Genomic DNA, 72,089 nt, shown 5'->3' on the forward strand with positions numbered 1-72,089 from the left:
TAGGTTTATTTAAGTCAGTTTCTTCGTAGTATGATCAGTCAATATATTTTGGTTTCCTCGGACTCTCTTCTGGAACTAGGAAACAGGATCGCCGTTGTACTGAACATGCAAAACAATGGAGGAATTATTGGACATGATTAAGAAACATGTTGTGCAAACGCTAGGGGTGGTGGTACATCGTTACTAACTTGCTGAGACTTATTCTTTAAAGTCTCTACAAATTTATACCCATTCGGAAATCCTTGCACACAAACATTTACATGATATAAACTCTACTTGCACACATTGTGCACGCACGAATGATTCCAAATGCAATTAGTAACAAAAATCCTATGTTCTACTGGGTAACTTAGTAAGCTAAGTTACAAGTCATCATTGCTTTCCATTTTCATTTTGAGCTTTCTACATAGTGCAAATGTTAGGGGTGGCGAAACAGCGTTACCAACTTGCTGAAACTTGTTTCTTAAAGTCCCTACAAATATATACCAATCCGGAAATCCTTGCACACAAACATTTACATGTTATAAACTCTACAATGCACACACAATGCACACGAATGATTACAAATCTTGTCATGTCACAAAACAAATGTACATATACTTGAGATCGAGCATATTCTCGAACAGAATTCATCCTATGCTCTACGTGATGAAACCATCTCCCAACCTTACCTCTTGGCTGAGGGTTGGTGAGCTGTCGGAAAACTTTTATCCCAATCTAACCTTCCTAAAACACCTTTTGACTTGTAACTTCTACCCCACGGCTTAACCAGCCAGTTTGGTTTCAAGTCTTCAAGCTTCCCATTACTTGGCAGATTAATCTGGAAAAACATGAAAGCACAAAACAAGTATTAAAGAAAATTAAAAGATATGTTCCATTTCAAAAAGTGTTTGTTCCGATCGACTAATAGAACATTATATTATTACCTTCTTATCAGGAAGATTTCTCCAATCTTCACCTGGAGAGAGGTAAAGACACTGAATGAGCTAGGTTTATTACAGTCAGTTTCTTCGTCGGGAGAGGTAAAAGCACTGAATGAGCTAGGTTTATTTTAGTCAGTTACTTCGTAGTATGATCAGTCAATACATTCTGGTTTCCTCGGACTCATTTCTGGAACGAGGAAACAGGATTGCCTTTGTACTGAACATGCAAAACAATGGAGAAATTATTGGACATGATTAAGAAACATGTTGTGCAAACGCTAGGGGTGGTGGTACAACGTTACTAACTTGCTGAGACGTATTCTTTAAAGTCTCTACAACTTTATACCAATTCGGAAATCATTGCACACAAACATTTACATGATATAAACTTTATATGCACACATTGTGCACGCACGAATGATTCCAAATGCAATTAGTAACGGAGATCCTATGTTCAACGGTGTAACTTTGTAAGCTAAGTTACATGTCATCATAGCTTTCCATTGTCGTTTTGAGCTTTCTCCCTAGTGCAAATGTTAGGCGTGGCGTTACAGCGTTACCAACTTGCTGAAACTTGTTTCTTAAAGACCCTACAAATTTATACCAATCTGAAAATCCCTGCATACAAACATTTACATGTTATAAACTCTACAATGCACTCGAATGATTCCAAATCTCGTCATGTCACAAAAAAAATGTACATAATCCTGAGATCAAGCATATTCTCGAACAGAAATCATCCTATGCTCTACGGGATGAAACCATCTCCCAACCTTTCCTCTTGGGTAACTTAGTAAGCTAAGTTACAAGTCATCATTGCTTTCCATTGTCATTTTGAGCTTTCTACATAGTGCAAATGTTAGGGGTGGCGAAACAGCGTTACCAACTTGCTGAAACTTGTTTCTTAAAGTCCCTACAAATATATACCAATCCGGAAATCCTTGCACACAAACATTTACATGTTATAAACTCTACAATGCACACACAATGCACACGAATGATTACAAATCTTGTCATGTCACAAAACAAATGTACATATACTTGAGATCGAGCATATTCTCGAACAGAATTCATCCTATGCTCTACGTGATGAAACCATCTCCCAACCTTACCTCTTGGCTGAGGGTTGGTGAGCTGTCGGAAAACTTTTATCCCAATCTAACCTTCCTAAAACACCTTTTGACTTGTAACTTCTACCCCACGGCTTAACCAGCCAGTTTGGTTTCAAGTCTTCAAGCTTCCCATTACTTGGCAGATTAATCTGGAAAAACATGAAAGCACAAAACAAGTATTAAAGAAAATTAAAAGATATGTTCCATTTCAAAAAGTGTTTGTTCCGATCGACTAATAGAACATTATATTATTACCTTCTTATCAGGAAGATTTCTCCAATCTTCACCTGGAGAGAGGTAAAGGCACTGACTGAGCTAGGTTTATTTAAGTCAATTTCTTCGTAGTATGATTAGTCAATACATTCTGGTTTCCCCGGACACTTTTCTGGAACTAGGAAACAAGATCGCCTTTGTACTGAACATGCAAAACAATGGAGGAATTATTGGACATGATTAAGAAACATGTTGTGCAAATGCTAGGGGTGGTGGTGCAACGTTACTAACTTGCTAAGACTTATTCTTTAAAGTCTCTACAAATTTATACCAATTCGGAAATCCTTGCACACAAACATTTACATGATATAAACTCTACATGCACACATTGTGCACGCACGAATGATTCCAAATGCAATTAGTAACCGAAATCCTATATTCTATGGGGTAACTTAGTATGCTACGTTACAAGTCATCGTAGCTTTCCTGTGTCATTTAAAGCTTTCTCCCTAGTGCAAATGTAAGGGGTGGCGGTACAGCGTTACCAACTTGCTGAAACTTATTTCTTAAAGACCCTACAAATTTATACCAATCCGGAAATCCCTACTCACAAATATTTACATGTTATAAACACTACAATGCATACACAATGTACACGTATGATTCCAAATCTCGTCATGTCACAAAAAAAAGTACATAAACCTTAGATCGAGCATATTCTCAAACAGAAATCATCTTATGCTCTACGGGATGAAACCATCTCCCAACCTTACCTCTTGGCTGAGGTGGTGAGCTGTCGGAAAACTTTTATCCCAATGTAACCATCCTAAAACACCTTTTGACTGGTAATTTCTACCCCACGACTTAACCAGCCAGTTTGGTTTCAAGCTTCCCATTACTTCGTAGATTAATCTGGAAAAAGATGAAAGCAGAACACAAGTATTAAAGAAAATTAAAAGATATGTTCCATTTCAAAAAGTGTTTGTTTCGATCGACTTATAGAACATTATATTATTTCCATCTTATCGGGAAGATCTCTCCAATCTTCACTTGGGGAGACGTAAAGGCACTGACTGAGCTAGGTTTATTTCAGTCAGTTTCTTCGTAGTATGATCAGTCAATACTTTCTGGTTTCCTCGGACTCTTTACTGGAACTAGGAAACAGGATCGCCTTTGTACTGAACATGCAAAACAAAGGAGGAATTATTGGACACGATTAAAAAACATGTTTTGCAAACGCTAAGGGTGGTGGTACAGCGTAACGAACTTGTTTAGACTTATTCTTTAACGTCTCTTCAAATTTAAAGCAATTCGGAAATCCTTGCACACAAACATTTACATGATATAAACTCTACACGCACACATTGTGCACGCACGAATGATTCCAAATGCAATTAGTAACTGAAATCCTATGTTCGACGGGGTAACTTAGTTACAAGTCATCATAGCTTTCCATTGTCATTTTGAACTTTCCATTGTCATTTTGAGCTTTCTACCTTATAAGTCTCAGCATGTTAGTAACGCTGTACCACCACCCCTAGCGTTTGCACAACATGTTTCTTAATCATATCCAGTAATTCATCCATTGTTTTGCATGTTCAGTACAAAGGCGATCCTGTTTCCTAGTTCCAGAAATGAGTCCGAGGAAACCAGAATGTATTGACTGATCATACTACGAAGAAATTGACTGAAATAAATCTAGCTCATTCAGTGCCTTTACCTCTCCCAGGAGAAGATTGGAGAAATCTTCCCGATAAGATGGTTATAATATAATTTTCTATAAGTTGATCGACACAAAGACTTTTTGAAATGGAACATATCTTTTAATTTTTTTTAATACTTGTGTTTTGCTTTGGAATCTAGAAGACTTGAAACAAAACTGGTTGTTAAGTCGGGGGGTAGAAGTTACCAATCAAAAGGTGTTTTAGGAAGGTTACATTGGGATAAAAGTTTTCCGAAAGCTCCCCAACCCTCAGCCAAAAGGTAAGGTTGGTTGATGGTTTCATCCCGTAGAGCATAAGATGATTTTTGTTCGAGATTATGCTCGATCTCAGGTATATGTGCATTTTTATTGTTTGTGAGATGACGAGATTTGGAATCATTCGTGTGCATTGTGCGTGCATTATAGAGTATAAAACTTGTAAATGTTTGTGTGCAGGGATTTCCGGATTGGTATAAATTTGTAGGGACTTTAAAAAACAAGTTTCAGCAAGTTGGTCATGCTGTACCGCCACCCCTAACATTTGCACTATAGAGAAAGCTCAAAATGACAATGGAAAGCTATGATGACTTGTAAATTAGCTTACTAAGTTACCCCGTAGAACATAGGATTTCCGTTACTAATTGCATTTGGAATCATTAGTGCGTGCACAATGAGTGCATGTAGAGTTTATATCATGAAAATGTTTGTGTGCAAGGATTTTCGAATTGGTATAAATTTATAGAGACTTTAAAGAATATGTCTCAGAAAGTTAGTAACGCTGTACCACCACCCATAGCGTTTGCACAACATGATTTTTAATCATATCCAATTATTCATCCATAGTTTTGCATGTTCAGTACAAAGGCGATCCTATTTCCTAGTTCCAGAAGAGAGTCCGAGGAAACCAGAATGTATTGACTGATCATACTACGAAGAAACTGAATGAAATAAACCTAGCTCATTCAGTGACTTTACCTCTCCCCAGGTGAAGATTGGAGAAATCTTCCAGATAAGAAGGTAATAATATAATGTTCAATAAGTCGATCGGAACAAACACTTTTTGAAATGGAACATATCTTTTCATTTTCTTTAATACTTGTGTTCTGCTTTGGAAGCTAGAAGACTTGAAACAAAACTGGTTGTTAAGTCGGGGGGTAGAAGTTACCAATCAAAAGGTGTTTTAGGAAGGTTACATTGGGATAAAAGTTTTCCGAAAGCTCCCCAACCCTTAGCCAAGAGGTAAGGTTGGGAGATGGTTTCATCTCGTAGAGCATAAGATGATTTCTATTCAAGAATATGCTCGATATAAGGTATATTTAACTTTTTTTTTTTAGACATGACGAGATTTGGAATCATTCGTGTGCATTGTTCGTGCAATGTGTTCTTTATAACATGTAAATATTTGTGTAGGGATTTCCGGATTGGTAGAAATTTGTAGTATCTTTAAGAAACAAGTTTCAGCAAGTTGGTAACACTGTACCGCTGATAAACATTATTTTTGTTGATATTTTTAATAATCTTTTTATAGTTAATATACTATAATTGATTAATTTTAAATCTATTTTTATTTATTATTGTGATTAGTAGCTTTGTTAATATTATTCAATTTTAGGTTGTTTTACTTATTAAATTTGTTTTATTATGTGAATTCTGTCAGTCCAATAATTCTTTGATCCTAATTTAATAATAATAATATTAATTTTAGTAGTACATGATCAATAGGAGTTTAATAAATGTAGATTAGTTATATATGGACTCTAATAAGATTATTATTATTATTATTATTATTAGTTAATAAAATGTGTTAGTCATCCCAAATAATTAAGTTATCCCTATTATTATCAAGTTTAATAATCTTTTATAACTTATTTGTAATCAGTTTTATAAATATATATTGTGTTTTAGTATTTTATTATTTGGTTGGTTTTTATTTTGACAGGCATCATATTAAGTTTAATAAATGTTAATTCATTGAGTAAAAGACCTTGTCTTTCCCTTCGTAAATCAACGTCACCGGAAGGCAAGGATCAAGAGGTTTGACCGATTAATTAGCAGAGGCTTCGTGGCTTTCCTTGGATCAAGGCCTTCTGGGACTGCGAAATTTGAAGAGTTACGGGCAAGGCTGTTTGTATAAAGGGAGGCCAATCTTCAATTGTGGATCATCAATCTTACCCCGGAGCAACTCCGGTTGGTACGGCTGGGTTTGGTTTTCCGGTGACTATTTTCATGACGACGAAATTCTGGGTTTGATGAATTTTGGGCGGTGGCGTAGATATTTCTCCTCGGCGTAGCAACAATTTCTGATCGGCTACTCTAAGTTAATCCTCGACGGCAGCCATTCTTGTTTCATCAATTTTCGACAACAAAGTCTGCTTAATTTGGTAGCACTGTTTGGCTTTACGATTTCTAGGAATGCATTTTTGTTTTCTTTCCCTTCATTGTTTTATCTTTTCTTTCAGTACCAACACATTTGTGAGTCATACTACTTAACTTTTCAGAAAGCATTTCATTTCATTTAATTGCTATACTGCTTAATGGATTTATATAATTGGTTTTGAATGATTGCCGTAATTCAATTTGGATTGTATTGAGATGCTAATGACTAGTTTTAAGGAGTTGAGTCGGTAATTTGTTTGCTTAATTAGCTTCCTCAATTTGATTTAATTATGTAGTATTCAAATTCATCTTTAGCATTTGATTTCTCGCCACCCCTAACATTTGCACTAGGGAGAAAGCTTACAATGACACAGGAATGCTATGATGACATGTAACTTTGCTTACTAAGTTACCCCAAAGAACATAGGATTTTGGTTACTAATTGCATTTGGAATCATTCGTGCGTGCACAATGTGTGCATGTAGAGTTTATATCATGTAAATGTTTGTGTGCAAGGATTTTCGAATTGGTATAAATTTGTAGAAACTTTAAAGAATAAGTCTCAGCAAGTTAGTAACGCTGTACCACCACCCCTAGCGTTTGCACAATATGTTTCATAATCATATGCAATAATTCATCCATTGTTTTGCATGTTCAGTACAAAGACGATCCTGTTTCCTAGTTCCAGAAAAGAGTCCGAAGAAACAAGAATGTATTGACTAAACATACTACAAAGAAACTGACTGAAATAAACCTAGCTCATTCAGTGCCTTTACCTCTCCCCAAGTGAAGATTGGGGAAATCTTCAAGATAAGAAGGTAATATTATAATGTTCTATAAGTCGATCGGAACAAACACTTTTTGAAATGGAACATATCTTTTCATTTTCTTCAATACTTGTGTTCTGCTTTCATGTTTTTTCCAGATTAATTTGCCAAGTAATGGGAAGCTTGAAGACTTGAAACCAAACTGGCAAGTTAAGTCGTGGGGTAGAAGCTAAGTTACCAGTCAAAAGGTGTTTTAGGAAGGTTACATTGGGATAAAAGTTTTCTAACAGCTCACCAACCCTCAGCCAAGAGGTAAGGTTGGGAGATGGTTTCATCCCGTAGAGCATAAGATGATTTCTGTTGAGAATATGCTCAATCTAAGGTATATGTGTGTGTGTGTGTGTGTGTTTTTTTTTTTTTTTTTTTTTTTTTTTTTTTGTGACATGACGAGATTTGGAATCATTCGTGTGCATTGTGCGTGCATTGTTGTGTTTATAACATGTAAATATTTGTGTGTAGGGATTTCCGGATTGGTATAAATTGGTAACGCTGTACCGCCACCCCTAACATTTGCACTAGGGAGAAAGCTTAAAATGACACAGGAAAGCTATGATGACTTGTAACTTAGCTTACTAAGTTACCCTGTAGAACATAGGATTTCGGTTACTAATTGCATTTGGAATCATTCGTGCGTGCACAATTTGTGCATGTAGTGTTTATATCATGTAGTTGTTTGTGTGCAAGGATTTCCGAATTGGTATAAATTCGTAGAGACTTTAAAGAATAAGTCTCAGCAAGTTAGTAACGCTGTACCACCACACCTAGCGTTTGCACAACATGTTTTTTAATCATATCCAATAATTCAAACATTGTTTTGCATGTTTAGTACAAAGGCGATGCTGTTTCTTAGTTCCAGAAAAGAGTCCGAGGAAACTAAAATGTATTGACTGATCATACTACGAAGAAACTGACTGAAATAAACCAAGCTCATTCAGTGACTTTACCTCTCCCCAGTTGAAGATTGGAGAAATCTTCCAGATAAGAAGGTAATAATATAATGTTCTATAAGTTGATCGGAACAAACACTTTTTGAAATGGAACATATCTTTTTATTTTATTTAATACTTGTGTTCTGCTTTCATGTTTTTCCAGATTAATCTACCAAGTAATGGGAAGCTTGAAGACTTGAAACCAAACTGGCAGGTTAAGTCGTGGGGTAGAAGCTACCAGTCAAAAGGTGTTTTAGGAAGGTTACGTTGGAATAAAAGTTTTCCGACAGCTCACCAACCCTCAGCCAAGAGGTAAGGTTGGGAGATGGTTTCATCCCGTAGAGCATAGGATGATTTCTATTGAGAATATGCTCGATCTAAGGTATATGTGCTTTTTTTTTTTTTTTTTTTTTTTTTTTTTTTTTTGGTGACATGACGAGGTTTGGAATCATTCGTGTGCATTGTGCGTGCATTGTTGTGTTTATAACATATAAATATTTGTGTGTAGGGATTTTCGGATTGGTATAAATTTGTAGGGTCTTTAAGAAACAAGTTTCAGCAAGTTGGTAACGCTGTACCGCCACCCCTAACATTTGCACTAGGGAGAAAGCTTAAAATGACACAGGAAAGCTATGATGACTTGTAACTTAGCTTACTAAGTTACCTCATAGAATATAGGATTTCGGTTACTAATTTCATTTGGAATCATTCGTGCGTGCACAATATGTGCATGTAGAGTTTATATCATGTAAATGTTTGTGTGCAAGGATTTCCGAATTGGTATAAATTTGTAGAGACTTTAAAGAATAAGTCTCAGCAAGTTAGTAACGCTGTACCACCACACCTAGCGTTTGCACAACATGTTTTTTAATCATATCCAATAATTCATTCATTGTTTTGCATGTGCAGTACAAAGGCGATCCTGTTTCTTAGTTCCAAAAAAGAGTCCGAGGAAACCAGAATGTATTGAATGATCACACTACGAAGAAACTGACTGAAATAAACCTAGCTCATTCAGTGCCTTTACCTCTCCCCATGTGAAGATTGGAGAAATCTTCCAGATAAGAAGGTAATAATATAATGTTCTATAAGTCGATCGGAACAAACACTTTTTGAAATGGAACATATATTTTCATTTTTCTTTAATACTTGTGTTCTGCTTTCATGGTTTTCCAGATTAATCTACCAAGTAATGGGAAGCTTGAAGACTAGAAACCAAACTGGCTGGTTAAGTCGTGGGGTAGAAGTTACCAGTCAAAAGGTGTTTTATGAAGGTTACGTTGGAATAAGATATATGTACTTTTTTTTTGTGACATGACGAGATTTGGAATCATTCGTCTGCATTGTTCGTGCGATGTAGTCTTTATAACATGTAAATATTTGTGTAGGGATTTCCGGATTGGTAGAAATTTTTTGGGTCTTTAAGAAACAAGTTTCAGCAAGTTGGTAACGCTATACCGACACCCCTAACATTTGCACTAGGGAGAAAGCTTAAAATGACAATGGAATGCTATGATGACTTGTAACTTAGCTTACTAATTTACCCCGTAGAACATAGGATTTCGGTTACTAATTGCATTTGGAATCATTCGTGCGTGCACAATGTGTGCATGTAGAGTTTATATCATGAAAATGTTTGTGTGCGAGGATTTTCGAATTGGTATAAATTTATAGAGACATTAAATAATAAGTCTCAGCAAGTTAGTAACACTGTATCACCACACCTAGCGTTTGCACAACATGTTTCTTAATCATATCCAATAATTCATCCATTGTTTTGCATGTTCAGTACAAAGACGATCCTGTTTCCTAGTTACAGAAAATAGTCCGAAGAAACCAGAATGTATTGACTGATCATACTACGAAGAAACTGACAGAAATAAACCTAGCTCGTTCAGTGCCTTTACCTCTCCCCAGTTGAAGATTGGAGAAATCTTCCACATAAGAAGGTAATATTATAATGTTCTATAAGTCGATCGGTACAAACACTTTTTGAAATGGAACATATCTTTTCATTTTCTTTAATACTTGTGTTCTGCTTTCATGTTTTTTCCAGATTAATCTGCCAAGTAATGGGAAGCTGGAAGACTTGAAACCAAACTGGCAGGTTAAGTCGTGGGGGTAGAAGCTAAGTTACCAGTCAAAAGGTGTTTTATGAAGGTTACGTTGGAATAAAAGTTTTCAGACAGCTCACCAACCCTCAGCCAAGAGGTAAGGTTGGGAGATGGTTTCATCCCGTATAGCATAAGATGATTTCTGTTCGAGAATATGCTCGATATAAGGAATATGTAACTTTTTTTTTTTTTTTGTGACATGACGAGATTTGGAATCATTCGTGTGCATTGTGCGTGCATTGTAGTGTTTATAACATGTAAATATTTGTGTGTAGTGATTTCCGGATTGGTATAAATTTGTAGGGTCTTTAAGAAACAAGTTTCAGCAAGTTGGTAACGCTGTACCGCCACCCCTAACATTTGCACTAGGGAGAAAGCTTAAAATGACACAGGAAAGCAATGATGACTTGTAACTTAGCTTACTAAGTTACCCCGTAGAACATAGGATTTCGGTTACTAATTGCATTTGGAATCATTCGTGCGTGCAAAATGTGTGCATGTAGAGTTTATATCATGTAAATGTTTGTGTGCAAGGATTTCCGAATTGGTATAAATTTGTAAAGACTTTAAAGAATAAGTCTCAGCAAGTTAGTAACGCTGTACCACCACCCCTAGCGTTTGCACAACATGTATTTTAATCATATCCAATAATTCATCCATTGTTTTGCATGTTCAGTACAAAGGCGATCCTATTTCTTAGTTCCAGAAAAGAGTCCGAGGATACCAGAATGTATTGACTGATCATAATATGAAGAAACTGACTGAAATAAACCTAGCTCATTCAGTGCCTTTACCTCTCCACAGGTTAATTTTGGAGAAATCTTCCAGATAAGAAGGTAATAATATAAGGTTCTATAAGTCGATCAGAACATACACTTTTTGAAATGGAACGTATATTTTCATTTTCTTTAATACTTGTGTTCTGCTTTCATGTTTTTCCAGATTAATCTGCCAAGTAAGGGGAAGCTTGAAGACTTGAAACCAAACTGGCAGGTTAAGTCGTGAGGTAGTTACCAGTCAAAAGGTGTTTTAGGAAGGTTACGTGGGAATAAAAGTTTTTCGACAGCTCACCAACCCTCAACCAAGAGGTACGGTTGGGAGATGGTTTCATCCCGTAGAGCATAAGACGATTTCTGTTCGAGAATATGCTCGATCTAATGTATAGGTGCTTTTTTTTTTTTGACATCACGAGATTTGGAATCATTCGTGTGCATTGTTCGTGCAATGTAGTCTTTATAACATGTAAATATTTGTGTAGGAATTTCCGGATTGGTAGAAATTTTTAGGGTCTTTAAGAAACAAGTTTGAGCAAGTTGGTAACGCTGTACCGTCACCCCTTACATTTGCACTAGGGAGAAAGCTTAAAATGACACAGGAAAGCTATGATGACTTGTAACTTAGCTTACAAATTTACCCGGTAGAACATAGGATTTCGGTTACTAATTGCATTTGGAATCATTCGTGCGTGCAAAATGTGTGCATGTAGAGTTTATATCATGTAAATGTTTGTGTGCAAGGATTTTCGAATTGGTATAAATTTGTAAAGACTTTAAAGAATAAGTATCAGCAAGTTAGTAACGCTGTACCACCACCCCTAGCGTTTGCACAACATGTTTCTTAATCATATCCAATAATTCATCCATTCTTTTGCATGTTCAGTGCAAAGACGATCATGTTTCCTAGTTCCAGAAAAGAGTCCGAGGAAACCATAATGTATTGACTGATCATACAACGAAGAAACTGACTGATATAAACCTAGCTCATTCAGTGCCGTTACCTCTCCCCATGTGAAGATTGGAGAAATCTTCATGATAAGTAAGTAATAATATAATGTTCTATAAGTCGATCGGAACAAACACTTTTGAAATGGAACATATCTTTTCATTTTCTTTAATACTTGTGTTTCTACTTTCATGTTTTTCCAGATTAATCTACCAAGTAATGGGAAGCTTGAAGACTTGAAACCAAACTGGCAGGTTAAGTCGTGGAGTAGAAGTTACCAGTCAAAAGGTGTTTTAGGAAGGTTACATTGGGATAAAAGTTTTCCGAAAATGCTCACCAACCCTCTACCCAGAGGTAAGGTTGGGAGATGTTTCATCCCGTAGAGCATAAGATGATTTCTGTTCGAGAATATGCTCGATCTAAGGTATATGTACTTTTTTTTTTTCGTGTCATGACGAGATTTGGAATCATTCGTGTGCATGGTGCGTGCATAGTAGTGTTTATAACATGTAAATATTTGTGTGTTGGGATTTCCCGATTGGTATAAATTTGTAGGGTCTTTAGGAAACAAGTTTCAGCAAGTTGGTAACGCTGTACCACCACCCCTAACATTTGCACTAGGGAGAAAGCTTAAAATTACACAGGAAAGCTATGATGACTTGTGACTTAGCTTACTAAGTTACCCCGTAGAACAAAAGATTTCGGTTACTAATTGCAGATACTTGTGCTCTGCTTTCATGTTTTTCCGAGGAAACCAGATAAGAAGGTAATAATATAATGTTCTAAAAGTCGATCGGAACAAACAATTTTTGAAATGGAACATACGTTTTCATATTCTTTAATACTTGTGCTCTGCTTTCATGTTTTTCCAGATTAATCTGCCAAGTAATAGGAAGCTTGAAGACTTGAAATCAAACTGGTAGGTTAAGTCGTGGGGGTAGAAGTTACCAGTCAAAAGGTGTTTTAGGAAGGTTACATTGGAATAAAAGTTTTCCGACAGCTCACCAACCCTCAGCCAAGAGGTAAGGTTGGGAGATGGTTTCATCCCGTAGAGCATAAGATGATTTCTGTTCGAGAATATGCTCGATCTAAGGTATATGTACTTTTTTTTTTTTTTTTTTTTTTTGTGACATGACGAGATTTGGAATCATTCGTGTGCATTGTTCGTGCATTGTAGTGTTTATAACATGTAAGTATTTGTGTAGGGATTTCCGGATTGGTATAAATTTGTAGGGACATTAAGAAACTAGTTTCAGCAAGTTGGTAACGCGGTACCGCCTCCTCTAACATTTGCACTAGGGAGAAAGCTTAAAATGACACAGGAAAGCTATAATGACTTGTAACTTAGCTTACTAAGTTACCCTGTAGAACATAGGATTTCGGTTACTAATTGCATTTGGAATCATTCGTGCGTGCACAATGTGTGCATGTAGTGTTTATATCATGTAAATGTTTGTGTGCAAGGATTTCCGAATTGGTATAAATTTGTAGAGACTTTAAAGAATAAGTCTCAGCAAGTTAGTAACGCTGTACCACCACACCTAGCGTTTGCACAACATGTTTTTTAATCATATCCAATAATTCATACATTGTTTTGCATGTTCAGTACAAAGGCGATCCTGTTTCTTAGTTCCAAAAAAGAGTCCGAGGAAACCAGAATGTATTGAATGATCACACTACGAAGAAACTGACTGAAATAAACCTAGCTCATTCAGTGCCTTTACCTCTCCACAGGTGAAGATTGGAGAAACCTTCCAGATAAGAAGGTAATAATATAATGTTCTATAAGTCGATCGGAACCAACACTTTTTGAAATGGAACATATATTTTCATTTTTCTTTAATACTTGTGTTCTGCTTTCATGTTTTTCCAGATTAATCTACCAAGTAATGGGAAGCTTGAAGACTTGAAACCAAACTGGCTGGTTAAGTCGTGGGGTAGAAGTTACCAGTCAAAAGGTGTTTTATGAAGGTTACGTTGGAATAAAAGTTTTCCAACAGCTCACCAATCATTAGCCAAGAGGTAAGGTTGGGAGATGGTTTCATCCCGTAGAGCATAAGATGATTTCTGTTCGAGAATATGCTCGATCTAAGATATATGTACTTTTTTTTTTGTGACATGACGAGATTTGGAATCATTCGTCTGCATTGTTCGTGCGATGTAGTCTTTATAACATGTAAATATTTGTGTAGGGATTTCCGGATTGGTAGAAATTTTTTGGGTCTTTAAGAAACAAGTTTCAGCAAGTTGGTAACGCTATACCGACACCCCTAACATTTGCACTAGGGAGAAAGCTTAAAATGACAATGGAATGCTATGATGACTTGTAACTTAGCTTACTAATTTACCCCGTAGAACATAGGATTTCGGTTACTAATTGCATTTGGAATCATTCGTGCGTGCACAATGTGTGCATGTAGAGTTTATATCATGAAAATGTTTGTGTGCGAGGATTTTCGAATTGGTATAAATTTATAGAGACATTAAATAATAAGTCTCAGCAAGTTAGTAACACTGTATCACCACACCTAGCGTTTGCACAACATGTTTCTTAATCATATCCAATAATTCATCCATTGTTTTGCATGTTCAGTACAAAGACGATCCTGTTTCCTAGTTACAGAAAATAGTCCGAAGAAACCAGAATGTATTGACTGATCATACTACGAAGAAACTGACAGAAATAAACCTAGCTCGTTCAGTGCCTTTACCTCTCCCCAGTTGAAGATTGGAGAAATCTTCCACATAAGAAGGTAATATTATAATGTTCTATAAGTCGATCGGTACAAACACTTTTTGAAATGGAACATATCTTTTCATTTTCTTTAATACTTGTGTTCTGCTTTCATGTTTTTTCCAGATTAATCTGCCAAGTAATGGGAAGCTGGAAGACTTGAAACCAAACTGGCAGGTTAAGTCGTGGGGGTAGAAGCTAAGTTACCAGTCAAAAGGTGTTTTATGAAGGTTACGTTGGAATAAAAGTTTTCAGACAGCTCACCAACCCTCAGCCAAGAGGTAAGGTTGGGAGATGGTTTCATCCCGTATAGCATAAGATGATTTCTGTTCGAGAATATGCTCGATATAAGGAATATGTAACTTTTTTTTTTTTTTTTTGTGACATGACGAGATTTGGAATCATTCGTGTGCATTGTGCGTGCATTGTAGTGTTTATAACATGTAAATATTTGTGTGTAGTGATTTCCGGATTGGTATAAATTTGTAGGGTCTTTAAGAAACAAGTTTCAGCAAGTTGGTAACGCTGTACCGCCACCCCTAACATTTGCACTAGGGAGAAAGCTTAAAATGACACAGGAAAGCAATGATGACTTGTAACTTAGCTTACTAAGTTACCCCGTAGAACATAGGATTTCGGTTACTAATTGCATTTGGAATCATTCGTGCGTGCAAAATGTGTGCATGTAGAGTTTATATCATGTAAATGTTTGTGTGCAAGGATTTCCGAATTGGTATAAATTTGTAGAGACTTTAAAGAATAAGTCTCATCAAGTTTGTAACGCTGTACCACCACCCCTAGCGTTTGCACAACATGTTTCTTAATCATATCCAATAATTCATCCATTGTTTTGCATGTTCAGTACAAAGGCGATCCTGTTTCTTAGTTCCAGAAAAGAGTCCGAGGATACCAGAATGTATTGACTGATCATAATACGAAGAAACTAACTGAAATAAACATAGCTCATTCAGTGCCTTTACCTCTCCCCAGGTGAATTTTGGAGAAATCTTCCAGATAAGAAGGTAATAATATAAGGTTCTATAAGTCGATCGGAACAAACACTTTTTGAAATGGAACGTATATTTTCATTTTCTTTAATACTTTTGTTCTGCATTCATGTTTTTCCAGATTAATCTGCCAAGTAAGGGGAAGCTTGAAGACTTGAAACCAAACTGGCAGGTTAAGTCGTGAGGTAGTTACCAGTCAAAAGGTGTTTTAGGAAGGTTACGTGGGAATAAAAGTTTTCCGACAGCTCACCAACCCTCAACCAAGAGGTACGGTTGGGAGATGGTTTCATCCCGTAGAGCATAAGACAATTTCTGTTCGAGAATATGCTCGATCTAATGTATATGTGCTTTTTTTTTTTTGACATCACGAGATTTGGAATCATTCGTGTGCATTGTTCGTGCAATGTAGTCTTTATAACATGTAAATATTTGTGTAGGGATTTCCGGATTGGTAGAAATTTTTAGGGACTTTAAGAAACAAGTTTGAGCAAGTTGGTAACGCTGTACCGCCACCCCTAACATTTGCACTAGGGAGAAAGCTTAAAATGACACAGGAAAGCTATGATGACTTGTAACTTAGCTTACTAATTTACCCGGTAGAACATAGGATTTCGGTTACTAATTGCATTTGGAATCATTCGTGCGTGCAAAATGTGTGCATGTAGAGTTTATATCATGTAAATGTTTGTGTGCAAGGATTTTCGAATTGGTATAAATTTGTAAAGACTTTAAAGAATAAGTCTCAGCAAGTTAGTAACGCTGTACCACCACCCTTAGCGTTTGCACAACATGTTTCTTAATCATATCCAATAATTCATCCATTCTTTTGCATGTTCAGTGCAAAGACGATCATGTTTCCTAGTTCCAGAAAAGAGTCCGAGGAAACCAGAATGTATTGACTGATCATACAATGAAGAAACTGACTGATATAAACCTAGCTCATTCAGTGCCGTTACCTCTCCCCAAGTGAAGATTGGAGAAATCTTCATGATAAGTAGGTAATAATATAATGTTCTATAAGTCGATCGGAACAAACACTTTTTGAAATGGAACATATCTTTTCATTTTCTTTAATACTTGTGTTTCTACTTTCATGTTTTTCCAGATTAATCTACCAAGTAATGGGAAGCTTGAAGACTTGAAACCAAACTGGCAGGTTAAGTCGTGGAGTAGAAGTTACCAGTCAAAAGGTGTTTTAGGAAGGTTACATTGGGATAAAAGTTTTTCGAAAATACTCACCAACCCTCTACCCAGAGGTAAGGTTGGGAGATGTTTCATCCCGTAGAGCATAAGATGATTTCTGTTCGAGAATATGCTCGATCTAAGGTATATGTACTTTTTTTTTTTCGTGTCATGACGAGATTTGGAATCATTCGTGTGCATGGTGCGTGCATAGTAGTGTTTATAACATGTAAATATTTGTGTGTTGGGATTTCCCGATTGGTATAAATTTGTAGGGTCTTTAGGAAACAAGTTTCAGCAAGTTGGTAACGCTGTACCACCATCCCTAACATTTGCACTAGGGAGAAAGCTTAAAATTACACAGGAAAGCTATGATGACTTGTAACTTAGCTTACTAAGTTACCCCGTAGAACAAAAGATTTCGGTTACTAAATGCAGATACTTGTGCTCTGCTTTCATGTTTTTCCGAGGAAACCAGATAAGAAGGTAATAATATATTGCTCTATAAGTCGATCGGAACAAACACTTTTTGAAATGGAACATATCATTTCATTTCTTTAATACTTGTGTTCTGCTTTCATGTTTTTCTAGATTAATCTGCCAAGTAATGGGAAGCTTGAAGACTTGAAACCAAACTGGCAGGTTATGTCGCGGGGTAGAAGTTACCAGTCAAAAGGTGTTTTAGGAAGGTTACATTGGGATAAAAGTTTTCCGATAGATCACCAACCCTCTGCCAAGAGGTAAGGTTGGGAGATGGTTTCATCCCATAGAGCATAAGATGATTTCTGTTCGAGAATATGCTCGATCAAAGGTATACGTACTTTTTTTTTTTTTTGACATGACGAGATTTGGAATCATTCATGTGCATTGTGCGTGCACTGTAGTGTTTATAACATGTAAATATTTGTGTGTAGGGATTTCCGGATTGGTATAAATTTGTAGGGTGTTTAAGAAACAAGTTTCAGCAAGTTGGTAACGCTGTACCGCCACCCCTAACATTTGCACTAGCGAGAAAGCTTAAAATGACACAGGAAAGCTATGATGACTTGTAACTTAGCTTACTAAGTTACCCTGTAGAACATAGGATTTCGGTTACTAATTGCATTTGGAATCATTCGTGCGTGCACAATTTGTGCATGTAGTGTTTATATCATGTAATTGTTTGTGTGCAAGGATTTCTGAATTGGTATAAATTTGTAGAGACTTTAAAGAATAAGTCTCAGCAAGTTAGTAACGCTGTACCACCACCCCTAACGTTTGCACAACATGTTTCTTAATCATATCCAATAATTTATCCATTGTTTTGCATGTTTAGTACAAAGACGATCCTGTTTCTTATTTCCAGAAAAGAGTCTGAGGAAACCAGAATGTATTGACTAATCATTCTACGAAGAAACTAACTGAAATAAACCTAGCTCATTCAGTGCCTTTACCTCTCCCTAGGTGAAGATTGGAGAAATCTTCCAGATAAGAAGGTAATAATATAATCTTCTCTTTGTTGATCGGAAAAAACACTTTTTGAAATGGAACGTTTCTTTTAATTTTCTTTTATATTTGTGTTCTGTTTTCATGTTTTTCCAGATTATTCTCCCAAGTAATGGGAAGCTTGAAGACTTGAAACCAAACTGGCAGGTTAAGTTGTGGGGGAGAAGTTACCAGTCAAAAGGTGTTTTAGGAAGGTTACATTGGGATAAAAGTTTTCTTAGAACTCACAAACCCTCAGCCAAGAGGTAAGGTTGGGAGATGGTTTCATCCCGTAGAGCATAAGATGATTTCTGTTCGAGAATATGCTCGATATAAGGTATATGTACTTTTTTTTTGTGACATGACGAGACTTGGAATCATTCGTGTGCATTGCGCGTTCATTGTAGAGTTTATAACATGTAAATATTTGTGTGTAGGGATTTCCCGATTGGTATAAATTTGTAGGGTCTTTAAGAAACAAGTTTCAGCAAGTTGGTAACGCTGTACCGCCACCCCTAACATTTGCACTAGGGAGAAAGCTTAAAATGACACAGGAAAGCTATGATGACTTGTAACTTAGCTTACTAAGTTACCCCGTAGAACATAGGATTTCGGTTACTAATTGCATTTGGAATCATTCGTGCGTGCAAAATGTGTGCATGTAGAGTTTATATCATGTAAATGTTTGTGTGCAAGGATTTCCGAATTGGTATAAATTTGTAGAGACTTTAATGAATAAGTCTCATCAAGTTAGTAACGCTGTACCACCACCCCTAGCGTTTGCACAACTTGTTTCTTAATCATATCCAATAATTCATCCATTGTTTTGCATGTTCAGTACAAAGGCGATCCTGTTTCTTAGTTCCAGAAAAGTGTCCGAGGATACCAGAATGTATTGACTGATCATAATACGAAGAAACTAACTGAAATAAACATAGCTCATTCAGTGCCTTTACCTCTCCCCAGGTGAATTTTGGAGAAATCTTCCAGATAAGAAGGTAATAATATAAGGTTCTATAAGTCGATCGGAACAAACACTTTTTGAAATGGAACGTATATTTTCATTTTCTTTAATACTTGTGTTCTGCATTCATGTTTTTCCAGATTAATCTGCCAAGTAAGGGGAAGCTTGAAGACTTGAAACCAAACTGGCAGGTTAAGTCGTGAGGTAGTTACCAGTCAAAAGGTGTTTTAGGAAGGTTACGTGGGAATAAAAGTTTTCCGACAGCTCACCAACCCTCAACCAAGAGGTACGGTTGGGAGATGGTTTCATCCCGTAGAGCATAAGACGATTTCTGTTCGAGAATATGCTCGATCTAATGTATATGTGCTTTTTTTTTTTGACATCACGAGATTTGGAATCATTCGTGTGCATTGTTCGTGCAATGTAGTCTTTATAACATGTAAATATTTGTGTAGGGATTTCCGGATTGGAAGAAATTTTTAGGGTCTTTAAGAAAAAAGTTTGAGCAAGTTGGTAACGCTGTTGGTATAAATTTGTAAAGACTTTAAATAATAAGTCTCAGCAAGTTAGTAACGCTGTACCACCATCCCTAGCGTTTGCACAACATGTTTTTTAATCATATCCAATAATTCATCCATTGTTTTGCATGTTCAGTACAAAGGCGATCCTGTTTCATAGTTCCAGAAAAGAGTCCGAGGATACCAGAATGTATTGACTGATCATAATACGAAGAAATTGACTGAAATAAACCTAGCTCATTCAGTGCCTTTACCTCTCCCCAGGTGAATTTTGGAGAAATCTTCCAGATAAGAAGGTAATAATATAAGGTTCTATAAGTCGATCGGAACAAACACTTTTTGAAATGGAACGTATATTTTCATTTTCTTTAATACTTGTGTTCTGCATTCATGTTTTTCCAGATTAATCTGCCAAGTAAGGGGAAGCTTGAAGACTTGAAACCAAACTGGCAGGTTAAGTCGTGAGGTAGTTACCAGTCAAAAGGTGTTTTAGGAAGGTTACGTGGGAATAAAAGTTTTCCGACAGCTCACCAACCCTCAACCAAGAGGTACGGTTGGGAGATGGTTTCATCCCGTAGAGCATAAGACGATTTCTGTTCGAGAATATGCTCGATCTAATGTATATGTGTTTTTTTTTTTTTTGACATCACGAGATTTGGAATCATTCGTGTGCATTGTTCGTGCAATGTAGTCTTTATAACATGTAAATATTTGTGTAGGGATTTCCGGATTGGTAGAAATTTTTAGGGTCTTTAAGAAACAAGTTTGAGCAAGTTGGTAACGCTGTACCGCCACCCCTAACATTTGCACTAGGGAGAAAGCTTAAAATGACACAGGAAAGCTATGATGACTTGTAACTTAGCTTACTAATTTACCCGGTAGAACATAGGATTTCGGTTACTAATTGCATTTGGAATCATTCGTGCGTGCAAAATGTGTGCATGTAGAGTTTATATCATGTAAATGTTTGTGTGCAAGGATTTTCGAATTGGTATAAATTTGTAAAGACTTTAAAGAATAAGTCTCAGCAAGTTAGTAACGCTGTACCACCACCCCTTGCGTTTGCACAACATGTTTCTTAATCATATCCAATAATTTATCCATTGTTTTGCATGTTTAGTGCAAAGACGATCCTGTTTCTTATTTCCAGAAAAGAGTCCGAGGAAACCAGAATGTTTTGACTGATCATACAACAAAGAAACTGACTGATATAAACCTAGCTCCTTCAGTGCCGTTACCTCTCCCCAAGTGAAGATTGGAGAAATCTTCATGATAAGTAGGTAATAATATAATGTTCTATAAGTCGATCGGAACAAACACTTTTTGAAATGGAACATATCTTTTCATTTTCTTTAATACTTGTGTTTCTGCTTTCATGTTTTTCTAGATTAATCTACCAAGTAATGGGAAGCTTGAAGACTTGAAACCAAACTGGCAGGTTAAGTCGTGGAGTAGAAGTTACCAGTCAAAAGGTGTTTTAGGAAGGTTACATTGGGATAAAAGTTTTCCGAAAATGCTCACCAACCCTCTACCCAGAGGTAAGGTTGGGAGATGTTTCATCCCGTAGAGCATAAGATGATTTCTGTTCGAGAATATGCTCGATCTAAGGTATATGTACTTTTTTTTTTTTCGTGTCATGACGAGATTTGGAATCATTCGTGTGCATGGTGCGTGCATTGTAGTGTTTATAACATGTAAATATTTGTGTGTAGGGATTTCCCGATTGGTATAAATTTGTAGGGTCTTTAAGAAACAAGTTTCAGCAAGTTGGTAACGCTGTACCGCCACCCCTAACATTTGAACTAGGGAGAAAGCTTAAAATGACACAGGAAAGCTATGATGACTAGTAACTTAGCTTACTAAGTTACCCTATAGAACATAGGATTTCGGTTACTAATTGCATTTGGAATCATTCGTGCGTGCACAATGTGTGCATGTAGTGTTTATATCATGTAGTTGTTTGTGTGCAAGGATTTCTGAATTGGTATAAATTTGTAGAGACTTTAAAGCTGTACCACCACCCTTAGCATTTGCACAACATGTTTCTTAATCATATCCAATAATTTATCCATTGTTTTGCATGTTTAGTGCAAAGACGATCCTGTTTCCTAATTCCAGAAAAGAGTCCGAAGAAACCAGAATGTATTGACTAATCATTCTACGAAGAAACTAACTGAAATAAACCTAGCTCATTCAGTGCCTTTACCACTCCCTAGGTGAAGATTGGAGAAATCTTCCAGATAAGAAGGTAATAATATAATGTTCTATAAGTCGATCGGAACAAACACTTTTTGAAATGGAACATATCTTTTCATTTTCTTTAATACTTGTGTTTTGCTTTCATGTTTTTCCAGATTAATCTGCCAAGTAATGGGAAGCTTGAAGACTTGAAACCAAACTGGCAGGTTAAGTCGCGGGGTAGAAGTTACCAGTCAAAAAGTGTTTTAGGAAGGTTACATTGGGATAAAAGTTTTCCGACAGATCACCAACCCTCTGCCAAGAGGTAAGGTTGGGAGATGATTTCATCCCGTAGAGCATAAGATGATTTCTGTTCGAGAATATGCTCGATCTAAGGTATACATACTTTTTTTTTTGTGACATGACGAGATTTGGAATCATTCATGTGCATTGTGCGTGCATTGTAGTGTTTATAACATGTAAATATTTGTGTGTAGGGATTTCCGGATTGGTATACATTTGTAGGGTCTTTAAGAAACAAGTTTCAGCAAGTTGGTAACGCTGTACCGCCACTCCTAACATTTGCACTAGGGAGAAAGCTTAAAATGACACAGGAAAGCTATGATGACTTGAAACTTAGCTTACTAAGTTACCCCGTAGAACATAGGATTTCGGTTACTAATTGCATTTGGAATCATTCGTGCGTGCACAATGTGTGCATGTAGAGTTTATATCATGTAAATGTTTTTGTGTAAGGATTTCCGAATTGGTATAAATTTGTAGAGACTTTAAAGAATAAGTCTCATCAAGTTAGTAACGCTGTACCACCACCCCTAGCGTTTGCACAACATGTTTCTTAATCATATCCAATAATTCATCCATTCTTTTGCATGTTCAGTGCAAAGACGATCATGTTTCCTAGTTCCAGAAAAGAGTCTGAGGAATCCAGAATGTATTGACTGATCATACAACAAAGAAACTGACTGATATAAACCTAGCTCATTCAGTGCCGTTACCTCTCCCCAAGTGAAGATTGGAGAAATCTTCATGATAAGTAGGTAATAATATAATGTTCTATATGTCGATCGGAACAAACACTTTTTGAAATGGAACATATCTTTTCATTTTCTTTAATACTTGTGTTTCTGCTTTCATGTTTTTCCAGATTAATCTACCAAGTAATGGGAAGCTTGAAGACTTGAAACCAAACTGGCAGGTTAAGTCGTGGAGTAGAAGTTACCAGTTAAAAGGTGTTTTAGGAAGGTTACATTGGGATTAATGTTTTCCGAAAATGGTCACCAACCCTCTACCCAGAGGTAAGGTTGGGAGATGTTTCATCCCGTAGAGCATAAGATGATTTCTGTTCGAGAATATGCTCGATCTAAGGTATATGTACTTTTTTTTTTTTTGGTGTCATGACGAGATTTGGAATCATTCGTGTGCATTGTGTGTGCATTGTAGAGTATATAACATGTAAATGTTTGTGTGCAGGGATTTCTGGATTGATACAAATTTGTCGGGACTTTAAGAAACCAGTTTTAGCAAGTTAGTAACGCTGTACAGCTACCCCTAACATTTGCACTATGTAGAAAGCTCAAAATGACAATGGAAAGCTATGATGACTTGTAAATTAGCTTACTAAGTTACCCCGTAGAACATAGGATTTCGGTTACTAATTGCATTTGGAATCATTCGTTCGTGCACAATGAGTGCATGTAGAGTTCATATCATGTAAATGTCTGTGTGCAAGGATTTCCGAAATGGTATAAATTTGTAGAGACTTTAAAGAATAAGTCTCTGCAACTTAGTAACGTTGTACCACCACCCCTAGCGTTTGCACAACATGTTTTTTAATCATATCCTATAATTCATCCATTGTTTTGCATGTTCAGTACATAGACGATCCTGTTTCCGAGTTCCTGAAAAGTGTCCGAGGAAACCAGAATGTATTGACTGATCATACTATGAAGAAACTGACTGAAATAAACCTACCTCATTCAGTGTCTTTACCTCTCCCCAGCTGAAGATTGGAGAAATCTTCCAGATAAGAAGGTAATAATATAATCTTCTATAAGTCGATCGAAACAAACACTTTTTGTAATGGGAAGCTTGAAGACTTGAAACCAAACTGGCAGGTTAAGTCGTGGGGTAGAAGTTACCAGTCAAAAGGAGTTTAAGGAAGGTTACATTGGAATAAAAGTTTTCCGACAGCTCACCAACCCTCAGCCAAGAGGTAAGGTTGGGAGAAGGTTTCATCCCGTAGAGCATAAGATGATTTCTGTTCGAGAATATGCTCGATCTAAGGTATATGTACTTTTTTTTTTTTGTGACATGACGAGATTTGGAATCATTCGTGTGCGTTGTTCGTGCATTGTAGTGTTTATAACATGTAAATATTTGTTTAGGGATTTCCGGATTGGTGTAAATATGTAGGGACTTTAGGAAACAAATTTCAGCAAGTTGGTAACGCTGTACCGCCACCCCTAACATTTGCACAAGGGAGAAAGCTTAAAATGACACAGGAAAGATATGATGACTTGTAACTTAGCTTACTAAGTTACCCCGTAGAACATAGGATTTCGGTTACTAATTGCATTTGGAATCATTCGTACGTGCACAATGTGTGCATGTAGAGTTTATATCTTGTAAATGTTTTTGTGCAAGGATTTCCGAATTGGTATAAATTTGTAGAGACTTTAAAGAATAAGTCTCATCAAGTTAGTAACGTTGTACCACCACCCCTAGCGTTTGCACAACATGTTTCTTAATCATATCCAATAATTCCTCCTTTGTTTTGCATGTTCAGTACAAAGGCGATCCTGTTTTCAAGTTCCAGAAAAGAATACGAGGAAACCAAAATGTATTGACTGATCATACTACGAAGAAACTGACTGAAATAAACCTAGCTCATTCATTGCCTTTACCTCTCCCCAAGTGAATATTGGAGAAATCTTCTAGATAAGAAGGTAATAATATAATGTTCTATTTGTCGATCGGAAAAAACACTTTTTGAAATAGAGCGTTTCTTTTAATTTCTTTAATACTTGTGTTCTGCTTTCATGTTTTTCCAGATTATTCTGCCAAGTAATGGGCTGCTTGAAGACTTGAAACCAAACTGGCAGGTTAAGTCGTGGTGTAGAAGTTACCAGTCAAAAGGTGTTTTAGGATGGTTACATTGGAATAAAAGTATTCCGACAGCTCACCAACCCTCAGCCAAGAGGTAAGGTCGGGAGATGGTTTCATTCCGTAGAGCATAAGACGATTTTTTTTCGAGAATATGCTCGATCTAAGGTATATGCACTCTTCTTTTTTTTTTTGTGACATGACAAGATTTGGAATCATTCGTGTGCATTGTTCGGGCATTGTAGTGTTTATAACATGTAAATATTTGTGTAGGGATTTTCGGATTGATGTAAATTTGTAGGGACTTTAAGAAACTAGTTTCAGCAAGTTGGTAACGCTATACCGCCTCCCCAAACATTTGCACTAGGGAGAAAGCTTAAAATGACACAGGAAAGCTATGATGACTTGTAACTTAGCTTACTAAGTTACCCTGTAGAACATAGGATTTCGGTTACTAATTGCATTTGGAATCATTCGTGCGTGCACAATGTTGCTTGTAGTGTTTATATCATGTAAATGTTTGTGTGCAAGGATTTCTGAATTGGTATAAATTTGTAGAGACTTTAAAGAATAAGTCTCTGCAACTTAGTAACGTTGTACCACCACCCCTAGCGTTTGCACAACATGTTTTTTAATCATATCCAATAATTCATCCATTGTTTTGCATGTTCAGTACATAGACGATCCTGTTTCCGAGTTCCAGAATGTATTAACTGATCGTACTACGAAGAAACCGACTGAAATAAACCTACCTCATTCAGTGCCTTTACCTCTCCCAAGGTGAAGATTGGAGAAATCTTCCAGATAAGAAGGTAATAATATAATGTTCTATAAGTCGATCGGAACACACACTTTTTGAAATGGAACATATCTTTTCATTTTCTTTAATACTTGTGTTCTGCTTTCATGTTTTTCCAGATTAATCTGCCAAGTAATGGGAAGCTTGAAGACTTGAAACCAAACTGGCAGGTTAAGTCGTGCGGTAGAAGTTACCAGTCAAAAGGTGTTTTAGGAAGGTTACATTGGGATAAACGTATTCCGACAGCTCACCAACCCCCAGCCAAGAGGTAAGGTTGGGAGATGGTTTCATCCCGTTGAGCATAAGATGATTTCTATTCGAGAATATGCTCGATCTAAGGTATACGTACTTTTTTTTTGTGACATGACGAGATTTGGAATCATTCATGTGCATTTTGCGTGCATTGTAGTGTTTATAACATGTAAATATTTGTGTGTAGGGATTTCCGGATTGGTATAAATTTGTAGGGTCTTTAAGAAACAAGTTTCAGCAAGTTGGTAACGCTGTACCGCCACCCCTAACATTTGCACTAGGGAGAAAGCTTAAAATGACACAGGAAAGCTATGATGACTTGTAACTTAGCTTATTAAGTTACCCCGTAGAATATAGGATTTCGGTTACTAATTGCATTTGGAATCATTCGTGCGTGCACAATGAGTGCATGTAGAGTTTATATCATGTAAATGTTTGTGTGCAAGGATTTCAGAATTGGTATAAATTTGTAGAGACTTTAAAGAATAAGTCTCATAAAGTTAATTACGCTGTACCACCACCCCTAGCCTTTGCACAACATGTTTCTTAATCATATCCAATAATTCCCCCTTTATTTTGCATTTTCAGTACAATGGCAATCCCATTTCCTAGTTCCAGAAAAGAGTCCGAATAAACCAAATGTATTGATTTATCATAATACGAAGAAACTGACTGAAATAAACCTAGCTCATTCAGTGCCTTTACCTCACCCCAAGTGAAGATTGGAGAAATCTTCCAGATAAAAAGGTAATAATATAATGTTCTATTTGTCGATCGAAAAAAACACTTTTTGAAATGGAGCGTTTCTTTTAATTTTCTTGGAATAAGGGTCAAATTGACCACTGAACGTAACGCTAAAGTGCAATCAAGCCACTGGACCTAAAAAAAGTGCAATTACTCCCCTCAACGCCTCAAATAACTCCAATTTTACCTAATAGCCGGTTGCTAGCCCTTCCTTCCGGTTGATTGTTGAGCTGGATGATTACATGGCTTTATTTATTATTTTGCTTTAATTTCTTTTGTTTTCCTTCCTTCCAGCGTGTAAGAAACAAACTACTCATATTTTCTTCTTCATTTTCTCTTCTTTCTACAACCCTAACCGCGTCCCTTACCGGCCGACTCCGACGGCCAACCACCGACACGCCTGGCGACTGTGCAACTGCGGACGGTGCTTCTGCATGGGCTGCTTCTGGGCTGTCCTGATCGATGATATACATGTTCTCATGGATTTCCATGGCAACAGGTAATACAAAAGCTTTAATGATCTCAAAAAAATGCCTTTATCATGTATCTAAAATCTGTGCTAACTTCATAGCATTAACCTTAACATTAATCCACATCATTATTCAATAATCTAATTAACCTTTAATTACCTTACTAACCTAGTAATTAGTCCTAATCCACCTTTAATACATCTTCTTCTTCATTTGCCTTGCCGAACCCGAACCAGTGACACCCTTCAACACCACCATCAATCCAACATCTTCCTTCCAGCTCAACAACACCACCGCCCACTGCCCAGGAGGAGAAATCCATCCAGCCACCAGATTCCGCCGGGAGAAGGGAAGACTGGAGAAGGGACCAATGCCCGTCGCTGCTCACCGCCGGAAACAGGGGAATGAGAGAGAAGGCTTCGCCAGAACTGCCCTGCCATCGCCGGCGCTATCTTCTACGTCATCTACCGCCCCTAGTGCCCCGCATTCTCCGTCTCCTCCCTCAAGATCTCCCAATTCAACCCCACCACCGCCGTCACCGACACCGCCCACCTCATCGCCAAGCTCAACCTATCCCTCTCTGCCAAATACCCTAACAAGAAATTGATCTACACCGCCGACGACACCACACACCTCACCGCCTTCGCCTCCCAGGTAACCCTAGCCAATAATCCACTCACCCCTCTCGCTCACCTCCCAAGTTCTCGACGCCGATTCCGTTTCCGAACTCAAATCAGATATGAAGAGAAGACGCGGATTGCCCATCAAGATCGTCATGGACAGCATGGTTATGCTAATGCTTGAGAAATTGAAGAGAAAGAAGAGAAAGGTTGTGGTTGTGGTCGTCCGATCTCAAAGTTTGACTCGCTGATTCCATTTCTTACATGCTGGAAGCAACGAAAATTAAGGAAAATAAAAGAATAGAATTACTAATGCCATGTAATCATCCAGCTAAGCAATCAACCGGAAGGAAAGGCTAGAAACCGGCTATCAGGTAAAATTGGAGGCATTGTAGAGTTTATAACATGTAAATATTTGTGTGTAGGGATTTCTGTATTGGTATAAATTTTTAGGGAGTTTAAGAAACAAGTTTCAGCAAGTTGGTAACGATGTACCGCCACCTCAAACATTTGCACTAGGGAGAAAACTTAAATGACACTGGAAAGCTATGATGACTTGTAACTTAGCTTACTAAGTTACCCCGTAGAACATAGGATTTCGGTTACTAATTGCATTTGGAATCATTTGTGCGTGCACAATGTGTGCATGTAGAGTTTAAATCATGTAAATGTTTGTGTGCAAGGATTTCCGAAATGGTATAAATTTGTAGAGACTTTAAAGAATAAGTCTCATCAAGTTAGTAACGCTGTACCACCACCCCTAGCGTTTGCACAACATGTTTTTTAATCATATCCAATAATTCATCCATTGTTTTGCATGTTCAGTACAAAGGCGATCCTGTTTCTTAGTTTCAGAAAAGAGTCCGAGGAAACCAGAATGTATTGACTGATCATACTACGAAGAAACTGAGTGAAATAAACTGAGCTCATTCAGTGCCTTTACCTCTCCCTAGGTGAAGATTGGAGAAATCTTCCAGATAAGATGTAATAATATAATGTTCTATAAGTCAATCGGAACAAACACTTTTAGAAATGGAACATATCTTTTCATTTTTTAAATACTTGTGTTCTGCTTTCATGTTTTTCCAGATTATTCTGCCAAGTAATGCTAAGCTTAAAGATTTGAAACCAAACTGGCTGCTTAAGTCGTGGGGTAGAAGTTACCAGTCAAAAGGTGTTTTAGGAAGGTTACATTGGGATAAAAGTTTTCTGACAGCTCACCAACCCTCAGCCAAGAGGTAAGGTTGGGAGATGGTTTCACCCCGTAGAGCATAAGATGATTTCTGTTCGATAATATGCTCGATCTAAGGTATATGTAGGTTTTTTTTTTTTGTTTTTTTTGTGACATGACGAGATTTGGAATCATTCGAGTGCATTGTGCGTGCATTGTAGTGTTTATAACAAGTAAATATTTGTGTGTAGGGATTTCCGGATTGGTATAAATTTGTACGGTCATTAAGAAACAAGTTTCAGCAAGTTGGTAACGCTGTACCGCCACCCCTAATATTTGCACTATGGAGAAAGCTTAAAATGACACAGGAAAGCTATGATGACTTGTAACTTAGCTTACTAAGTTACCCCGTAGAACATAGGATTTCGGTTACTAATTGCATTTGGAATCATTCGTGCGTGCACAATGTATGCATGTAGAGTTTATATCATGTAAATGTTTGTGTGCCAGGATTTTCGAATTGGTATAAATTTGTAGAGACTTTAAAGAATAAGTCCTAGAAAGTTAGTAACGCTGTACCACAACCCCTAGCGTTTGCACAACATGTTTCTTAATCATATCCAATAATTCCTCCTTTGTTTTGCATGTTCAGTACAAAGGCAATCCTATTTCCAGGTTCGAGAAAAGAGTCCGAATAAAGCAAATGTATTGAGTGATCATAATACGAAGAAACTGACGGAAATAAACCTAGCTCATTCAGTGCCTTTACCTCTCCTCAAGTGAAGATTGGAGAAATTATTCAGATAAGAAGGTAATAATATAATGTTCTCTTTGTTGATCGGAAAAAACACTTTTTGAAATGGAACGTTTCTTTTAATTTTCTTTTATATTTGTGTTCTGTTTTCATGTTTTTCCAGATTATTCTGCCAAGTAATGGGAAGCTTGAAGACTTGAAACCAAACTGGCAGGTTAAGTTGTGGGGGAGAAGTTACCAGTCAAAAGGTGTTTTAGGAAGGTTACATTGGGATAAAAGTTTTCTTAGAACTCACAAACCCTCAGCCAAGAGGTAAGGTTGGGAGATGGTTTCATCCCGTAGAGCATAAGATGATTTCTGTTCGAGAATATGCTCGATATAAGGTATATGTACTTTTTTTTTTGGTGACATGACGAGACTTGGAATCATTCGTGTGCATTGCGCGTTCATTGTAGAGTTTATAACATGTAAATATTTGTGTGCAGTGATTTCCGGATTGGTATAAATTTGTAGGGTCATTAAGAAACAAGTTTCAGCAAGTTGGTAACGCTGTACCGCCACCCCTAATATTTGCACTAGGGAGAAAGCTTAAAATGACACAGGAAAGCTATGATGACTTGTAACTTAGCTTACTAAGTTACCCCGTAGAACATAGGATTTCGGTTACTAATTGCATTTGGAATCATTCGTGCGTGCACAATGTGTTCTTGTAGAGTTTATATCATGAAAATGTTTGTGTACAAGGATTTTCGAATTGCTATAAATTTGTAGTGACTTTAAAGAATAAGTCTCAGAAAGTTAGTGACGCTGTACCACCACCCCTAGCGTTTGCACAACATCTTTCTTAATCATATCCAATAATTCCTCCTTTGTTTTGCATGTTTAGTACAAAGGCAATCCTATTTCCTAGTTTGAGAAAAGAGTCCGAATAAACCAAATGTATTGAGTGATCATAATACGAAGAAACTGACTGAAATAAACCTAGCTCATTCAGTGCCTTTACCTCTCCTCAAGTGAAGATTGGAGAAATCTTCCAAATAAGAAGGTGATAATATTATGTTCTATTTGTCGATCAGAACAAACACTTTTTGAAATGGAACGTTTCTTTTCATTTTCTTTAATACTTGTGTTTTTATTTCATGTTTTTCCAGATTAATCTGCCAAGTAATGGGAAGCTTGAAGACTTGAAACCAAACTGGCTGGTTAAGTCGTGGGGTAGAAGTTACCAGTCAAAAGTTGTGTAACACCCCTTAAAAACAAGCTATTGAAAAGCTTTAAAAATGCAGATAGCTGAACTAAACAACAAACACAGCGGAAGACTGAAAGATAACTAGATAAACATAATCCGAAACACGGGGTGTTATGCCACGTTCACCAAAAGGATAAATGCTACGGCAACATCTGCAATGTTTACATCTAAACTGGCGCACAGGCCACAAAACAAAGAGGGAGAAGCTATACTAGCAAGCACTAGACCGCGCACTCGTCTAGACATCACCTGAAAGAACACAATAAAACATAGGATGACGCCCGGTCAGCGAATAATGCTGGAAATCCACCAATACATGTGAAATAACATACATAGATAAGATATAAGTTGTAAAGCCATTTTCGAAATGGAATACATAAGTATATAAGTACAAAACCAAGAGCAATAGTCAACACAAGACTCAACACTATCAACAAGGATACGGGAACACATCCCAAAATCACAAAGGATACCATAACACAAAGGATAAAGACAAGACTGATGGCAACACATGCCCTTGTGACTACACACGTCACAAGAAGAGAACTCACAACAACGGCTACACAAGCCCTCGTGACATCACCCATCACGAGTTGATATGCCTTCCTTATGCCCGATTCCAACCTTATGGCTACCCCCAACCTTGTATCTTCTTCCAACCATTACCTCCAGGACCCCTGTACTTCTTAGTCCAACCTTTTCCCTCCTGGGACCGTCGTCCCCCACCAACAAACCACCAACAAAACCACCAATTTCATAGTACACGAGGGTACCATACACACACACGGCAACACATGCCACCCAAGAATCACGTGAACCTTACACAAAGATCACAACTCCATAATCACGTCACGGCCACCACGAGGACCGCTGCAATACCTTGGTGACTAGTGTCCCATACCACTAATCGTGCAATCCAGGTAAAGCCACACACGCATCACACTACAACAGGAATCCATCAACAGATCGCAACGAAGATATGAAACCATACTCAATCAAGGAATGGGTCACAGCCCAACAACAACAACGATGAATAACACAAGTTATCATCAACCATTAAGAAGGTACAAACAACACACATGCTAGCATTTAAACACCGAACTAGCATGCTTATCAAACGGGTAAACCAAAGATAGTTCCGAGGAACACACAAGACTCATCACGGATCAACGAAACACAATGTTGAACACTTAGCACGATTCACGACACGAGAACCTACATGGAATCTTACCATATAGTTCTAGACATACGAAACATCACGAAGACACTCAAATAGTTCCACAAAAGAACATCGGGAAGTCCAAAGACCAAATACCGAGTCAAAAGAATCACGGGGAACAAATCCCCACCATCACCACAATACGTACCCACGGGTAGGCCTCTACCCGCGGTTCCGCCTGCGGGTACAGGCTGCCAACCTGTGTACCCCGCGGGTAGGCCCACGGGTAGGCCTCCACCCGCGGTTCCGCTCGCGGGTACAGGCTGCCAACCTGTGTACCCCGCGGGTAGGCCCACGGGTAGGCCTCCACCCGCGGTTCCGCTCGCGGGTACAGGCTGCCCAACCTGTGTACCCCGCGGGTGGGCAGCGGGTTGGACCCCTACCCGCCGTTCCGCCCGCGGGTACACCCCTGTACCACAACAAAACACTTCGCGGATTTTCATCTCCAAACTCAAGTTCAAGTCCAAAACATGCCAAATCTCACCAAATACAACAAAATGATTCGAATCAAAGGAAATGCCAAGCAATGGCGCAAATGAACCCTAAAAACAAGCTCTAGATATGCATTTTCACAAGACAATGCATAAACACTCACATTTCATAGCAAAATCACATGTAGAATCCAAGAAATCACATATAGGTAAGCAAAATAGATTTTGTAGAGCATGGGTTACCTCTTGTAGACTAAAGACTTCACTTTACACCTCAAAAAGCTCCTCTCAAGGCTCACCTTCCAAACCCACTTCAAGAGCATACCAAAAGTTCATAAAGATCCTATCTTTAAGAAAAGATACCTTAGATAAAACAAAAAACACAAGATGAACTTAGATCTTACCCTACTAGATGCCCAAATATATGAAAGGTTGAATCTTGGAAGCAACTCTTGAAGTTTTGGCAAAGCTTCAACTTGGCTTGGAAGAAAAGCTACTCACCTTTTTAGAGAGAAGGTGGAGCTAGATTTTTAGAAAAGTGTAAGGAGAGAATGAAGGTGGTCTACTAGGTTAGGTTACAATACCAACAACAAGTGAAAGGTCAAGAATACCGTTACTAACATAAGGAAGTGTAAGGAACAAGGGAACTCCTTACAAAGCTCAATGTACAACTTTGACTTTGTGGTTGACTAGTCAATTACTAGTCCCCAACTATTAAATTTTAGGAATTTAAGGAATTAAATTACAAATTGAAATAGGATTAATTACTTAATTAATCCCTTAATTGAATTTGGATTTCGGGGTGTCACATCCTCTCCCCCTTCAAAGAAGCTTCGTCCCCGAAGCTTGGGTACAACTAATTAAAGGCAAACGATGTTAGGAAAAAACATTGTGACAAGAGGTTCAAGAACAAACTCTTTTGGTCAAAACTCAAAAGAATTCACAAGAATTTCAAAGCAAGAAAGTAGACATTTCAAATCAAGGATTGGCAAGAGTTTAACAAACGGATAAATTGAGCATCAAGAACTCTAGCCTCAACACAAACACGACTTCTAGACAACAACTAAGAACTAGACAACCAACACCAACTACTAAGCTAACTAATCAACAAAGCAACAAGCAAAAAAAGCACAAAAGCGAACAACAAACAACCTACAAACAGCAACAACGGCTAAGAAGGAGACAACAACAAAGAAAAGGCAAACGGGATTACCACAACACAAGCTAGAACTCCTCACTCTCCGACTCCTCGGCTTCCTCATATTCTTCTTCATCTTCTCTTTTGCGGCTTGAACTGGCTTCAATCTGGTCTAGCCTCTGGTTCACTACGACAAACTGTGTCTTCATGTAGGCGAAACCCTCCTCGATCATGCGGTTCTGCTGACGAAGCAAGGCGACAACACGCTCCTCATGCGTCATGGAGTCGTGCTCCCTCTTGGTGCGGGCTTCTCTTCTTCGTTGGTTCTCTTCACTTTCCGAGTCACTTTCTTCGGCCTCAACAGCTTCCGGTGCTTCCACCTCATCCTCACGATTGGCTTCATCTTCAACTTCTTCATCGCCTCCCAAACCCTGGACTGCGAGGCTCAACTTCTCGGCATGAATCCCAAGCTCTGTTGCCAACGCTGCCCTTTCTCCTAGTGCTTTCCTTGCCACTTCTTCAAGCGTGATGTAATCACCATCTTCCAACTGAAACAAATTACAACACCGAAGATTGGTGGCATCCAACACCAACTTTCCCACGGCCTTCGGGAGACAACCATCCACGCTTACACCCTTTCTAACCAAAATCCAGCTCAACACCATCCTATACAATAGACTTTTCCGGTTATGATCCCGACAGAAAACCATATGCTACAACATCAAAGCTGGCAAGTTGAACTTAACTATATGCTTGAGGCAGAAGGCAAAGGTGCACTCCAACTTTCCCAACAACTTGCTTTTGTTGTTATTAGGCAACAAACAATCCGATACCAACATAACCAAAATCCGTTGCTCCGCGGACAACCACTTTTTCTCCGCCCTTGAAGCTTGAGTGAAACCACTCGTACGGCCCAACAAAAAGCTCAAATAGTCCCGGTACCCCATGGTATCCGTACTAATCCATGAATGACCACTATACTGAGCAACTCCTGAAGCAGTTAAACTCAAAAGCTGAGCCAGCCTCTTTTCAGAAAGCACAACCTTCATACCTCTCACTTTAGAAGTGATCTCAAGCTTATCAACCTCCTTTGTCACAACCATGTGACGATAAAATTCCTTTACTAAACTCGGGTAAGTCTTGGCCCTTATGGCAAGAAACCCATCCAACAAACCTTGGAATCTAAGCATGTCCAACAAAGAGTCAGGAAAAGATTCCGGATCAAAAGCTTTACCTTCAAGAACGAGGTAATGGGAATCCACCCATTCCGCTTTTCTTGCCAAACTTGACCTTCTAGGCATGATTGAAGATGACCCAAAGCTCAACAAAAAGGACCCAAGACTTTTCTCCTCTTTTTCTTCTTCTTCTCTCTCTTCTCGCTGCTCTCCTTCTCTCTCTTTTCGCGGTTCGACTTCGCGGCGGCACGGCAGGTCGATGACGAGGCTCCGGCGGTGGCGGCTGCTGGTGACGGCGGCGACGGGGTGGCGACGGCAGGTCGTGCGTCGGTGGGTGGTGACGAGTTGGGGGAAGGGGTGGTCTCGGCTGAACACACGGGTAGAGAGAGGGGAGGGAGAAAGGGAAAGAAATTGGGATTTAGGGATTTTGGAGAAAAAAATTGGGGAAAAGATGATTTAATTTGGGGATTTAGGTAAAGGGAGGATTTTATAGTTTAAATGGAATAAAAATTGAATAAGTTCCAAGGAAGGCAATTAGCTTAAGTGGTTTGAAGGTTGGGTTGGCAAAAAATGGGCCCAGGTTTGAAACACAAGGGTTACAATTAAACATTTTGGCTTTCCTTTTAAGTTACTTAAGGAAGGATTTTTTGGTATGGATTTGCTAATTTCAACTTTCAAAGAATACTTGGGGAAAATTTAGAGGATTTATCAAAAGGATAGTTGCAAGAATGACCAGATATAAGGATTGTAGAATTAACCCAAGCACAACTCATTCCAAAGATGGATAGCTAACTCCCCAATGAAACTTATATGCCAAACTAAAGAAGTCACTTAACAAGAAGAGTTTACACCTAACTCCAAAGGAATCATTACCAAAGGAAAACATGCCAAGGATTGCCAAGTAACTCATATAGACAACAACGAAACACAAGATAACACTTCAAGATAACAAAGAACACGATATTCGCGAAAAACAAGGATAGGCTAGGATAGGATTACCTGCCAACTCCTCCTCCACCAAACCCTCAGACTCTACCTGCGAACGCCCCATCACGAAGACCCTCCCTGGTGGCCTAGCTCCAACTGCTCCACGACCCGAACTACCTCCCTGGGCTCCTCCGGCTCCCGGGGGTGGTGGCAACGCTCTCTGACCGGCTTGCTGGGGACACTCCGCGACCTTGTGACCACGATCTCCACATCGGAAACACCGAAGCACTTGGCCATGACAATCTTGGTCCGCGTACACCTTCCCACATCTTCGGCATGGAAATAACTTAGCTTGATTCCCTTGTTCCATCCGGTTAGGTCTTTGAGATGAGGATGACACGTTCTTGGCTTGAAAACCCGGTCGTGGCTTCTTGAAGGTAGAAGAACCTCCGCTCTCAACCCTTTTCCTGGCTAGCTCGTAAGATCCTTTCTGAAGCTGCTGAACGCGATACAGATCCGCGACGCTCAGATACGCATCCTTAAGGGAACTTGGCCTACTCACAGTCAACACTTTTCGTGCCTCATAATTCAGACCGGCAACGAATCTCTCGATCTTAGCAAGCTCCGTAGGCACAAGCTCCCGAGCAAAGCGCGCCAACTCCAAAAACTTCTTGTGGTACTCGACTACAGACATGGATCCTTGCTGCAGATGAAGGAACTCATCAAACATGGCGGCTCGCACATGCGCTGGGTAAAACCTCTCGCGCATCCTATCCTTAAGCGCGGACCAACCAAACTCAGGTTCTTCAAGGAAGGTCGGACCCTCATGGACCCACCACAGATCAGATTCTTGGCAGAAGTAGAACGTTGCCAGTTCCACTCTTCTCTCTTCGGGGCAACCCACAACTGCAAAGATCTTGTCGAACACCCTCATCCATTCCTCCAAGACCACCGGGTCTTCTTCACCCGTGAAGGTTGGCGGCCTATGTCCCGACACCAAGCGACCTATATCGCGGTGCCTAGCAGGTTGAGGAGGCGGCACAACGTGGTTGTTCTTCAGCAAGGCTTCACTGAGCGTCTGCATCATCTGCGTCAACTGGTGGAGATTCTGAGCGAGCTGCTCATTTGTTGGGGTCTCCGGGGTGCGTGCTCGGGGACGAGGAGGCATCACAAACTTCTACAACACCAACACGGTACCAATAGATAGCAACAAAGCAAGGAACAGAAAGTAACACTTAGCTCACCGCGCAACCTAGAGTCCTAAGCCGAACACTTAGATTCTTAAGGTCGCTTAAAGGTCTCAAACCACACTTAGCCACTTAGTAAGTCTAGACTTAACTCCTTCCTAGGCTCAAACCTAGGCTCTGATACCAACTGTAACACCCCCTAGAAACAAGCTATTTAAAAACCTTAAACATGCAGATAGCTGAACTAAACAACAAACATAGCGGAAGACTGAAAGATAACTAGATAAACATAATTCGAAACACGGGGTGTTATGCCACGTTCACCAAAAGGATGAATGCTACGGCAACATCTGCAATGTTTACATCTAAACTGGCACACATGCCACAAAACAAAGAGGGAGAAGCTATACTAGCAAGCACTAGACTGCGCACTCGTCTAGACATCACCTGAAAGAACACAATAAAACATGGGACGACGCCCGATCAGCGAATAATGCTGGTAACCCACCAATACATGTGAAATAACATATATAGATAAGATATAAGTTGTAAAGCCATTTTTGAAACGGAATACATAAGTATATAAGTACAAAACCAAGAGAAATAGTCAACACAAGACTCAACACTCTCAACAAGGATACGGGAACACATCCCAAAACCACAAAGGATACCACAACACAAAGGATAAAGACAAGACTGATGGCAACACATGCCATTGTGACTACACACGTCACAAGAAGAGAACTCACAACAACGGCTACACAAGCCCTCGTGACATCACCCATCACGAGTTCATATGCCTTCCTTATGCCCGGTTCCAACCTTATGGCTACCCCAACCTTGTATCTTCTTCCAACCATTACCTCCAAGACCCCTGTACTTCTTAGTCAAACCTATTCCCTCCTGGGGCCGTCGTCCTCCACCAACAAACCACCGACAAAACCACAAATTTCATAGTACACGAGGGTACCGTACACACACACGGCAACACATGACACCCAAGAATCACGTGAACCTTACACAAAGGTCACAACTCCATAATCACGTTACGGCCACCACGAGAACCGCTGCAATACCTTGCAATACAACGAAGATATGAAACCGTACTCAATCAAGGAATGGGTCACATCCCAACAACAACAACGATGAATAACACAAGTTATCATCAGCCATTAAGAAGGTACAAACAATACACATGCTAGCATTTAAACACCGAACTAGCATGCTTATCAAACGGGTAAACCAAAGATAGTTTCAAGGAACACACAAGACTCATCACGGTTCAACGAAACACAATGTTGAACACTTAGCACGATTCACGACACCAAAACCTACATGGAATCCTACCATATAGTTCTAGACATACGAAACATCAAGAAGACACTCAAATAGTTCCACAAAAGAACATCGGGAAGTCCAAAGACCAAATACCGAGTCAAAAGAATCACGGAGAACAAATCCCCGCCATCACCACCATACGTACCCGCGGGTAGGACCACAGGTAGGCCTCTACCCGCGGTTCCGCCTGCGGGTACAGGCTGCCCAACCTGTGTACCCCGCGGGTGGGCGGCGGGTTGGACCTCTACCCGCCGTTCCGCCCGCGGGTACACCCCTGTACCACAACAAAACACTTCGCGGATTTTCGTCTCCAAACTCAAATTCAAGTCAAAAACATGCCAAATCTCACCAAATACAACAAAATGACTCGAATCAAAGGAAATGCCAAGCAATGGCACACATGAACCCTAAACACAAGCTCTAGATATGCATTTTCACAAGACAATGCATAAACACTCACATTTCATAACAAAATCACATGTAGAATCCAAGAAATCAAATATAGGTAAGCAAAATAGATTTTGTAGAGCATGGGTTACCTCTTGTAGACTAAAGACTTCACTTTACACCTCAACAAGCTCCTCTCAAGACTCACCTTCCAAACCCACTTCAAGAACATACCAAAAGATCATAAAGATCCTATCTTTAAGAAAAGATAACTTAGATAAAACAAAAATTACAAGATGAACTTAGATCTTACCCTCCTAGATGTCCAAATATATGAAAGGTTGAATCTTGGAAGTAACTCTTGAAGTTTTGGCAAAGCTTCAACTTGGCTTGGAAGAAAAGCTACTCACCTTTTTAGAGAGAAGGTGGAGCTAGATTTTTAGTAAAGTGTAAGGAGAGAAAGAAGGTGGTCTACTAGGTTAGGTTACAATACCAACAACAAGTGAAAGGTCAAGAATACCCTTACTAACATAAGGAAGTGTAAGGAACAAGGGAACTCCTTACAAAGCTCAATGTACAACTTTGACTTTGGGGTTGACTAGTGAATTACTAGTCCCCAACTATTAAATTTCAGGAATTTAAGGAATTAAATTACAAATTGAAATAGGATTAATTACTTAATTAATCCCTTAATTGACTTTAAAGAATAAGTCTCGGAAAGTTAGTAACGCTGTACCACCACCCCTAGCGTTTGCAGAACATGTTTCTTAATCATATCCAATAATTCCTCCTTTGTTTTGCATGTTCAGTACAAAGGCAATCCTATTTCCTAGTTCCAGAAAAGAGTCCGAATAAACTAAATGTATTGATTGATCATAATACGAAGAAACTGACTAAAACAAACCTAGCTCATTCAGTGCCTTTACCTCTCCCCAAGTGAAGATTGGAGAAATCTTCCAGATAAGAAGGTAATAATATAATGTTCTATTTTTTGATCGGAAAAAATAATTTTTGAAATGGAATGTTTCTTTTAATTTTCTTTAATACTTGTGTTCTGCTTTCATGTTTTTCCAGATTATTCTGCCAAGTAATGGGAAGCTTGAAGATTTGAAACCAAACTGGCTGCTTAAGTCGTGGGGTAGAAGTTACCAGTCAAAAGGTGTTTTAGGAAGGTTACATTGGGATAAAAGTTTTCTGACAGCTCACCAACCCTCAGCCAACAGGTAAGGTTGGGAGATGGTTTCATCCCGTAGAGCATAAAATTATTTCTGTTCGAGAATATGCTCGACCTCAGGTATATGTACATTTCTTTTTGTGACATGGCAGGATTTGGAATCATTCGTGTGCATTGTGCGTGCATTGTAGAGTATATAACATGTAAATGTTTGTGGGCAGGGATTTCTAGATTGATATAAATTTGTAGGGACTTTAAGAAACAAGTTTTAGCAAGTTGGTAACGCTGTACAGCCACCCCTAACATTTGCACTATGGAGAAAGCTCAAAATGACAATGGAAAGCTATGATGACTTGTAAACTAGCTTACTACGAAGAAACTGACTGAAATAAACCTAGCTCATTCAGTGCCTTTACCTCTTCCTAGGTGAAGATTTGAGAAATCTTCCAGATAAGAAGGTAATAATATAATGTTCTATAAGTTGATCGGGACAAACACGTTTTGAAATGGAACATATCTTTTTATTTTCTTTAATACTTGTGTTCTGCTTTCATGTTTTTCCAGACTAATCTGCCATGTAATAGGAAGCTTGAAGACTTGAAACCAAACTGGCAGGTTAAGTCGTGGGGTAGAAGCTAAGTTACCAGTCAAAAGGTGTTTTAGGAAGGTTACATTGGAATAAAAGTTTTCCGACAGTTCACCAACCCTCAGCCAAGAGGTAAGGTTGGGAGATGGTTTCATCCCGTAGAGCATAAGACGATTTCTGTTCGAGGATATGCTCGATCTAAGGTATATGTACTTTGTTTTTTTTGTGACATGATGAGATTTGGAATCATTCGTGTGCACTGTTCGTGCATTGTAGTGTTTATAACATATAAATATTTGTGTGTAGGGATTTCTGGAATGGTATAAATTTGTACGGTTTTTAAGAAACAAGTTTCAGCAAGTTGGTAACGCTGTACCGCCACCCATAACATTTTCACAAGGGAGAGAGCTTAAAATGACACAGGAAAGCTATGATGACTTGTAACTTAGCTTACTAAGTCACCCCGTAGAACATAGGATTTCGGTTACTAATTGCATTTGGAATCATTCGTGCGTGCACAATGTGTGCATGTAGAGTTTATATCATGTAAATGTTTGTGTGCAAGGATTTTCGAATTGGTATAAATTTGTAGAGACTTTAAAAAATAAGTCTCAGCAAGTTAGTAACGTTGTACCACTACCCCTAGCGTTTGCACAACATGTTTTTTAATCATATCCAATAATTCATCCATTGTTTTGCTTGTTCAGTACAAAGGCGATCCTGTTCCCCAGTTCCAGATAAGAGTCCGAGGAAACCAGAATGTATTGACTGATCATACTACGAAGAAACTGACTGTAATAAACCTAGCTCATTCAGTGCTTTTACCACTCCCCAGGTAAAGATTGGAGAAATCTTCCAGATAAGAAGGTAATAATATAATGTTCTATAAGTTGATCGGGACAAACACGTTTTTAAATGGAACATATCTTTTCATTTTCTTTATTACTTGCGTTCTGCTTTCATGTTTTTCCAGACTAATCTGCCATGTAATAGGAAGCTTGAAGACTTGAAACCAAACTGGCAGGTTAAGTCGTGGGGTAGAAGTTACCAGTCAAAAGGTATTTTAGGATGGTTACATTGGAATAAACGTTTTCCGACAGTTCACCAACCCTCAGCCAAGAGGTAAGGTTGGGAGATGGTTTCATCCCGTAGAGCATAAGACGATTTCTGTTCGAGGATATGCTCGATCTAAGGTATATGTACTTTGTTTTTTTGTGACATGACGAGATTTGGAATCATTCGTGTGCACTGTTCGTGCATTGTAGTGTTTATAACATGTAAATATTTGTGTGTAGGGATTTCCGGATTGGTATAAATTTGTACGGTCTTTAAGAAACAAGTTTCAGCAAGTTGGTAACGCTGTACCGCCACCCATAACATTTTCACAAGGGAGAGAGCTTAAAATGACACAGGAAAGCTATGATGACTTGTAACTTAGCTTACTAAGTCACCCCGTAGAACATAGGATTTCGGTTACTAAATGCATTTGGAATCATTCGTGCGTGCACAATGTGTGCATGTAGAGTTTATATCATGTAAATGTTTGTGTGCAAGGATTTTCGAATTGGTATAAATTTGTAGAGACTTTAAAAAATAAGTCTCAGCAAGTTAGTAACGCTGTACCACTACCCCTAGCGTTTGCACGACATGTTTTTTAATCATATCCAAAAATTCATCAATTGTTTTGCATGTTCAGTACAAAGGCGCTCCTGTTCCCTAGTTCCAGAAAAGTGTCCGAGGAAACCAGAATGTATTGACTGATCATACTACGAAGAAACTGACTGAAATAAACCTAGCTCATTCAGCGCCTTTACCTCTCCCTAGGTGAAGATTTGAGATATCTTCCAGATAAGAAGGTAATAATATAATGTTCTATAAGTCGATCGGAACAAACACTTTTTGAAATGCAACATATCTTTTCATTTTGTTTAATACTTGTGTTCTGCTTTCATGTTTTTCCAGATTAATCTGCCAAGTAATAGGAAGCTTGAAGACTTGAAACCAAACTGGAAGGTTAAGTCGTGGGGTAGAAGTTATCAGTCAAAAGGTGTTTTAGGAAGGTTACATTGGAATAAAAGTTTTCCGACAGCTCACCAACCCTCAACCAATATGTTAGATTGGGAGGTGGTTTCATCCCGTAGAGCATAAGACGATTTCTATTCGAGAATATGCTCGATCTAAGGTATATGAAATTTTTTTGTGACATGACGAGATTTGGAATCATTCGTGTGCACTGTTCGTGCATTGTAGTGTTTATAACATATAAATATTTGTGATTAGGGATTTCCGGATTGGTATAAATTTGTACGGTCTTTAAGAAACAAGTTTCAGCAAGTTGGTAACGCTGTACCGCCACCCATAACATTTTCACAAGGGAGAGAGCTTAAAATGACACAGGAAAGCTATGATGACTTGTAACTTAGCTTACTAAGTCACCCCGTAGAACATAGGATTTCGGTTACTAATTGCATTTGGAATCATTCGTGCGTGCACAATGTGTGCATGTAGAGTTTATATCATGTAAATGTTTGTGTGCAAGGATATTCGAATTGGTATAAATTTGTAGAGACTTTAAAAAATAAGTCTCAGCAAGTTAGTAACCCTATACCACTACCCCTAGCGTTTGCACAACATGTTTTTTAATCATATCCAATAATTCATCCATTGTTTTGCATGTTCAGTACAAAGGCGATCCTGTTCCCCAATTCCAGATAAGAGTCCGAGGAAACCAGAATGTATTGACTGATCATACTACGAAGAAACTGACTGAAATAAACCTAGCTCATTCAGTGCTTTTACCACTCCCCAGGTAAAGATTGGAGAAATCTTCCAGATAAGAAGGTAATAATATAATGTTCTATAAGTTGATCGGGACAAACACGTTTTGAAATGGAACATATCTTCTCATGCTCTTTAATACTTGTATTCTGCTTTCATGTTTTTCCAGACTAATCTGCCATGTAATAGGAAGCTTGTAGACTTGAAACCAAACTGGAAGGTTAAGTCGTGGGGTAGAAGTTACCAGTCAAAAGGTATTTTAGGATGGTTACATTGGAATAAAAGTTTTCCGACAGTTCACCAACCCTTAGCCAAGAGGTAAGGTTGGGAGATGGTTTCATCCCGTAGAGCATAAGACGATTTCTGTTCGAGGATATGCTCGATCTAAGGTATATGTACTTTGTTTTTTTGTGACATGACGAGATTTGGAATCATTCGTGTGCACTGTTCGTGCATTGTAGTGTTTATAACATGTAAATATTTGTGTGTAGGGATTTCCGGATTGGTATAAATTTGTACGGTCTTTAAGAAACAAGTTTCAGCAAGTTGGTAACGCTGTACCGCCACCCATAACATTTTCACAAGGGAGAGAGCTTAAAATGACACAGGAAAGCTATGATGACTTGTAACTTAGCTTACTAAGTCACCCCGTAGAACATAGGATTTCGGTTACTAAATGCATTTGGAATCATTCGTGCGTGCACAATGTGTGCATGTAGAGTTTATATCATGTAAATGTTTGTGTGCAAGGATTTTCGAATTGGTATAAATTTGTAGAGACTTTAAAAAATAAGTCTCAGCAAGTTAGTAACGCTGTACCACTACCCCTAGCGTTTGCACGACATGTTTTTTAATCATATCCAAAAATTCATCAATTGTTTTGCATGTTCAGTACAAAGGCGCTCCTGTTCCCTAGTTCCAGAAAAGTGTCCGAGGAAACCAGAATGTATTGACTGATCATACTACGAAGAAACTGACTGAAATAAACCTAGCTCATTCAGCGCCTTTACCTCTCCCTAGGTGAAGATTTGAGATATCTTCCAGATAAGAAGGTAATAATATAATGTTCTATAAGTCGATCGGAACAAACACTTTTTGAAATGCAACATATCTTTTCATTTTGTTTAATACTTGTGTTCTGCTTTCATGTTTTTCCAGATTAATCTGCCAAGTAATAGGAAGCTTGAAGACTTGAAACCAAACTGGAAGGTTAAGTCGTGGGGTAGAAGTTATCAGTCAAAAGGTGTTTTAGGAAGGTTACATTGGAATAAAAGTTTTCCGACAGCTCACCAACCCTCAACCAATATGTTAGATTGGGAGGTGGTTTCATCCCGTAGAGCATAAGACGATTTCTATTCGAGAATATGCTCGATCTAAGGTATATGAAATTTTTTTGTGACATGACGAGATTTGGAATCATTCGTGTGCACTGTTCGTGCATTGTAGTGTTTATAACATATAAATATTTGTGATTAGGGATTTCCGGATTGGTATAAATTTGTACGGTCTTTAAGAAACAAGTTTCAGCAAGTTGGTAACGCTGTACCGCCACCCATAACATTTTCACAAGGGAGAGAGCTTAAAATGACACAGGAAAGCTATGATGACTTGTAACTTAGCTTACTAAGTCACCCCGTAGAACATAGGATTTCGGTTACTAATTGCATTTGGAATCATTCGTGCGTGCACAATGTGTGCATGTAGAGTTTATATCATGTAAATGTTTGTGTGCAAGGATATTCGAATTGGTATAAATTTGTAGAGACTTTAAAAAATAAGTCTCAGCAAGTTAGTAACCCTATACCACTACCCCTAGCGTTTGCACAACATGTTTTTTAATCATATCCAATAATTCATCCATTGTTTTGCATGTTCAGTACAAAGGCGATCCTGTTCCCCAATTCCAGATAAGAGTCCGAGGAAACCAGAATGTATTGACTGATCATACTACGAAGAAACTGACTGAAATAAACCTAGCTCATTCAGTGCTTTTACCACTCCCCAGGTAAAGATTGGAGAAATCTTCCAGATAAGAAGGTAATAATATAATGTTCTATAAGTTGATCGGGACAAACACGTTTTGAAATGGAACATATCTTCTCATGCTCTTTAATACTTGTATTCTGCTTTCATGTTTTTCCAGACTAATCTGCCATGTAATAGGAAGCTTGTAGACTTGAAACCAAACTGGAAGGTTAAGTCGTGGGGTAGAAGTTACCAGTCAAAAGGTATTTTAGGATGGTTACATTGGAATAAAAGTTTTCCGACAGTTCACCAACCCTTAGCCAAGAGGTAAGGTTGGGAGATGGTTTCATCCCGTAGAGCATAAGACGATTTCTGTTCGAGGATATGCTCGATCTAAGGTATATGTACTTTGTTTTTTTTGTGACATGACGAGATTTGGAATCATTCGTGTGCACTGTTCGTGCATTGTAGTGTTTATAACATGTAAATATTTGTGTGTAGGGATTTCCGGATTGGTATAAATTTGTACGGTCTTTAAGAAACAAGTTTCAGCAAGTTGGTAACGCTGTACCGCCACCCATAACATTTTCACAAGGGAGAGAGCTTAAAATGACACAGGAAAGCTATGATGACTTGTAACTTAGCTTACTAAGTCACCCCGTAGAACATAGGATTTCGGTTACTAATTGCATTTGGAATCATTCGTGCGTGCACAATGTGTGCATGTAGAGTTTATATCATGTAAATGTTTGTGTGCAAGGATTTTCGAATTGGTATAAATTTGTAGAGACTTTAAAAAATAAGTCTCAGCAAGTTAGTAACGCTGTACCACTACCCCTAGCGTTTGCACAACATGTTTTTTAATCATATCCAATAATTCATCCATTGTTTTGCATGTTCAGTACAAAGGCGATCCTGTTCCCCAGTTCCAGATAAGAGTCCGAGGAAACCAGAATGTATTGACTGATCATACTACGAAGAAACTGACTGAAATAAACCTAGCTCATTCAGTGCTTTTACCACTCCCCAGGTAAAGATTGGAGAAATCTTCCAGATAAGAAGTTAATAATATAATGTTCTATAAGCTGATCGGGACAAACACGTTTTGAAATGGAACATATCTTTTCATTTTCTTTAATACTTGTATTCTGCTTTCATGTTTTTCCAGACTAATCTGCCATGTAATAGGAAGCTTGAAGACTTGAAACCAAACTGGCAGGTTAAGTCGTGGGGTAGAAGTTACCAGTCAAAAGGTATTTTAGGATGGTTACATTGGAATAAAAGTTTTCCGACAGTTCACCAACCCTCAGCCAAGAGGTTAGGTTGGGAGGTGGTTTCATCCCGTAGAGCATAAGACGATTTCTGTTCGAGGATATGCTCGATCTAAGGTATATGTACTTTGTTTTTTTTGTGACATGACGAGATTTGGAATCATTCGTGTGCACTGTTCGTGCATTGTAGTGTTTATAACATGTAAATATTTGTGTGTAGGGATTTCCGGATTGGTATAAATTTGTACGGTCTTTAAGAAACAAGTTACAGCAAGTTGGTAACGCTGTACCGCCACCCATAACATTTTCACAAGGGAGAGAGCTTAAAATGACACAGGAAAGCTATGATGACTTGTAACTTAGCTTACTAAGTCACCCTGTACAACATAGGATTTCGGTTACTAATTGCATTTGGAATCATTCGTGCGTGCACAATGTGTGCATGTAGAGTTTATATCATGTAAATATTTGTGTGTAATGATTTCCGGATTGGTATAAATTTGTAGGGTTTTTAAGAAACAAGTTTCAGCAAGTTGGTAACGCTGTACCGCCACCCATAACATTTGCACTAGGGAGAAAGCTTAAAATGACACAGGAAAGCTATGATGACTTGTCACTTAGCTTACTAAGTAACCCCATAGAACATAGGATTTCGATTACTAATTGCATTTGGAATCATTCGTGCGTGCACAATGTGTGCATGTAGAGTTTATATCAAGTAAATTTTTGTGTGCAAGGATTTCCGAATTGGTATAAATTTGTAGAGACTTTAAAGAATAAGTCTCAGAAATTTAGCAACGCTGTACCACCACCCCTAACGTTTGCACGACATGTTTTTTAATCATATCCAATAATTCATCCATTGTTTTGCATGTACAGTACAAAGGCGCTCCTGTTCCCAAGTTCCAGAAAAGTGTCCGAGGAAACCAGAATGTATTGACTGATCATACTACGAAGAAACTGACTGAAATAAACCTAGCTCATTCAGTGCCTTTACCTCTCCCTAGGTGAAGATTTGAGATATCTTCCAGATAAGAAGGTAATAATATAATGTTCTATAAGTCGATCGGAACAAACACTTTTTGAAATGCAACATATCTTTTCATTTTGTTTAATACTTGTGTTCTGCTTTCATGTTTTTCCAGATTAATCTGCCAAGTAATAGGAAGCTTGAAGACTTGAAACCAAACTGGAAGGTTAAGTCGTGGGGTAGAAGTTACCAGTCAAAAGGTGTTTTAGGAAGGTTACATTGGAATAAAAGTTTTCCGACAGCTCACCAACCCTCAACCAAGATGTAAGATTGGGAGGTGGTTTCATCCCGTAGAGCCTAAGACGATTTCTATTCGAGAATATGCTCGATCTAAGGTATATGTACTTTGTTTTTTTTGTGACATGACGAGATTTGGAATCATTCGTGTGCACTGTTCGTGCATTGTAGTGTTTATAACATATAAATATTTATGTGTAGGGATTTCCGGATTGGTATAAATTTGTACAGTCTTTAAGAAACAAGTTTCAGCAAGTTGGTAACGCTGTACCGCCACCCATAACATTTTCACAAGGGAGAGAGCTTAAAATGACACAGGAAAGCTATGATGACTTGTAACTTAGCTTACTAAGTCACCCCGTAGAACATAGGATTTCGGTTACTAATTGCATTTGGAATCATTCGTGCGTGCACAATGTGTGCATGTAGAGTTTATATCATGTAAATGTTTGTGTGCAAGGATTTTCGAATTGGTATAAATTTGTAGAGACTTTAAAAAATAAGTCTCAGAAAGTTAGTAACGCTGTACCACTACCCCTAGCGTTTGCACAACATGTTTTTTAATCATATCCAATAATTCATCCATTGTTTTGCATGTTCAGTACAAAGGCGCTCTTGTTCCCTAGTTCCAGAAAAGTGTCCGAGGAAACCAGAATGTATTGACTGATCATACTACGAAGAAACTGACAGAAATAAACCTAGCTCATTCAGTGCCTTTACCTCTCCCTAAGTGAAAATTTGAGATATCTTCCAGATAAGAAGGTAATAATATAATGTTCTATAAGTCGATCGGAACAAACACTTTTTGAAATGCAATATATCTTTTCATTTTGTTTAATACTTTTGTTCTGCTTTCATGGTTTTCCAGATTAATCTGCCAAGTAATAGGAAGCTTGAAGACTTGAAACCAAACTGGAAGGTTAAGTCGTGGGGTAGAAGTTACCAGTCAAAAGGTATTTTAGGATGGTTACAGTGGAATAAAAGTTTTCCGACAGTTCACCAACACTCAGCCAAGAGGTAAGGTTGGGAGATGGTTTCATCCCGTAGAACATAAGACGATTTCTGTTCGAGGATATGCTCGATCTAAGGTATATGTACTTTGTTTTTTTTTTGTGACATGACGAGATTTGGAATCATTCGTGTGCACTGTTCGTGCATTGTAGTGTTTATAACATGTAAATATTTGTGTGTAGGGATTTCCGGATTGGTATAAATTTGTACGGTCTTTAAGAAACAAGTTTTATCAAGTTGGTAACGCTGTACCGCCACCCATAACATTTTCACAAGGGAGAGAGCTTAAAATGACACAGGAAAGCTATGATGACTTGTAACTTAGCTTACTAAGTCACCCCGTAGAACATAGGATTTCGGTTACTAATTGCATTTGGAATCATTCGTGCGTGCACAATGTGTGCATGTAGAGTTTATATCATGTAAATGTTCGTGTGCAAGGATTTTCGAATTGGTATAAATTTGTAGAGACTTTAAAAAATAAGTCTCAGCAAGTTAGTAACGCTGTACCACTACCCCTAGCGTTTGCACAACATGTTTTTTAATCATATCCAATAATTCATCCATTGTTTTGCATGTTCAGTACAAAGGCGATCCTGTTCCCCAGTTCCAGATAAGAGTCCGAGGAAACCAGAATGTATTGACTGATCATACTACGAAGAAACTGACTGAAATAAACATAGCTCATTCAGTGCCTTTACCTCTCCCTAAGTGAAAATTTGAGATATCTTCCAGATAAGAAGGTAATAATATAATGTTCTATAAGTCGATCGGAACAAACACTTTTTGAAATGCAATATATCTTTTCATTTTGTTTAATACTTTTGTTCTGCTTTCATGTTTTTCCAGATTAATCTGCCAAGTAATAGGAAGCTTGAAGACTTGAAACCAAACTGGAAGGTTAAGTCGTGGGGTAGAAGTTACCAGTCAAAAGGTATTTTAGGATGGTTACAGTGGAATAAAAGTTTTCCGACAGTTCACCAACACTCAGCCAAGAGGTAAGGTTGGGAGATGGTTTCATCCCGTAGAGCATAAGACGATTTCTGTTCGAGGATATGCTCGATCTAAGGTATATGTACTTTGTTTTTTTTTGTGACATGACGAGATTTGGAATCATTCGTGTGCACTGTTCGTGCATTGTAGTGTTTATAACATGTAAATATTTGTGTGTAGGGATTTCCGGATTTGTATAAATTTGTACGGTCTTTAAGAAACAAGTTTTAGCAAGTTGGTAACGCTGTACCGCCACCCATAACATTTTCACAAGGGAGAGAGCTTAAAATGACACAGGAAAGCTATGATGACTTGTAACTTAGCTTACTAAGTCACCCCGTAGAACATAGGATTTCGGTTACTAATTGCATTTGGAATCATTCGTGCGTGCACAATGTGTGCATATAGAGTTTATATCAAGTAAATTTTTGTTTGCAAGGATTTCCGAATTGGTAAAAATTTTTAGAGACTTTAAAGAATAAGTCTCAGAAAGTTAGTAACGCTGTACCACCACCCCTAGCGTTTGCACGACATGTTTTTTAATCATATCCAATAATTCATCCATTGTTTTGCATGTTCAGTACAAAGGCGCTCCTGTTCCCTAGTTCCAGAAAAGTGTCCGAGGAAACCAGAATGTATTGACTGATCATACTACGAAGAAACTGACTGAAATAAACCTAGCTCATTCAGTGCCTTTACATCTCCCTAGGTGAAGATTTGAGATATCTTCCAGATAAGAAGGTAATAATATAATGTTCTATAAGTCGATCGGAACAAACACTTTTTGAAATGCAACATATCTTTTCATTTTGTTTAATACTTGTGTTCTGCTTTCATGTTTTTCCAGATTAATCTGCCAAGTAATAGGAAGCTTGAAGACTTGAAACCAAACTGGAAGGTTAAGTCGTGGGGTTGAAGTTACCAGTCAAAAGGTATTTTAGGATGGTTACATTGGAATAAAAGTTTTCCGACAGTTCACCAACCCTCAGCCAAGAGGTAAGGTTGGGAGATGGTTTCATCCCGTAGAGCATAAGACGATTTCTGTTCGAGGATATGCTCGATCTAAGGTATATGTACTTTGTTTTTTTTTTGTGACAGGACGTGATTTGGAATCATTCGTGTGCACTGTTCGTGCATTGTAGTGTTTATAACATGTAAATATTTGTGTGTAGGGATTTCCGGATTGGTATAAATTTGTACGGTCTTTAAGAAACAAGTTTCAGCAAGTTGGTAACGCTGTACCGCCACCCATAACATTTTCACAAGGGAGAGAGCTTAAAAGGACATTTTCAGCAAGTTAGTAACGCTATACCACTACCCCTAGCGTTTGCACAACATGTTTTTTAATCATATCCAACAATTCATCCATTGTTTTGCATGTTCAGTACAAAGGCGATCCTGTTCCCCAGTTCCAGATAAGAGTCCGAGGAAACCAGAATGTATTGTCTGATCATACTATGAAGAAACTGACTGAAATAAACCTAGCTCATTCAGTGCTTTTACCACTCCCCAGGTAAAGATTGGAGAAATCTTCCAGATAAGAAGGTAATAATATAATGTTCTATAAGTCGATCGGAACAAACACTTTTTGAAATGCAACATATCATTTCATTTTCTTTAATACTTGTGTTCTGCTTTTATGTTTTTCCAGATTAATCTGCCAAGTAATGGGAAGCTTGAAGACTTGAAACCAAACTGGCAGGTTAAGTCGTGGGGTAGAAGTTACTAGTCAAAAGGTGTTTTAGGAAGGTTACATTGGAATAAAAGTTTTCCGACAGCTCACCAACCCTCAGCCAAGAGGTAAGGTTGGGAGATAGTTTCATTCCGTGGAACATAAGACGATTTCTATTCGAGAATATGCTCGATCAATGGTATATGAACTTTTTTTTGTGACATGACTAGATTTGGAATCATTCGTATGCATTTTGCATGCATTGTAGTGTTTATTACATGTAAATATTTGTGTGTAGGGATTTCCGGATTGGTATAAATTTGTAGGGTCTTTATGAAACAAGTTTCAGCAAGTTTGTAACGCTGTACCGCCACCCCTAACATTTGTAGTAGGGAGAAAGCTTAAAATGACACAGGAAAGCTATGATGACTTGTAACTTAGCTTACTAAGAAACCCCGTAGAACATAGGATATCGGTTACTAATTGCATTTGGAATCATTCGTGCGTGCACAATGTGTGCATGTAGAGTTTATATCAAGTAAATTTTTGTGAGCAAGGATTTTTGAATTGGTATAAATTTGTAGAGACTTTAAAGAATAAGTCTCAGAAAGTTAGTAACGTTGTACCACCACCCCTAGCGTTTGCACGACATGTTTTTTAATCATATCCAATAATTCATCCATTGTTTTGCATGTTCAGTACAAAGGCGCTCCTGTTCCCTAGTTCCAGAAAAGTGTCCGATGAAACCAGAATGTATTAACTGATCATACTACGAAGAAACTGACTGAAATAAACCTAGCTCATTCAGTGCCTTTACCTCTCCCTAGGTGAAGATTTGAGATATCTTCCAGATAAGAAGGTAATAATATAATGTTCTATAAGTCGATCGGAACAAACACTTTTTGAAATGCAACATATCTTTTCATATTGTTTAATACCTGTGTTCTGCTTTCATGTTTTTCTAGATTAATCTGCCAAGTAATAGGAAGCTTGAAGACTTAAAACCAAACTGGAAGGTTAAGTCGTGGGGTAGAAGTTACCAGTCAAAAGGTATTTTAGGATGGTTACATTGGAATAAAAGTTTTCCGACAGTTCACCAACCCTTAGCCAAGAGGTAAGGTTGGGAGATGGTTTCATCCCGTAGAGCATTAAAACGATTTCTGTTCGAGGATATGCTCGATCTAAGGTATATGTACTTTGTTTTTTTTGTGACATGACGAGATTTGGAATCATTCGTGTGCACTGTTCGTGCATTGTAGTGTTTATAACATGTAAATATTTGTGTGTAGGGATTTCCGGATTGGTATAAATTTGTACGGTCTTTAAGAAACAAGTTTTAACAAGTTGGTAACGCTGTACCGCCACCCATAACATTTTCACAAGGGAGAGAGCTTAAAATGACACAGGAAAGCAATGATGACTTGTAACATAGCTTACTAAGTCACCCCGTAGAACATAGGATTTCGGTTACTAATTGCATTTGGAATCATTCGTGCGTGCACAATGTGTGCATGTAGAGTTTATATCATGTACATGTTCGTGTGCAAGGATTTTCGAATTGCTATAAATTTGTAGAGACTTTAAAAAATAAGTCTCAGCAAGTTAGTAACGCTATACCACTACCCCTAGCGTTTGCACAACATGTTTTTTAATCATATCCAATAATTCATCCTTTGTTTTGCATGTTCAGTACAAAGGCGATCCTATTCCCCAGTTCCAGATAAGAGTTCGAGGAAACCAGAATGTATTGACTGATCATACTACGAAGAAACTGACTGAAATAAACCTAGCTCATTCAGTGCTTTTACCACTCCCCAGGTAAAGATTGGAGAAATCTTCCAGATAAGAAGGTAATAATATAATATTCTATAAGTCGATCGGAACAAACACTTTTTGAAATGCAACATATCTTTTCATTTTCTTTAATACTTGTGTTCTGCTTTTATGTTTTTCCAGATTAATCTGCCAAGTAATGGGAAGCTTGAAGACTTGAAACCAAACTGGCAGGTTAAGTCGTGGGGTAGAAGTTACCAGTCAAAAGGTGTTTTAGGAAGGTTACATTGGAATAAAAGTTTTCCGACAGCTCACCAACCCTCAGCCAAGAGGTAAGGTTGGGAGATGGTTTCATTCCATGGAACATAAGACGATTTCTGTTCGAGAATATGCTCGATCAATGGTATATGTACTTTTTTTTTGTGACATGACTAAATTTGGAATCATTTGTTTGCATTTTGCATGCATTGTAGTGTTTATAACATGTAAATATTTGTGTGTAGGGATTTCCAGATTGGTATAAATTTGTAGGGTCTTTATGAAACAAGTTTCAGCAAGTTGGTAACGCTGTACCGCCACCCCTAACATTTGTAGTAGGGAGAAAGCTTAAAATGACACAGGAAAGCTATGATGACTTGTAACTTAGCTTACTAAGAAACCCCGTAAAACATAGGATATCAGTTACTAATTGCATTTGGAATCATTCGTGCGTGCACAATGTGTGCATGTAGAGTTTATATCATGTAAATTTTTGTGTGCAAGGATTTCCGAATTGGTATAAATTTGTAGAGACTTTAAAGAATAAGTCTAAGAAAGTTAGTAACGATGTACCACCACCCCTAGTGTTTGCACAACATGTTTTTTAATCATATCCAATAATTCATCCATTTTTTGCATGTTCAGTACAAAGGCGATCCTATTCCCCAGTTCCAGAAAAGAGTCCGAGGAAACCAGAATGTATTGACTGATAATACTACGAAGAAACTGACTGAAATAAACCTAGCTCATTCAATGCCTTTACCTCTCCCTAAGTGAAGATTGGAGAAATCTTCCAGATAAGAAGGTAATAATATAATGTTCTATAAGTTGATCGGGACAAACACGTTTTGAAATGGAACATATCTTTTCATTTTCTTTAATACTTGTATTCTGCTTTCATGTTTTTCCAGACTAATCTGCCATGTAATAGGAAGCTTGAAGACTTGAAACCAAACTGGCAGGTTAAGTCGTGGGGTAGAAGTTACCAGTCAAAAGGTGTTTTAGGAAGGTTACATTGGAATAAAAGTTTTCCGACAGCTCACCAACCCTCAACCAAGATGTAAGGTTGGGAGGTGGTTTCATCCCGTAGAGCATAAGACGATTTCTGTTGGAGAATAAGCTCGATCTAAGGTATATGAAATTTTTTTGTGACATGACGAGATTTGGAATCATTCATGTGCATTGTGCGTGCATTGTAGTGTTTATAACATGTAAATATTTGTGTGTAGGGATTTCCGGATTGGTATAAATTTGTAGGGTCTTTAAGAAACAAGTTTTGGCAAGTTGGTAACGCTGTACCGCCGCCCCTAACATTTGCACTAGGGAGAGAGCTTAAAATGACACAGGAAAGCTATGATGACTTGTAACTTAGCTTACTAAGTTACCCCGTAGAACATAGGATTTCGGTTACTAATTGCATTTGGAATCATTCGTGCGTGCACAATGTGTGCATGTAGAGTTTATATCATGTAAATGTTTGTGTGCAAGGATTTCCAAATTGGTATAAATTTGTAGAGACTTTAAAGAAAAAGTTTCAGCAAGTTAGTAACGCTGTATCACCACCCCTAGCATTTGCACAATATGTTTCTTAATCATATCCAATAATTCCTCCTTTGTCTTGCATGTTCAGTACAAAGGCGATCCTGTTTCCTAGTTCTAGAAAAGAGTCCGAAGAAACCGGAATGTATTGACTGATCATACTACGAAGAAACTGACTGAAATAAACCTAGCTCATTTAGTGCCTTTACCTCTCCCCAGGTGAAGATTGGAAAAATCTTGCATATAAGAAGGTAATAATATAATGTTCTATAAGTCGATCGGAACAAACACTTTTTGAAATGCAACATATCTTTTCATATTGTTTAATACATGTGTTCTGCTTTCATGTTTTTCCAGATTAATCTGCCAAGTAATAGGAAGCTTGAAGACTTAAAACCAAACTGGAAGGTTAAGTCGTGGGGTAGAAGTTACCAGTCAAAAGGTATTTTAGGATGGTTACAGAGGAATAAAAGTTTTCCGACAGTTCACCAACCCTCAGCCAAGAGGTAAGGTTGGGAGATGGTTTCATCCCGTAGAGCATAAGACGATTTCTGTTCGAGGATATGCTCGATCTAAGGTATATGTACTTTGTTTTTTTTGTGACATGACGAGATTTGGAATCATTCGTGTGCACTGTTCGTGCATTGTAGTGTTTATAACATGTAAATATTTGTGTGTAGGGATTTCCGGATTGGTATAAATTTGTACGGTCTTTAAGAAACAAGTTTTAACAAGTTGGTAACGCTGTACCGCCACCCATAACATTTTCACAAGGGAGAGAGCTTAAAATGACACAGGAAAGCAATGATGACTTGTAACATAGCTTACTAAGTCACCCCGTAGAACATAGGATTTCGGTTACTAATTGCATTTGGAATCATTCGTGCGTGCACAATGTGTGCATGTAGAGTTTATATCATGTACATGTTCGTGTGCAAGGATTTTCGAATTGCTATAAATTTGTAGAGACTTTAAAAAATAAGTCTCAGCAAGTTAGTAACGCTATACCACTACCCCTAGCGTTTGCACAACATGTTTTTTAATCATATCCAATAATTCATCCATTGTTTTGCATGTTCAGTACAAAGGCGATCCTATTCCCCAGTTCCAGATAAGAGTTCGAGGAAACCAGAATGTATTGACTGATCATACTACGAAGAAACTGACTGAAATAAACCTAGCTCATTCAGTGCTTTTACCACTCCCCAGGTAAAGATTGGAGAAATCTTCCAGATAAGAAGGTAATAATATAATATTCTATAAGTCGATCGGAACAAACACTTTTTGAAATGCAACATATCTTTTCATTTTCTTTAATACTTGTGTTCTGCTTTTATGTTTTTCCAGATTAATCTGCCAAGTAATGGGAAGCTTGAAGACTTGAAACTAAACTGGCAGGTTAAGTCGTGGGGTAGAAGTTACCAGTCAAAAGGTGTTTTAGGAAGGTTACATTGGAATAAAAGTTTTCCGACAGCTCACCAACCCTCAGCCAAGAGGTAAGGTTGGGAGATGGTTTCATTCCGTGGAACATAAGACGATTTCTGTTCGAGAATATGCTCGATCAATGGTATATGTACTTTTTTTTTGTGACATGACTAAATTTGGATTCATTTGTTTGCATTTTGCATGCATTGTAGTGTTTATAACATGTAAATATTTGTGTGTAGGGATTTCCAGATTGGTATAAATTTGTAGGGTCTTTATGAAACAAGTTTCAGCAAGTTGGTAACGCTGTACCGCCACCCCTAACATTTGTAGTAGGGAGAAAGCTTAAAATGACACAGGAAAGCTATGATGACTTGTAACTTAGCTTACTAAGAAACCCCGTAAAACATAGGATATCAGTTACTAATTGCATTTGGAATCATTCGTGCGTGCACAATGTGTGCATGTAGAGTTTATATCATGTAAATTTTTGTGTGCAAGGATTTCCGAATTGGTATAAATTTGTAGAGACTTTAAAGAATAAGTCTAAGAAAGTTAGTAACGATGTACCACCACCCCTAGTGTTTGCACAACATGTTTTTTAATCATATCCAATAATTCATCCATTTTTTGCATGTTCAGTACAAAGGCGATCCTATTCCCCAGTTCCAGAAAAGAGTCCGAGGAAACCAGAATGTATTGACTGATAATACTACGAAGAAACTGACTGAAATAAACCTAGCTCATTCAATGCCTTTACCTCTCCCTAAGTGAAGATTGGAGAAATCTTCCAGATAAGAAGGTAATAATATAATGTTCTATAAGTTGATCGGGACAAACACGTTTTGAAATGGAACATATCTTTTCATTTTCTTTAATACTTGTATTCTGCTTTCATGTTTTTCCAGACTAATCTGCCATGTAATAGGAAGCTTGAAGACTTGAAACCAAACTGGCAGGTTAAGTCGTGGGGTAGAAGTTACCAGTCAAAAGGTGTTTTAGGAAGGTTACATTGGAATAAAAGTTTTCCGACAGCTCACCAACCCTCAACCAAGATGTAAGGTTGGGAGGTGGTTTCATCCCGTAGAGCATAAGACGATTTCTGTTGGAGAATAAGCTCGATCTAAGGTATATGAAATTTTTTTGTGACATGACGAGATTTGGAATCATTCATGTGCATTGTGCGTGCATTGTAGTGTTTATAACATGTAAATATTTGTGTGTAGGGATTTCCGGATTGGTATAAATTTGTAGGGTCTTTAAGAAACAAGTTTTGGCAAGTTGGTAACGCTGTACCGCCGCCCCTAACATTTGCACTAGGGAGAGAGCTTAAAATGACACAGGAAAGCTATGATGACTTGTAACTTAGCTTACTAAGTTACCCCGTAGAACATAGGATTTCGGTTACTAATTGCATTTGGAATCATTCGTGCGTGCACAATGTGTGCATGTAGAGTTTATATCATGTAAATGTTTGTGTGCAAGGATTTCCAAATTGGTATAAATTTGTAGAGACTTTAAAGAAAAAGTTTCAGCAAGTTAGTAACGCTGTATCACCACCCCTAGCATTTGCACAATATGTTTCTTAATCATATCCAATAATTCCTCCTTTGTCTTGCATGTTCAGTACAAAGGCGATCCTGTTTCCTAGTTCTAGAAAAGAGTCCGAAGAAACCAGAATGTATTGACTGATCATACTACGAAGAAACTGACTGAAATAAACCTAGCTCATTTAGTGCCTTTACCTCTCCCCAGGTGAAGATTGGAAAAATCTTGCAGATAAGAAGGTAATAATATAATGTTCTATAAGTCGATCGGAATAAACACTTTTTGAAATGGAACATATCTTTTCATTTTCTTTAATACTTGTGTTCTGCTTTCATGTTTTTCCAGATTAATCTGCCAATTAAAGGGAAGCTTGAAGACTTGAAACCAAACTGGCTGGATAAGTCGTGGGGTAGAAGTTACCAGTCAAAAGGTGTTTTTGGAAGGTTATATTGGGATAAAAGTTTTCCGACAGCTCACCAACTCTCACCCAAGAGGTAAGGTGGGGAGATGATTTCATCCCGTAGAGCATAAGATGATTTCTGTTCAACAATATGCTCGATATAAGGTATATCTACTTTTATTTTTGTGTCATGACGAGATTTGGAATCATTCGTGTGCATTGTGCATTTATTGAAGAGTTTAAAACATGTAAATATTTGTGTGCTGGGTTTTCCGGATAGGTATAAATTTGTAGGTACTTTAAGAAACAAGTTTCAGCAAGTTTGTAACGATGTACCGCCACCCCTAACATTTCCAAGAGGGTGAAATCTTAAAATGACAATTGAAGGCTATGATGACTTGTAACTTAGCTTACTAAGTTATCCCGTAGAACATAGAATTTCCATTACTAATTGCATTTGGAATCATTCGTGCGTGCACAATGTGTGCATGTAGAGTTTATATCATGTAAATGTTTGTGTGCAAGGATTTCCGAATTGGTATAAATTTGTAGAGACTTTAAAGAATAAGTCTCAGAAAGTTAGTAACGTTGTTCCACCACCCCTAGCGTTTGCACAACATGTTTCTTAATCATATCCAAAAATTCTTCCTTTGTTTTGCATGTTCAGTACAAAGGCGATCCTATTTCCTAGTTCCTGAAAAGAGTCCGAATAAACCAAATGTACTGATTGATCATAATACGAAGAAATTGACTGAAATAAACCTAGCTCATTCAGTGCCTTTACCTCTCCCCAAGTGAAGATTGGGGAAATCTTCCAGTTAAGAAGGTAATAATATAATGTTTTATAAGTCGATCGGAAAAAAATAATTTTGAAATGGAACATATCTTTTCATTTTCTTTAATCTGCCAAGTAATTGGAAGCTTGAACACTTGAAACCAAACTGGCTGCTTAAGTCGTGGGGTAGAAGTTACAAGTCAAAAGGTGTTTTAGGAAGGTTACATTGGGATAAAAGTTTTCCGACAGCTCACCAACCCTCAGCCAAGATGTAAGGTTGGGAGATGGTTTCATCCCGTAGAGCATAAGATGATTTCTGTCCGAGAATATGCTCGATCTAAGGTATATGTACTTTTTTTTTGTGACATGACGAGATTTGGAATCATTCGTGTGCATTGTGCGTGCATTGTAGTGTTTATAAAATGTAAATATTTGTGTGTTGGGATTTCCGGATTTGTATAAATTTGTAGGGACTTTAAGAAACAAGTTTCAGCAAGTTGGTAAAGCTGTACCGCCACCCCTAACATTTGCACTAGGGAGAAAGCTTAAAATGACACAGGAAAGCTATGATGACTTGTAAATTAGATTACTTAGTTAACCCGTAGAACATAGGATTTCCGTTACTAATTGCATTTGGAATCATTCGTGCGTGCACAATGTGTGCATGTAGAGTTTATATCATGTAAATGTCTGTGTGCAAGGATTTCCGAATTGGTATAAATTTGTAGAGACTTTAAAGAATAAGTCTCAGCATGTTAGTAACGTTGTACCACCACCTCTAGCGTTTGCACAACATGTTTCTTAATCATATCCAATAATTCATCCATTGTTTTGCATGTTTAGTACAAAGACGATCTTGTTTCTTAGTTGATGAACAGAGTACGAGGAAACCAGAATGTATTGACTGATCATACTACGAATAAACTGACTGAAATAAACCTAGCTCATTCAGTGCCTTTACCTCTCCCCAGGTGAAGATTTGAGAATTCTTCCAGATAAGAAGGTAATAATATAATGTTCTATAAGTTGATCGGAAAAAAAAAAAAACACTTTTTGAAATGGAACATTTCTTTTAATTTTGTTTAATACTTGTGTTATGCTTTCATGTTTTCCCAGATTATTCTACCAAGTAATGGGAAGCTTGAAGATTTGAAACCAAACTGGCTGCTTAAGTCGTGGGGTAGAAGTTACCAGTCAAAAGGTGTTTTAGGAAGGTTACATTGGGATAAATGTTTTCTGAGAGCTCGCCGACCCTCAGCCAAGAGGTAAGGTTGGGAGATGGTTTCATCCCGTAGAGCATAAGATTATTTCTGTTCGAGAATATGCTCGATCTCAGGTATATGTACATTTTTTTTTTGTAACGTGACGGGATTTGGAATCATCCGTGTGCATTGTATAGTTTATAAAATGAAAATGTTTGTGGGCAGGGATTTCCGGATTGGTATAAATTTGTAAGGCACTTTAAGAAACAAGTTTTAGCAAGTTGGTAACGCTGTACCGCCACCCCTAACATTCGCACTAGGGAGAAAGCTCAAAATGACAATGGAAAGCTATGATGACTTGTAAATTAGCTTACTTAGTTACCCCGTAGAACATAGGATTTCCGTTACTAATTGCATTTGGAATCATATGTGCGTGCACAATGTGTGCATGTAGAGTTTATATCAAGTAAATTTTTGTGTGCAAGGATTTCTGAATTCGTATAAATTTGTAGAGACTTTAAAGAATAAGTCTCAGCAAATTAGTAACGCTGCACCACTACCCCTAGCGTTTTCACAACATGTTTTTTAATCATATCCAATAATTCATCCATTGTTTTGCATGTTCAGTACAAAGGCGATCTTGTTTCCTAGTTCCATAAATTAGTACGAGGAAACCAGAATGTATTGACTGATCATACTACGAAGAAACTGACTGAAATAAACCTAGCTCATTTAGTGCCTTTACCTCTCCCCAGGTGAAGATTGGATAAATCTTCCAGATAAGAAGGTAATAATATAATGTTCTATAAGTCGATCGGAAAAAAAACACTTTTTGAAATGGAACATTTCGTTTAATTTTGTTTAATACTTGTGTTCTGATTTCATGTTTTTTCTAAATTAGTCATCCAAGTAATGGGAAGCTTGAAGATTTGAAACCAAACTGGCTGCTTAAGTCGTGGGGTAGAAGTTACCAGTCAAATGGTGTTTTAGGAAGGTTACATTGGGATAAATGTTTTCTGACAGCTCACCGACCCTCAGCCAAGAGTTAAGGTTGGGAGATGGTTTCATCCCGTAGAGCATAAGAATATTTCTGTTCGAGAATATGCTCGATCTCAGGTATATGAACATTTTTTGTTTTGTGACGTTACGGGATTTGGAATCATATGTGTGCATTGTGCGTGCATTGTATAGTTTATAACATGAAAATGTTTGTGTGCAGGGATTTCCGGATTGGTATAAATTTGTATGACACTTTAAGAAACAAGTTTTAGCAAGTTGGTAACACTGTACCGCCACCCCTAACATTTGCACTAGGGAGAAAGCTCAAAATGACAATGGAAAGCTATGATGACTTGTAAATTAGCTTACTTAGTTACCCCCTAGAACATAGGATTTCCGTTACTAGTTGCATTTGGAATCATTCGTGCGTGCACAATGTGTGCATGTAGAGTTTATATCGTGTAAAGTTTTGTGTGCAAGGATTTCTGAATTGGTATAAATTAGTAGAGATTTTAAAGAATAAGTCTTAGCAAGTTAGTAACGATGTACAACCACCCCGAGCGTTTGCACAACATGTTTTTTAATCATATCCACTAATTCATCCATTGATTTGCATTTTTAGTACAAAGGCGAACCTGTTTCCTAGTTCCAGAAAAGAGTCCGAGGAAATCAGAATGTATTGAATGATCATACTACGAAGAAACTGGCTGAAATAAACCTAGCTCATTCAGTGCCTTTACCTCTCCCCAGGTGAAGATTGGAGAAATCTTCCAGATAAGATAGTATTTGGAATTATTCGTGTACATTGTGCGTGCATTGTAAAGTTTATAACATGTAAATGTTTGTGTGCAGGGATTTCCGGATTGCTATAAATTTGTAAGGCACTTTAAGAAACAAGTTTTAGCAAGTTGGTAACGTTGTACCGCCAACCCTAACATTTGCACTAGGGAAAAAGCTCAAAATGACAATGGAAAGCTATGATGACTTGTAAATTAGCTTACTAAGTTACCCCGTAGAACATAGGATTTTCGTTACTAATTGCATTTGGAATCATTCGTTCGTGCACAGTGTGTGCATGTAGAGTTTATATCAAGGATTTCCGAATTAGTATAAATTTGTAGAGACTTTAAAGAATAAGTCTCAGCATATTAGTAACGCTGCACCACCACCCCTAGCATTTTCACAACATGTTTTTTAATCATATCCAATAATTCATCCATTGTTTTGCATGTTCAGTACAGAGGCGATCCTGTTTCCTAGTTCTAGAAAAGAGTACGAGAACTCAGGTGCACACCTGAGCTAATTCATCCACACCTGAGCTAGAGAACTCAGGTGCACAGGCTTACTTCTAGGACCATCGAATAGTATCAATACATAAACATGGCACGCAGGCCGAAAGGGAAACTATCTATTCTTTGCTCCGAATTTCTAGCGCGCTCCTGTGTCTAATCCTCTGTGCCTGAAAGCCAAATATATCTGTTCAGCGAGAGATGCTGGTAACCCACTCCAACGCGTTGAAATACAGTACATATAGATATATACATAGATATAAGAAAAACCATTTCGAAGCATGAAGATATATCCTAAGAGACTCTAGCTTTATAAAACAGGGCATAGACTCGACAGATAGGGATAAGCACAGTCAACAGTCATACAATTCACAAGCCTAGGGAACAGACTCGACAGATAGAGATAAGCACAGCCAATAGTCATAACCAAGCATATACAGTTTACTAGCACGTATCCTATGGTCACGCTTTCACAATATTCATAACATCAAACCATCCATATCTCATCACATAGCACACTTTGATGGCGCCACAAGACCAATCGCATGCCCATACATGAGGGTCAGCGCATATAGCTCTGACACGGCCCCGCAGCACCCTGCCCCGTATCGCAACACGGAGGGGTCGATAGCAACCGACCGATGAACCGCAGCTCATCATAATGTTTGATCGCAACCAAACAGTGGACCGCAGCCCAAGAGTAGTCATCTGACCGCAGCCAGGAATATGAACCGCAGCTCATGTAAAACGTTTGAGCGCAACCAAACGGTGGACCGCAGCCCGAGAGTGTAAATCTGACCGCAGCCAGCTTCTGAACCGCAGCTCAGGAATAACCAATTTGATCGCAACCAAATTAGGGTATCATGCACACATAACACATAGCAAACACATGCAACCCACATTGACACATTGGGAAGGGGGAGAAATCGTATAACGAAACCTATGCGTGATCATCCACATACTAAGAGTAAACCTAAGGGGTTCATACTTCTCACACCTAGGCCAACGGGATACCAATTCAACTAGCATGTAATATATAAGACTTATTCAACCTACGAATGGTACCCGAACATCAAACTAGACATAGGCACGATAGACGGAGTCCGTTGGGACACCACGGGGGTCGGGGGAACATCAAACGGGGAAGTCGGGATCCCGAGGTGGGATAATTTCCAGCGGGTAGCCGGTGGGTGGTGGACCACCCACCGGCGTCAGGTCTTCGGGCAGCGGGTGCCCGGCAGGCAGTCGCCTGCCCGCCGGCTGCCCGCTGCCGGCGACGTCTCTCTCGGGCAGCGGGTAGGTGGTGGGTCCCCCTACCCCCACTTACCCCCCACTGACTCTTTACCAAAATAAACGTCCCGGGATCCGTTGTGGAACCCGAAACCATACTTAGACACTTTTAAACGCAATTGATGACACCACGTAGACAATTAACGGATCAAAAGCAAGAATCATATAGCACATATCCTATTGATGCGTAGTATATTTGCAAACAAATAATACCCGGAGTATTCGGGTTGTCGAACCACAGGGAGATGGGGTACTAATCACTAGATTAAGAAATTAGTCCGATTATGAGTGGGTGACAAGTATATTAACAAGGAAAATAAATCACTGAAGTGTTACACTTTGATTTCATCCATGGCATAATGAGATGCAACAAGTTCCACCAAAACAAACCACTACCCGACACGAGAGAGCGAGAGCAATTAAGTATCAAGACCAACAGTTTAATGGAAATAAAGGCACATGAGTCATTCAAGCAAGAGTTCAAGTGAAGGGAACGAAATGGAATACGAGATCAGACTAAATAAAATTAAAGTGCAAAGACTAAGGAAAGGAAAGGAAATACTTCAATCCTTCCCCTAAGGAATTTAGCCGCTCATGGCCATAATAACAGTAAATTCAATGCTTAAAGATAAACAAATAACAATGAGAATAAGAGTAAGAGTGAAAGAGTTCTCCCGAATCTTTCTAGCTAGTTCCCTATTCCAAAGCTAGTTGTAAATCTTCAAATTGGTCCTCTTTGTGCTTTGCTCTTGATTGCCTTCAAAACACCGAAATCGCAGAAGAAGAAGACACTAGGGTTGATAGAAGATGATCTTTTTATAGTAGAAACCTGATGGCATCAATTTAGGAGTCTTTCAAATTAACGTCTCTCCGCGATCTCGACGCGTCGAGCCTCCAAAATGTGCGATGTTTGAAGCTACTGGAATTTTTCGACGCGTCGAGGCATGGGCTCGACGCGTCGAATTGCTGATGCTTCGACTTCTTCCTCTTTTGATCGTTTCGTGCTTGAAATTCTTCCCTTGCTCTCACGCTCACCCTGTAATGGTGAATAAAAACACTACCGAACACCGTAAGGCATTCAAAACAAGTGTAAAAACATAAGCTAACGAGAAACCAAAGAAAACAAGTAATAAATGGACATGATTCAATAACTTTGTTTCTAAAATGAATCAGAAAAGCTATAAAAACATGCACAGATGTGATAACATCACCTATCATGACTTCTAAACATAATCAACACCCGAACATGGGAAATCCCACCCAATCATATCAAGAATATCACAATACGAAAATTCCCAATTTTATCCTAGGGCTCTAATCATATTCAAATCAATAAAATCATAGTTCATCTTTTAATTGCCAAAACATCAAGATTCATCAAGAACATCACATAATCATCAAGAACCTCTTATCATCATCAAGATCATCAAGATCACACATAAAATCATCTCACAATCATCAAGAACATATCATCAATATCATAAACGATTCATCAAGACACAAGTATATAGAGGTGGCCAAAGAAGATAATTATAGCAAGGAAAATAGGTTTTGTTGAGACATGGGTTACCTCTTAGCCTTAATTAAATTCCTTGGCTATGAAGGGTCTTTCTCTAAGTCTTCCTTCTTTCTTGATTTCTCCTAGGGGAATTCTTGGAGCTCCTTGTGTGGTGAGAGATTATTGTGGTGTGGGTTCTAGGTGCCTCCTATGTCCCCTATTTATATATCTAAGAGTCCTAATTAGGGCCCAAATACTATAGGCGTGCTAACTCTATTCCTTTTAGGACTAGGGGTTGGGTTTTTAGAGGTGAGGCCCACGGACTATGGTAGGCCTTTTCCTAATTAATTATTGTAATTTAATTCTTTCTTTGGATAATTGGTTAAATGATTAATTGGTTTTAGGGGTCGTAACACGGGGTGTTACATTCTCCCCCCCCCCCCCCCCCTTACAAGGGGCTTCGTCCCCGAAGCCCGGTGTGTTAATCCATTCTTTCACCCCTGGACATCCCGCATTTTGGCCTCCTGGTTAGGAACGTGGCCCCACGTTTTGTCTTAGCTGGGGTAGACTGGACTTCTGGTGTTGTGGTGATAGGGAAGTTTGGGTCTACCTGGGTCTCTTGCTCCGGAGCTGGATGCCCTGCGAGTGCCCAAGGTGGCCTCGATTGCTTCCACCCTCTGATCTAATGCGCGTGTCGTGCAGATTAAGGACGAGAACCCTTCCTCCATGATTTGGTTTTGCCGGTTGAGTTGCGCTAGGATGCGCTCATTGACCGAGCCCTCGTTTTGTTCCCTTGGGTTCCCTCCTGATCGTGGGTGTGCCGATGGGTTAGGCTCGTCATCCTCATCCTGATCCTCATCTCCCTCTAAACCCCCACAATCTTGCATTGCTCGTTTGAGTTTTTTGTTGGAGATGTCCAATCGGTCGACCAATTCCCTTCGCTCCTCCTCGGGTTTTAGGCAAATTTCTTCGAGGGTGAGGTATTGTCCCCCTTCAGTGTAGTAGATATCATTGCGGCGGAGGTTCTGGGCGTTAAAGATCATGCCGTTTACAGTCTTGACCTCAGTGTGGCTTAGGTCCACCCCCTTTTTCTCCATGATCCAACTTAGGATCATCCCGTAGGACAGGCTAAGTCGGTTGCTCGTCTTGCAAAACTCCATGTGTTTTAGCATGAGGGCCGGTAGGTTGAACTTGATTTTGTGTTTCAAGAGATAGGCAAAAGTGCACTCTAAACTCCCCACGTCTTTGCTCTTATTGTTTGTGGGCAAGAGGCTGTCGGTTACAATCATAACCAATATCTTTTGCTCCGCCGTTAGCCACTTCCTATTTGGTTGCGTGGCTGAGGTGAACCCTTCCTCTTTCCTGAGTAGGTACCCGAGGTAGTCTTTGTACCCCGTATTCTGGGTATCAATCCTCCATTTTCGGTCGTAATTTGACACACCCGTGGTGGTCAATTTCAAGAGCTTGGCCAAGCGGCCTTCGGAGAGTATGATTTCCTTGCCGCGGACCTTGGTGGTAATTTCTAGCTTATCACCCCGTTTGGTGGCTACTAGATGTTGATAGAATTCTTTCACCAATTCGGGGTACGTATCCCCCTTGATGGTGAGGTACGTATCCAAAAGCCCTTGGTGATTAAGCATATCGACCAATTTCGGAGAAAATTGGTCGGGTTCAAGGGCTTTACCTCCGATTACGGTGTAGCCAGCGTTGCTCCATTCCGGGGTACGGGTTCCGAGGGGTTTCTTTGGCATTGTGAAGCTTTTCTCGGTGACGAAGTTTTCCGGTGAACTTTCCGGCGGGACTCCGGCGAGGCTCGGGCGGTAGTTGGTGTTTCCGTTGGGTTCGAGCGGCGAGGAGAGGGGGGCGGCGCATGGTGGTGGCAGCTGGGCGTGCGATCGGCGGTGCTGGGCAGCGGGTCGCTGATGGGCGCAACGTGGGTGACCTCCGGGCGAAGGCGGGGCGGTCGGCTGGGCGGCAGCTCGGCGGTGCGAGGTCGACGGGCGGCGTTTGGCTGGTGGCGGCGTTCGGCTGGTGGCGGCGGCGTGTGGCCGGTGGGTTTTTGTGGGGGGTGTCCGCCGGTCTTGGGGTGGGGTGCGAAGAGGGTGAGGGTGAGAGTGGGAGGGTGTGAGGAAGGAGGAGAAGAAGGGTTTTTGATTTGGGGATTTTGTGGGTTTTAGGGGTTTGTAGGGGTTTTAAGAAGTGAGTGTTCCCTTAAAGTTTTAAGAAGCATCTTTAGCCTAGTGGTCAAGGTCTTGGTCTTGTATGTGAGAGGTCAAGAGTTTAATTCCCATTGGTGATATTAGGCTTTCTTTTTGGATGGTGTGGTCCTTGTCTTTTTCCTTCTTTTGTTTTCTAGTGGTGGAAGGCTTGGTTTGTTTTCCTTATGTATAATTTTAGTTCCACCCCCGTACGTAAGATCGAATTTCGATATAGTCTTTTATTTAAATAATTCCGAAATAATTAAGCTAAGTAAGTAGTTCCACTACGAAGGTGGTTACAAAGAATTTGCCAGTTTATCCTAGACAGAACTCGTCTTCTTGGTTTTCTTCCGCGAGGTTTGTGTGGTCCTCGTCTTCTGGGGTTAGGTTCCCCTCCTCGAGGTTGTTCTCGTTCCCGAGTTCGGCCTGGGTGCGGCTCATGACGAATATCTTTACGGGAGCGCCGTAGTTTCCTTGGTGAGTGGTTTCCCCGTGTTGACCCGTGGTGGTGGGGCGTGGCATTTGGGGTTGAGTGCACTGGAAGGCCTTGTGTCCTTCCTCTCCTTAGTTGAAGCATCGCCAGGGATTGCCCATGCAGTCCTTGCCTCTATGGCTTTTGTTGCATTTCGGGCAAGGGAAGCTTCCTGTGTTAGCTCCATTGTTCCCTAAGGGTGGCCTTTGGCCGGCCAGGTTGCTCGGTCTTGTGTTGGTGTCGTTTCTTGTCCTTTTTACGGGTGGTGTTCCACCCCCGGTGCTTCTTTTCCGTATCTGTTCTTGAACCCCGCGTTGTAGCAGTTGGATTCGATAGAGATTTGCGGCACTGGAGTAAGCCTCGTTGAGGGTCCGGGGTCTGCTTACCACTAGTGCCTTTCGGGCTTCGAAGTTGAGGCCCGATACGAAACTCTCTATTTTGGTCACCTCAGTGGGGACTAGTTCCGGTGCGAAGCGTGCTAGTTCCAGGAATCGTTTATGGTATTCCATGAAGGTGGTCACCCCTTGTTTAAGATGGAGGAACTCTTCATGCATAGATGCTTTTACCTGTGTTGGATAGAATCGCTCTCGTAGACGTGTTTTGAGGTATTCCCAGTTGAACTCAGGTGCACACCTGAGCTAATTCATCCACACCTGAGCTAGAGAACTCAGGTGCACAGGCTTACTTCTAGGACCATCGAATAGTATCAATACATAAACATGGCACGCAGGTCGAAAGGGAAACTATCTATTCTATGCTCCGAATCTCTAGCGCGCTCCAGTGACTAATCCTCTGTGCCTGAAAGCCAAATATATCTGTTCAGCGAGAGATGCTGGTAACCCACTCCAACGCGTTGAAATACAGTACATATAGATATATACATAGATATAAGAAAAACCATTTCGAAGCATGAAGATATATCCTAAGAGACTCTAGCTTTATAAAACAGGGCATAGACTCGAAAGATAGGGATAAGCACAGTCAATAGTCATACAATTCACAAGCATAGGAAACAGACTCGACAGATAGAGATAAGCACAGCCAATAGTCATAACCAAGCATATACAGTTTACTAGCATGTATCCTATGGTCACGCTTTCATAATATTCATAACATCAAACCATCCATATCTCATCACATAGCACACTTTGATGGCGCCACAGGATCAATCGCATGCCCATACATGAGGGTCAGTGCATATAGCTCTGACACGGCCCCGCAACACCCTGCCCCGTATCGCAACACGGAGGGGTCGATCGCAACCGACCGATGAACCGCAGCTCATCATAATGTTTGATCGCAACCAAACAGTGGACCACAGCCCAAGAGTAGTCATCTGACCGCAGCTCATGTAAAACGTTTGATCGCAACCAAACGGTGGACCGCAGCCCGAGAATGTAAATCTGACCGCAGCCAGCTTCTGAACCGCAGCTCAGGAATAACCAATTTGATCGCAACCAAATTGGGGTATCATGCACACATAACACATAGCAAACACATGCAACCCACATTGACACATTGGGAAGGGGGAGAAATCGTATAACGAAACCTATGCGTGATCATCCACATACTAAGAGTAAACCTAAGGGGTTCATACTTCTCACACCTAGGCCAACGGGATACCAATTCAACTAGCATGTAATATATAAGACTTATTCAACCTACGAATGGTACCCGAACATCAAACTAGACATAGGCACGATAGACGGAGTCCGTTGGGACACCACGGGGGTCGGGGGAACATCAAACGGGGAAGCCGGGATCCCGAGGTGGGATAATTTCCAGCGGGTAGCCGGTGGGTGGTGGACCACCCGCCGGCGTCAGGTCTTCGGGCAGCGGGTGCCCGGCAGGCAGTCGCCTGCCCGCCGGCTGCGCGCTGCCGGCGACGTCTCTCTCGGGCAGCGGGTAGGTGGTGGGTCCCCCTACCCCCACTTACCCCCCACTGACTCTTTACCAAAATAAATGTCCCGGGATCCGTTGTGGAACCCGAAACCATGCTTAGACACTTTTAAACGCAATTGATGACACCACGTAGACAATTAACGGATCAAAAGCAAGAATCATATAGCACATATCCTATCATGACTTCTAAACATAATCAACACCCGAACATGCGAAATCCCACCCAATCATATCAAGAATATCACAATACGAAAATTCCCAATTTTATCCTAGGGCTCTAATCATATTCAAATCAATAAAATCATAGTTCATCTTTTAATTGCCAAAACATCAAGATTCATCAAGAACATCACATAATCATCAAGAACCTCTTATCATCATCAAGATCATCAAGATCACACATAAAATCATCTCACAATCATCAAGAACATATCATCAATATCAAAAACGATTCATCAAGACACAAGTATATAGAGGTGGCCAAAGAAGATAATTATAGCAAGGAAAATAGGTTTTGTTGAGACATGGGTTACCTCTTAGCCTTAATTAATTTCCTTGGCTATGAAGGGTCTTTCTCTAAGTCTTCCTTCTTTCTTGATTTCTCCTAGGGGAATTCTTGGAGCTCCTTGTGTGGTGAGAGATTATTGTGGCGTGGGTTCTAGGTGCCTCCTATGTCCCCTATTTATATATCTAAGAGTCCTAATTAGGGCCCAAATACTATAGGCTTGCTAACTCTATTCCTTTTAGGACTAGGGGTTGGGTTTTTAGAGGTGAGGCCCACGGACTATGGTAGGCCTTTTCCTAATTAATTATTGTAATTTAATTCTTTCTTTGGATAATTGGTTAAATGATTAATTGGTTTTAGGGGTCGTAACACGGGGTGTTACACTCTCCCCCCCTTACAAGGGGCTTCGTCCCCGAAGCCCGGTGTGTTAATCCATTCTTTCACCCCTGGACATCCCGCATTTTGGCCTCCTGGTTAGGAACGTGGCCCCACGTTTTGTCTTAGCTGGGGTAGACTGGACTTCTGGTGTTGTGGTGATAGGGAAGTTTGGGTCTACCTGGGTCTCTTGCTCCGGAGCTGGATGCCCTGCGAGTGCCCAAGGTGGCCTCGATTGCTGCCACCCTCTGATCTAATGCGTGTGTCGTGCGGATTAAGGACGAGAACCCTTCCTCCATGATTTGGTTTTCCCGGTTGAGTTGCGCTAAGATGCGCTCATTGACCGAGCCCTCGTTTTGTTCCCTTGGGTTCCCTCCTGATCGTGGGTGTGCCGATGGGTTAGGCTCGTCATCCTCATCCTGATCCTCATCTCCCTCTAAACTCCCACAATCTTGCATTGCTCGTTTGAGTTTTTTGTTGGAGATGTCCAATCGGTCGACCAATTCCCTTCGCTCCTCCTCGGGTTTTAGGCAAATTTCTTCGAGGGTGAGGTATTGTCCCCCTTCAGTGTAGAAGATATCATTGCGGCGGAGGTTCTGGGTGTTAAAGATCATGCCATTTAGGGGTCGTAACACGGGGTGTTACAAAACCAGAATGTATTGACTGATCATACTACGAAGAAACTGACTGAAATAAACCTAGCTCATTTAGAGCATTTACCTCTCCCTAGGTGAAGATTGGAGAAATCTTCCAGATAAGAAGGTAATAATATAATGTTCTATAAGTCGATCGAAAAAAAAAACACTTTTTGAAGTGGAACATTTCTTTTAATTTTGTTTAATACTTGTGTTCGGATTTCATGTTTTTTCCAAATTAATCATCCAAGTAATGGGAAGCTTGAAGATTTGAAACCAAACTGGTTGCTTAAGTCGTGGGGTAGAAGTTACCAGTCAAAAGGTGTTTTAGGAAGGTTAC

This window comes from Ipomoea nil, unplaced genomic scaffold, assembly GCF_001879475.1.
Source record: "Ipomoea nil cultivar Tokyo-kokei standard unplaced genomic scaffold, Asagao_1.1 scaffold1317, whole genome shotgun sequence".
Lineage (NCBI taxonomy): Eukaryota > Viridiplantae > Streptophyta > Magnoliopsida > Solanales > Convolvulaceae > Ipomoea > Ipomoea nil.